Source organism: Salarias fasciatus, chromosome 6 (assembly GCF_902148845.1).
Source record: "Salarias fasciatus chromosome 6, fSalaFa1.1, whole genome shotgun sequence".
Taxonomy (NCBI): Eukaryota; Metazoa; Chordata; class Actinopteri; order Blenniiformes; family Blenniidae; genus Salarias; species Salarias fasciatus.
In genome coordinates, this window is record NC_043750.1 from 37119756 (window position 1) to 37191844 (window position 72089).

At 42.2% G+C, this 72089-nt stretch overlaps 3 protein-coding genes across 3 annotated transcripts in view; all 3 read right to left on the minus strand.

Moving 5' to 3' along the window:
* Nucleotides 1–17183: 17183 nt before the first annotated feature.
* LOC115390947 (carboxypeptidase Z-like) lies at nt 17184–26203 on the minus strand. Its single transcript, XM_030095005.1, has 13 exons — nt 26021–26203; nt 25486–25515; nt 25207–25258; nt 24808–25130; nt 24526–24741; nt 24072–24307; nt 21688–21849; nt 20307–20465; nt 20100–20235; nt 19878–20017; nt 19255–19354; nt 18486–18631; nt 17184–17936 (listed from the first exon to the last, which is right to left on the minus strand). The coding sequence occupies exons 1-13, from the start codon at nt 26112–26114 to the stop codon at nt 17733–17735; spliced, it is 1998 nt and encodes a 665-aa protein (XP_029950865.1). The 5' UTR covers nt 26115–26203; the 3' UTR covers nt 17184–17732.
* Nucleotides 26204–28243: 2040 nt separating this feature from the next.
* On the minus strand, nt 28244–33722 carry LOC115390964 (G-protein coupled receptor 26-like). Its single transcript, XM_030095027.1, has 3 exons — nt 32884–33722; nt 32450–32563; nt 28244–28487 (listed from the first exon to the last, which is right to left on the minus strand). Exons 1-3 carry the CDS (start codon nt 33555–33557, stop codon nt 28244–28246), a joined length of 1032 nt encoding a protein of 343 aa, XP_029950887.1. The 5' UTR covers nt 33558–33722.
* A 28201-nt stretch (nt 33723–61923) lies between these two features.
* The window catches only part of LOC115389868 (serine protease HTRA3-like), an 11567-nt gene continuing 1401 nt past the window's right edge, over nt 61924–72089 (minus strand). Inside the window, exons 5-15 of the mRNA XM_030093435.1 lie at nt 69101–69105; nt 67474–67868; nt 66402–66482; nt 66058–66280; nt 64626–64820; nt 63824–63856; nt 63517–63631; nt 63385–63432; nt 63252–63309; nt 62935–63030; nt 61924–62225 (exon numbers count right to left, since the gene is read on the minus strand). Of these exons, the coding sequence (XP_029949295.1) occupies nt 62057–62225; nt 62935–63030; nt 63252–63309; nt 63385–63432; nt 63517–63631; nt 63824–63856; nt 64626–64820; nt 66058–66280; nt 66402–66482; nt 67474–67868; nt 69101–69105 (1418 nt within the window). The 3' untranslated portion in view covers nt 61924–62056. The remainder of the gene's footprint in view (nt 62226–62934; nt 63031–63251; nt 63310–63384; nt 63433–63516; nt 63632–63823; nt 63857–64625; nt 64821–66057; nt 66281–66401; nt 66483–67473; nt 67869–69100; nt 69106–72089) is intronic.

Sequence of the window (72089 nt, forward strand, 5' to 3'; positions counted from 1 at the left end):
TCCTCCACCGAGAGAGATCCTCTTCTGTTGTTTCAATGAGGTGTATTTCAAATATATTAGCTCTGATAGTTTGGCAGACATGTTAATGCCAAGGTGTGATGTTCCCTGGTTTTACTGGGGCCTTGAGTGGACACTGAAAAACAGAGTTAACAGGCAAGACAACTGATTTCTTCCAAACAGCAGATTATTCTGAAACTGGGGATAATCTGTCTAATCACTTTCGGCATAAACAATAACACATCATCTGTGTATAGGCATACCTTGTGAGTTACATTTGCTGTTTGTATTCCTTTCATAATATCATTCTGTCTGTTAGCCACTAAAGTGGATTGATGAATATTGAGAAAACAGAGAGAGGAAGCGAAGTCAGCACTTTTGAGCCTCGGGTGGGCTTGAGACTTCAGTGTGGCTCCTTCACTGTCTGGCCTGCTTATTGAGGCAATTACTACCATTAGGATTAGCTAAGGCTGTTTTCTGTAGTAAAGATCAGCTCTGATCCAGTTTGTGGCATCTATTCCAATGACGGATGTCAGGTTACAAAGAGACATATAAAACCTGACAGAGTTCCAAACGTCGCAGAAGGTTGACCTACTGTACAGCTCAGAGCTGTGATTTCAAAACACTGAGGTCCTTAGATGTGATCTGAGAGGTTATCCTGTTTCATACAGTTGGTTTAACAAAAATCACCTGCTGCAAGAAGTTCACATTTTTCAATGGGGATCTCTGCTATGTAGTGACATGCAGAGCCATCAAAGAATTTTCCGTTATGTTGCAGCAGGCAGCTAATAGAGCTGTTATCCCAAGACCAAAGAATCACTTCTACCTAAGTCTAATGGCATCGGGAATAAGAAGATCAGCATGAACATGATCGAGAAAATAGCTAAAATAAATACTGCAACAACGATCTGGTGCTTTGAGAGTCAGTCTCCCAAATAACAGTGCTCTTTCTCTCTCCGCAATTTCATGCCAGTGGTGGCTAGGCTGTGTATGTTTAATGTTTTGGGGAATTATTCCTTCATTGCTGCGCTTCTGACATGTTTCTCATGGCCAGTAGGTTCGAAATAATAAGGCCTGTCAGTCAATTAACACAAATGCACAATTTATGTGGATTTTGACTTTTCTTTTCTGTCTAAAGTCAGTGTTTTGTCATATGGACAGTATACTGTGTCTGTTGATATTGTGACAGCAAATCATCTATACAAAGCAAGCATTTATACCTGCTTATACAAGCATTTATAGCATGCAAAGCATTTATACATGAAAACCTTCCTTTGTGTAGGGATGTCCAATGAGTTCTAATGTTGACACCCATCCATCCATCCATCCATTAATCAACAAATATTCTCAATGTGAGACATGAACAAGTACTCCACCATGCTCCCTGGCAATGAAAACTTTGAAAAAACATGACAATTTAAGCTAAATAGATCACATCAGTAAACTTAAATGTGGGTATATATTTAGGTTTGTCAATATGTTAAAACAATCGCAAAAAAGAAAATTCTCAGAGTGCAAAGCAAATGATTGACTAATTGTTAAGAATTATTAATATGCTAAAGTGCACTGCTACTCTTTTTCCAGAAAGTTATATCTTTCTGAAATCAGAATATTGTGAATGAACACAATAAATAATTTTATAACAATATCCCACTTGTTGAATATGACGCTTTCATCCATTTCCTAAACACTAGACTAGCTCAAACTGTGTTTATGAAAATAACACAGAAGAAAAAGTGGGATATACAAGGATTAATTATATAAATAGGACATAAAAACTTCACCTTACAGGAAAAAAATCATTTAGAAACACAGAGTTGTTATTTAAAGCAACAGATTGTCTCTAAACATGAAGCCATGGGGCACTGTAAAGTCATCGCGCCGAGATACGTTTATGAAGCTATTTATTCTCCACCCAGGGAGCTCGAAGTTTGTCATCCCGAGCCTCACTTTGGGCAGTATGTATTAGTCCGTCCCACTGCATTCATCGCTCCGGCCCTGTCTGTGTGGGTTTTTCTATGCAGTATGAATCCATTTGTCTCCACTGACGGAAAATAATTGCAAAGCAAACAAATCATCTCTGCCACATTGAGCAGGCCTCTACTCCTGGGGCACGGCAGCTAGATAGCTACAGGAATGAAAGACAGAGAGAGAGAGAGAGAGAGAGAGAGAGAGAGAGAGAGAGAGAGAGAGAGAGAGAGAGAGGGGTGAAAAGAGAAGGATCGAGGAAGTTCAGAGCAAAGTGGTTTGGCATTTGCATTATATATGCAGAGTGTTAAAAAGTGTTATGTTAGAGAAACTGATGCAGTCAGATTGAAAGTGACTACATGATGCACGGGGGAAGCCAGAAGAAGAAGAAAAAAAGAGAGCGAGAGAGCGAGACCTCGGTGGAAGTCTGCCAGATGGAAACTCACTCCAGGAACATAAGGAGGAGACATCTGGGAACACACTGCCTTGGAAAAAAAAAAAAAGAGATAATTATAGCACGATGCAAAAATTGCCTTTTTGAAAAAGACAACTTAAAAGTGCAATATCGCCGTCCAGGTTGTATAAAGGATTTGTTCGAGAGGCGCAAAATACTAAACTGTATGCAAAACAAAAAGTTCACTTCATTTGACTCGGAAAATTAATAGAATTAAACAAAGAATAATGTTGATGACAAACGTTATGGCTATAAAGTAATAAGAAGAGACTTTCTCACGGAGGAAACACCTGAAGGTGTGCTATATCTCACAGATTTAAAGTTACTTTAGTTTTACGTGTTTTACAACAAAACCATCATGAATGTTACCACAGACAAAAGATCAACCAAAAAACTAATAAACCTGAGGACATTTTCATTATGACGAGTATTATTCCTCATAACGTGTCTCTATTTTGCAACAGAAATAAGGAAAGTACAAACAAGTGTCTATTGATGAAAACGTATAACAAATCTGGATTCTGATGGGCTTAAAGCTGTTAACTAAATAAAAATGTATCTGAATTAATATTTGTGCACTAAAGCAAGGAACCAACCAGAGTAAGCAGCTAGCAAGGATATGAAACTTCAGCCATTCTCTATTCTCCACATTCTTTTCATTTTGTGACTCGGATCTCTCCACATTTGGCATCTCGTTCAACCGTTGGTGAGCTGTGACCTGACGCATTTAAATAACAAACCAACCACAACAAGAAAAGTGCATGTAAAGGAACAGAGATTAACTGTTTTTCAATAATGAAAAATAGTCACACAAAGGACAAATCGCAGTGAGCTAACTGTTGTATTTTTTTGTGTGTGTTTTGTTTTGATGTATCTGTGAACCCTCTCCAATAAACATCAGCTGATCAACAGATGTGAGTCCAATGAACGGATTTGAGGCTTGAGATAAAGAAATACTGACACACACTGTCTGATTGGATTCCCTGACAGCATGGCTTTGAGGATTAATGCCTCTTAGTTAGCTTTCAAATCAGCATCACTGATACCTCAGCTGGTGTGTTGTGTTGAGTTGAGTTGAGTTGTGTTATGCTACATTAAGGTTTATTTTGTTTTTGTTTTTGTTTATTTTTACAATTTCCTTGGTGGTTTGGCTAGATTGGAGCCTCTTGTGGGCCAGTTTTGGCCCGCGGACCTTATGTTTGACACCCTGCTGTAGACTGTGTATAGGAGATGAATACTGTTTTAATAGTTTAAATATAGTTTAATAAATTAAACTTGCTCTTTTAGTGAGTCAACTCATAGGCACTCACACATGTTTAAATGGGCAAAACATCACATTGAGCTTTCACTACAAAAGCTGAAAGGGAGGACGACTCCACTACAGTTGGTTTTGGTGGTTTTTGTTTTTTTTTTTGCTTTGTTTTTTTGCAGAGGGGTTTTCATTAGAAAAGCAGCCTTTCTTGATGTCGACGCTCTCTAGTGGACAAACTGTAACAGTGACACTTTTTCACTGCTACAGTAAGTTCTGAAATCTCTTGTTGAGCATCTCCTAAAAACGACAGAACACTGGGTTACAGCTTTAATTATTCTAACTTCTATTCAAAACTGTAATGCACAATAAGTGATCACTTCAATTGCTTTCTTTTTTTTATGTAATCATCACTTGAATTTCCATTAAGATCCATGCTGCTTTGTAAGAGGTGCAGGATTTAAACTGGACAATTTTATAAACACTAAACCAGGGGTGTCAAACATAAGGCCCGTGGGCCACAACTAAAGGTTTGTACCTCGTTACTGTCAAACCAGCCTCAAGTTCATGCTGTCGGGGTGAGTTTGTAAAAACACGCAGTATGCAACAACTACACGAGAAGTTTTTTAAACATTTAACTGTATTTTGCACCAGAATGTTTCATTAAAATTGGCTTGATGTTGAGATTGTACTTTCTGTGGTATTGTTTGGGGTTTTGTGAAAACAGAGATTTTCATCACTTATACTCTGAGCCACAACAAAGGAAGCCTTTAAAGTTTAGACTTAAAAGTTATTATTATACTCTTTTGCCAGTCTCAAGATGAAATAAATCGGGCTGCATGTGGCCTCTCAAGTAAAACGTGTTTGACACCACTGACTCAAACAGTCAGATTTTTGATGTGGTCCAAATTACCCATCAGATCCCACTTAGTTTGCATCCCAGGGGACAAAACGTGATCCCAGCTAAGACTGGGTCACGGAGTTCATGTTCAGAGCTAGACAACAGATCATGCACACATACTCACATGAAAAAGTAATTTCCGTAACTAGTTACTGTTACACAAGTCTTTAAACTGTGGGAGGATGAAGTAGTGGGGAGGAAGAACATTTAAACTCAATGTCCTTCGCTCCCACAGTCTCTTAAATGAGTGTTTGTCCGCTTGCTGCTGACTGGCATTCAGCTCCTCATCGCCATCATAAAGCCTGCAATAAGGATCTGTGACCAGTCTGGAAGGTCAATAACTACTTTAGTTTCCAACTTAACAGCGTGAAATGAATAATATAGACGGTCTATATATACAGTGGAAGCCCTCTCTGAGTGTGGCCAATTACAGGATGGATTATGGATATGAATCCAGCTCGGGCTTAATACACTGGTATACATTAGTTCAAGCACAGGTCAGTGTGCTTTTGAAACACATAACAAATGGACAGCAAGGTTAAGAGAGGTCGCACGCAATCCAGTCCCCAGCAGATAATATTGATAGGCTGCTGCGCACATTTCCCTCAGAGAGACTGCCATGTGCAGCTCATGTGAACAGATTATGCTTCACAGACAAACACAGGCACAGCAGAAGAGTTTGAGAAGGGATTAAATTAATGGCTGCTGTCATAATTGCAGTGCATACAGTCAATTAATTAAGCATAGCCATTCAGCAGTTCTTATTAAAAAAAAAACTTTTGAAATCACAGAAGGAAAACAACAAAACCATTAGGTGACATTCATTCATCATGAAATCTTTGGAAAAGGTGCGAAACTGACCAAAACTGGTCACAGTTCATGCTTTGTAGGTCTAAGCATATAAAACGTGTCACTGGATTTTTGATAAGAGGTTATAAAATCTAGTTTCCACATCTCATACTGTCTGTTAAGGCTGGGCATTAACTGAGAGGAAACGGTGCAAACAGGTAAGTGATCAGTGTTTATGCCAGTAAAAGACAAACTCAAGGCAGAAATATGTGTTGTCACGAGCACTAATTCCTTACACAAAAACCTTACACAGGCAGCACCTCCTCTAAAGAGTTGCACAATTGTATCTTTTTTAATATCTTCAGTGACTGTCATTTAACTCATAAGAGTTGTAACAGTGTTACTAAATGAGCAGACTGTATACTGTTGGGTGAATTTATGTGCTGAATTTATCTGTTATATTTGTTTAAAAGTTATAATGTTGCTACTCACCGTCGTCGCTGCTGCTTTTTCTACTGCAAAACAGAAAGAAAACGAATTATTAAACCTTTTAACAAATGATCAGCAGACTGCATTCAATTATAAATGTAGTTAATAAAAACAAGATAAAAAGACAATTTCAAAAGGTGGCAGGGGGGTTTCTTTACAGGAAACATTCAAACAAACTTAAACTATTAAAAGAAATTTTAAAGTAATATTTTTGTAATCTCCGACGAAAACCGATTACACATTTCCGCAAATGATTTGTGTGTGTGTGTGTGTGTGTGTGTGTGTGTGTGTGTGTGTGTGTGTGTGTGTGTGTGTGTGGACGCAAATCGGTGACAACTTCATATGTTGGAAGAAATGATGTAAATATATTTTAAATATTGTTTTTTCAGCACGCGCGCGTGTGGGCATGTTTCCGTGTGTCTTACCTGGAAGTCATGATGGAGTCTGAAGAGAGACTCGGAGTTTTCTCATTTAAAAAGTCAAATTAACGGTGATTTTTCACTTCAAAACGAACAAACACAACCTGAAACTCACCCTGGACACATTAACTACATCGCTGCTTTCTGACTGCCTAGACTGGAGACCCGAACAGCTTCATTAATCATTATTTCATACTTTATTTATTCGTGAAAAATACGAAAAACGAGCCCGTGAACACAGAAATATAGGAGCTCGTGAATACACACGGATGAGGATAAATTACTTCCGGTTTAAAGCCCAAAATCAATTATTGGAGCTGTATCAAAAATATCCACGAATACCAAATGCATGCATGAATGAAGTAAAAGTAACCTAAACGAACTGATAAATAAATAAATAAATAAATAAATAAATAAATAAATAAATAAATAAATAAAAGGTGCGTGTAAATACTTTTTCGTCATTCACAACTCCTCTGCAGGCTTCAAATCTGATTTAATTGCTTGTTATTAAAGAGTTAAAGCGAAAAATGCTCCGCTGTTCCTCATCCTGTGGCGCCCTCTAGCGAACACAAATCACACCTACTTCTCATAGTAGGAGAAGACAGCTGATCCCAGCTGACTTTAGGTCTGAGAAAGACCCCCACACCATCAAAATGCAAGCACGATGACAGTGACACACTTATTTAGGGACATTCAGAGTCATCAATCACCTTCACATACAGTTAATATAAAAAGAGATAAAGAAAAGTCACTTGAATGAACTGAGGCTGTAACCATAGTGAAGCTTCATGGTTCAGCTACTAAAGTGATCAACCTACACATCAGACATTAATTCATTGACAATCTGTGGTGCATAAAGCAAAAAAATCCAACAAGAATGGGGAGTAACTGTAGTTTCTTCAGCAGAAGTTTAATGCTATGTGACCCTACTGTAAGTGGTGAGTGTAAGTGTATATGTATATATGGTGGGTGGGAGTGATGACTCTGAAATAATAAAACCATCCATAAATAATGTGAATGTACTTTATTTTTTATACAAGTGGATGGCACTCTTGCTTAGAAAAACCCAACAGTTCCACATGAGCAAGCATAAGCAACTGTAGAAAGAAAGAATACAAAACCGCTAACAGGATCAAACCTTGGAAGCGCGAGACTCAGAGGTGGTGGCTTTCTGCTATTCCAGCTGGAATGAGGGGCTAGGGGAGAGAAAAGGAGAGCACAGACAGAGAAGACAGGGATCCAAATGGTGAAGACAACTGTAAGCTTTGTTAATTAAATAGAGTTGAAATAGTTGAAAGTTGAGACTGTTTCAGTCTCCATCACTGAAACTGGGAGCTGGTTCCACACGACAGGAGCCTGATAGCTGAAAGCTCTGCCTCCCGTTCCACTTTTAGAAAGCCTTGGAACCTCCAGTAGACCTGCACTCTGAGAGCCAAGTGTTTTCCTGGAGCAATGTGAGACTGACAGATCTTTAAGACATGATAGAGTGTCATGTTTGCACATCAGAAGACAGGACAAATGCAGCAACGTTTCAAAAAATAAATTACATCTCTACATGAAAGTGTAGAAAATGGACTTGAAGAGATGAGGTTTTTCTATTTTCCTCCTCTTCATCTGCTTATATGGGGGAAAAAAATCAATTTTTGTGAATTTTCTTGAATATGTTTTGCCAAAATGCCAAGAAAAGTCATAGCACACCATTCCCACCTGAAAGTTCTGCACGATTTGATGCGGATTTTGTGGACGAGTGAGAAGAATAAACAGCTGAATAAACCCATGCTAATGGGAGTTAGCCTGGGATTGTAAGCTTTGTGCCTTTCCATAGACAGGCACAAAGAATTAAAGCTACGAGGGGCCTTGCTGCAGGCAGGTCTCCTTTGGAGGCATGCCTTTACACTCGGCCCCTATTAATAAACACGATACGAGCCTTGCTGGAGGCAGGCCTCGATGTGTCATGGAGACCTGCCCTTTGATCAGTCCCTAATAAACTGAGTAAATAAGGCAATTGTGTCATGGCAGAACAGATCCTGCAAAAAAAAAAAAAAAAAATGTACAGTAACCTGTAGCGAAGCCAGAGTGGGGGCAAGGGGCGGTCGCCCCAGGGCCCACTAGGTCATAGGGCCCCGTTTCATGTGGTGTGTTCACATTTAATCGGAAATAAATTATTATAATAAAATGTGCAATGTGTGCAAGAAGGTATAGCATATGATTGAGGGCTCCAATTTGCCAATTCTTACATTACGACTGTCCATGAATGCATCAGAGCTGTAAGCCAGCGCTGATTGGCTGTGCGGCATGAACCAGTTTTTTCTTTTGCACTTGATCTGAACTCTTTGGAGGGAAGTTAAAGGTGCTGTAGGCAGGATTCCACATCTCCGCCATGTTGCTTAGGGTTACCTAAGCAAGATGGCGATTTGACCCATCTAAGATGGCAATTTGAAACCCAGCACAGCCAATCCTGTCCTGTTTTCTCTGACATCACGCCCTTAAGCAAGTTAAGCCCCTCCCACAAGGACGTGCGACGAACGTCCCTCGACCAATCACGGTTAAAGCCTCATGGGCTCTTCTGATTGGTCAAAGATACCTGGAGCTGTGGAGATTCCTTTTCAGCTCAGAACAGAGACAGATGGAAACGCTGCGCCCTCGCGGTAGTGCAATTATGCTACACTCCTAAAGGATTATCAATGGATACTCTAACATTTAATCCAAAGAAAACACAGAAAAATTAGCAGTGACTAGCAAAATCCTGCCTACAGCACCTTTAAACAGTATGCTAAACACTATGCTAGCCGCTAGCGGTACTACCCAAAACCTAACATCGGAGCCACTGGTGAGTCAGTGAAACCTTCAAAAATATTATCTTTATCAGAATGCTGTGGTCTTAAACACCTGGATATTTGAATGTGCCTTGTGTACAAGAGACCACCGAGTCTATTTTTTTCTAATGTATGTGAATTCCAAAAGATATAGATAGGTGTGTCTATATATATCTGAATAGATTGTGTAATTTTAGACCAGCTGTGTTCATTTTATATTTAAGCTGTGTCAAAGATGGTACAGATGTAGCCCATGACTTTTTAATCTGAGCTTTCAGCACCATGGACAGCGGACAATCTGAGATTGACAGCTGTCATCAGGCTGCAGTTGAGTGTATGTGTGTGTGCGTGTGTGCATGCATATGTGTATTTGTTCTTCAGAACAAGTTTGTGAACTGGTTTGTGACTTTATTCTGTTTTCTGAGGCATGTAGGTTTGCTTGTGTGGCATGGTGGGGAGTTGCACTCCCCTCCACTTGAGGCAGTGTGGCTTCTAATTACTGGGCGTCTATAAATATCCCTGCTCCGCCCTTCCTCTTGCTCTTCCTCTTCCTCCCTCATGGGACTGACAGACATGTGGCTGCTGTCCTGACAGCGTGTCTGTGCAGGATAGTGTTTGGTCTTCCACAAAGCTGTGTGAATTGACTGGGAGCTGGACTGCCTTGGAGTCTGTGTGGGCGCGGTGTGTTTCCTGCAGCCACCGCTGCTGCTGTATTGGGCTGTGTGTGCTCTACTTCATGCTGCCAGCTGCACAGTCATCAGCGCTGCAGTTGATCCCGGGCTTTACTGCTGTTTCGGCTCCCCTTCTCTGGATGTGCTTGGCACCTACTCGTCGCACCGCGGCCTCCTCAGTGCACCCTGCTGCCCTAGGGGCCTGATGGACCACCCGGGCTCCTTAAGAAGTGTGGCTCTCCTGCATCGAGCCTAGGAGCTTAGGCATGCGCCGTGCTCGGGCATTTTTATAAATGCAGACGCACTCTTTCTTTTGATTCTCTTTCTTCTGTTGGATTGCGTTTATTAGTGATTACTTTGTTTCATTGTTTTCTATTCAATTCAATTCCTTTGGTTTTGTTATTTTGTAGTGATTTCTGTTTTGTCATTTCGTATAAATTACTTTGTTCTCCTTTTCCTTTGAATATTGTTTAGGTATTGGATTTTTGTTTTTGGGGTATGAGGGCTGCCATCATTTTGTGAGTTTAAAGCTAGGGTAGACGATGTTGTCCAAAAGCACTTTTAGTCATACTGAGTGAAATGCTCCTTTCCCCCTGGGAAAAGTCAATACATTATGTGTACGGAAAAAGGTGCAGAAAAAATCTGACAACTGTCGCAGCCAAAGGACACTGAAAACTCCGACCAATCGTAAGATGCGGACCACTCTTCAGGAACCAATCAAATCCCTTCGCCGTTCTACCAGCCGCCTTTCAATGGCGTGCACTGGCCCTGGTTCAGTGCGCACGCGCGTTGCCAAGGCGCTCTCGGCGCTCGCGGCTCACGTGAAAAATAGAAGGAAGCGGAGCGGGCGCGCTGCGCTCCTATGCGCGTTGTGTGCGGGCAGTCAGAAAGGTTAATAACATTGGAGGCGATCACACACTCTGTGCGAGTGAAGCTTTTAGTATTCTTTGTCCAAATGTCAGCAGTGGTTGACTCATGCTCAATGCTCTCCAAGTGTTGCTTTACATCAGCTTCCATGTTCTTGTAACCCTCATCCAGATCTGTGGTGAAGGTCTTCCTGTCTGTTGTTGGCTTCAGCAACAGACAGGTAGGAATTTCAGCCATTGAAATTGGCAACATTTCCTCTCCTGTGTGGGAGGCAGCGAGCTTCTTTACCTCAGCTTTGGTCGTGAGTTTCGCTGCTAAATCAATCCTCTACTGTTTGCTGGGAGTGGAACCGTCAGGTGTTTCTCTGCTGCTGGACGGATCTCTGGCAGCCAGCTTCCTGTCACCATGCTGAGTCTTCAGATGCTTCCAGAGACTGGCGGTTGTGTTCCATGCAGTATTCAGCTTCTTATTTCCTGGACATAACTTGCATTTTACGGTCACGTTCTTCTCCTTCTGCTCCACAAAATCAGAATAATGTGCATATCGCCATAAACGTTGTGTTTACTGTGTTGACTTGACTATGGAAACACCCCAGAAGTGTGTGTTACATGCAAATTGGTGTCTTATCGCGGGAGCGCAGTCTGTGTTATTGACATGAGAAAACGTCCGTTTAAATTGTCAACGCACGTACAAAATACGAAAAGCGTTAAAAAGGGCGTTACAGTAGGAGGGAGTGCAGCGCTGTCAGTGGGGCTCAGATTTTACTGCGACGGTTCCATCAGCCCTGACATGGCGAGCAGCTGCTGGTACGGCCACCGTTCATCTACTGGCGGTGATTAAAAGAACTCCACTTTAATAATAATGTTTTGGTTGCTCTATTTCCAGTCATTGTAAAGGTAACCATCGTAGCGTTTCATTTGTAACTCTAGTGTAACCACCAGTCGAGGAGGAGTAGTGCCGTTACACTACTCGCTCCCATCAAAAGTAATTTAACTACTTGTAACGTTACATGTAGCTATATACCCAACTCTGCTGGTAATCCAGGTTCCATGACTGGATGTTCAGAACTCTGTGGAGTTAATAACATAATAATAACAGTGAGATTTATTTCCTGATGAGAAAAACCCTCAGCTGAGTGTGGAGGCTTCTGTTTTCCACTTCTCATTCTCCAGTACTAACACACACACACACACACACACACACACACACACACACACACACACACACACACACACTGGTTCCTCTCCAGCTGCTTCAGAAGTGTGTGTGGTGTTTAATGTGCAGCTCCAGCTGTTTCCTGGTGTCAGTCTGACGGTCAGACGTTCAGGAGGAGGAGCTGCTGCAGAGATCTCTGTCCAGGATCTGATGGATCTGATGGATCTGATGGATCGGGGCCTCGCTGTCTGGTCTGGGAGGAATCAGGAACATGAGAGGAGTTCTGTCTGCTTCACAGGAACCTGAGAGCAGGAGTCCTCCTGCTGACAGGAGACCCTCAGGAAGAACCTGGATCCGTTCTCGGCTCAGATCCAGAGAACCGACGGCGACCCCCCTCTGAAGGAGCCGCTATCATTTCCTTAGTTTGACCACCAGGGGGAGCAGGAGGGGAAGGTAGAAACGGAGCACAGGTGATTAGAGCCAAAGAGGGACAGACTGCAGTCTTGTCCCTGTCCGTCCTCAGAGGAACCAGAGCGTCCCGGTCCAGGTGGGACTGGGCTGAAACTCTGTTGCTCTGAGGATCGGAGGCAGAATCACCTGATTGGTTGACCAGCTGTGGACTTCAGGGTGTGGCAGGACAGCTGAAGGCCACAGGGTCACGACTGGCGAGTCCAGGCGGATCGAGGGGAGGCGGAGCCAAGCAGAAGACCATGATTGGCGGGTCGAGTGGCGGAGTGGCGGCGAGCCACACTGGAGGGCGGAGCAACGGCGTCGGAGCTCTTACCCTTTTCGACCACGCTGGCTCGTGGGCCAAATCGGGGCTAGTCCCAACTTTGAACTGGTTTCTTGTGTTCACACCAACCATGGCCCGGCTCTGGCTCCCAAAACCCGGGACTTTTGAGGCACCACTTCTGAGCTGGGCCAGATCATCCCCAGATCAGGGCCCGGCCACGGATCCACTACATCTGGTCCTGGGGGGCGGGGCTACGTCTCCTTCGGCAAAACACGCAGTCGCCATTTTTTGTGTCAGAAAGCTGCAGCAGCTTTTAATTTAGTTTAATTCAGCCGAGAACTGGATTTCAAAAACAAGCGGTGGTCTGAGGAGGAGACCCGGGGCCTCCTGGTGCTGTGGTCTGCAGCAGAGCTTCAGGAGAACCTTGGGGGGGGGGCGGGGCAGACCCAGTCTGGATCCAGGAGGTGAAGCAGCTCCTGAATGACTCCGTATCCTGGTGAGTTTCATTCATAAAGCAGCTGTTAGCCTGCTGTGAATATGAAGCTGGAAATGATCCAGGCTCTGAAACATCTGTTGGTTCTGGTTTATAGAGATGTTGGGTCGCAGTTCACCGGTACCATGCTACAGCTGACCTCCTGCAGGACGTCTGGATCGACGTCCTCCCAGACCAGACCCGACCCGACCAGACCAGACCAGACCAGACCAGACCAGACCAGACCCGGTAGGATTTGTTTCCAGAACCAGCTCATGACGGCACAGTACAGCATTTATTGGTTTTCTTGTGAATGTAGAGAACATTTATTCAAAGCTGTTCTTGTTTCTGTGCTTTTATCCAGCAGAACGAAGCGCGGTTCTGACGGCGGTCTGATGGAGCATCTGGACCTGCAGCTCCTGGCGCAGCCAGCAGGGGGAGTTGAACCACAGGAACAGACTGGACTGCTTCTCTTTGTATAAATATTATTTATCTTTGGTGTTTTTCCGGTGTGTTGTGAATAAAATCAGCTGGAATAACAGATAAGGAACCAGGTGGAACCAGGAGGAACCAGGAAGAACCAGGAGGAACCAGGCAACAGGAGATCTGCAGCTCAGTCCTGAAGATCATCTAGAGAGAGAATAAGACATCATCATATATTTACTGAATCTGTTTAACCACCACATGACTGACGCTAGCTACTGGTTAGCAGCTAGGCTAATGCTAACACGTTAACTACTGAACAATAAAACGTCTGATATTTACCTTCTTTCTCAAAGGCCTTCGCTGGGGAGACGAGGTGGGCGTGGCTAACAGCTGTAGGATGATTTGATAGCTCACTGCCAGAAATAGACAGAAACACTTCCTGGGATCCTCCATTGTTGTGGTTAGCTTAGCAGCTGCGTCCACAATGACGTTCTGACGTTCTGCAGTGACGTAGTGACGTAGCTCCGCCTCCTCCGCGGCTCCCGGCGGTTGGAAAAGCAAAGCCGGTGTGCAGGAGGCCCGGGACTGGAACCCTTGTGGCCCAGGCCCCGATTTGGCCCGGGAGCCAGTGTGGTGGAAAAGGTGTACCTGTGTTCTGAAGGCTGTGGCATGGCGTGTAATTCCTAGGCCCAGCCACCAGGGGCACTGGACACAGCGCAGCAGCGCACCCAGCAGAGTGAAGAAGAGACTGGCGGTAGAGCGTTAAATGGGAGTCTGACCCGGGTCTCTGCTCGTTCAGGTCCAGGTTCCTGTTTTCACCTGCTGCCCTGCAGCTCGTACGTCCAGAGACCGGTCAGCTTGAGCCGCTTCCAGACCGGAGCAGATGTTAGCATCCGGCAGCGGTGGAACCTGGTTTATAGCGTTAGCATGTTAGCTGCTGTTAGCATCCAGCAGCGGTGGAACTTTGTTTACAGCGTTAGCATGCTAGCTGGTGAAGGCAGCAGGGATTCAAGAGAACGGGGAGTTCTGGGGAGGTTATTCGGGAGTGCGGACAACAACCAGGAGACACTTGGACATATTAAACTGATAAATTTGTCGGGTTAAGGCCTCAGTATACTCCCCCGTCGCCGCCACTGCGTTGCTGCGACGTCTCCGTCGTAGCTCGTCTGGGGCTTGACATAGGGTTGTGCGATATGACGATGTAAGATCGATAAGGATTATAGTCAGGACGATCTCATAAATCAGAAAGATCGTTAAACCGTCTATAGGGCACGTTCTCCTCGTTATTTTTTCACCAATATATAAATATATAAATATTTTTTGGAGTAATGATGTTACCTGAAAGCTTCAAATAATATGAACTAAATATTCCCTCTAGTGCAGTTATCCACATACATAATAGATACATGCGGAGCAACATTAACGATGATTTAAAAAACAAAACAAAACACCACAGCCACAGCCAGTGCTGCCTTCAAGTTGACTCGCGGACGTGAAGGCAGCTAACCACGAGCGGACCGCGATGCGACAGCTTCTCTAACTGGAGCTACTGCTGGGTGGAGGCTGTGTCAGGCAAAGCTGGTTTACAACAGCAGTACAGGATCTACAAGAGATCAGCCGCCATAGAAACACCAAGAAAAACTGGAGAGAGAGACGCTGAAGCTAACACCGATGCTAATGCTAGCTAGCGAGCTACCGCGAGCAGTTCACAAACTAGCATGAGGGATTTTATATACAACAAATCACAGAAATGTGAAAAGACACTTAGTGAACATATCATCAAGTTAACAGCTGAAACGGCCCTTTTGTCTGATAACTAGTGGAAAGTCTTTGATTTAATGGGATTATGAGGGGCTGTATTTCAATGGAGACAGAGCCCTCTAGTGGTCATATAGCGCAACTATTAAAACTATATCCCATTAAAACGGCTAAAAAGCTATTTGATATGTTTAGTTTTTTGTGTTACAAAAGTGTACTTTATTGTTCATTATCTTTTACCTCATTTTTAAAGGAGATAAAAGCTTAGATCTCTGAACAAAAAATTGTTCTCAGCAGCTGTATTATTCACTCAGGTTATAGATATTAAAGTTAAATTGTTTTTGTCTTTATGTTTGTGTTCATTGCACATTTTGATTAGAAAAAAAACTATTTACATCAAAGCCAGTTTCTTTAGCTTAAATTCTTTTTTTTTTTCATTTAGGGTTTTACATGTTTAAATACATTTTATACGTTTTATATGTTTAACATTAGGGAAAAAATGGTCAAAGTTGCAAATTAGTCTAGAAAATTCAATAAAAAAAAAAAAATCGTGATAAAATCGTGATCGTGATATTGATTTAAAAAAATCGTGATATGACATTTTTGCCATATCGCCCACCCCTGGCTTGACGTGCGCCTCCCGAAAACAGTAGGTGCGTTCACGATGGCAAAGCCTAAACGATTATTGTCTCTAATGGCCTGCCATAGAGTGGTGCTCCCGCGCGCCGCACTTCCGCGTCCACTGCATTCGCTGCCAACGGGAGCTCCTCCAATGGGGTGGGAGCTGGGCGGAGCCTTGGGAGACGCTACATTCGTGCTACATGCTGGTTTTCCAAGATTGCTGACCCTAGCATTAATTGTTGATTTTCTTTTCTTTTGACAGGTGCTGGGGGCCCCGGAGCGGCAGCGGTTCCCGAGTGGTGTTCCCTTTTTCACTTTTTGTTTGCTGTGTCACGGGTGCTGTGTGTTTTTGGGTCCTTCCCCCTTTCTGTTACCGCTGTCGTGGTAAGCCCCAGCCCTGTCCAGTTCGGTTTTGTTTGACAGGCCTCAAACCCCATTTATTTTGAGTTAGTCTGCTAATTTTAATATTGGAATTTAATAAAGTTTGTTTTAATTTGAACTCACGTCTCCCGTCCCAGTGAATCCTTCAAACCTGCGGGTCCTTGTTTTTTTTTTTTTTAAATTTTACTTAACATTTGAGATCCTGGGGTGCAAGTCCCCAGGTGGCGTTGTCTTTTGGTTTGTGTTCTGTTTATCTCACCACTCGTTCTGCCACACTTGGCTCAATAAAAGTGAGCATTAGTGTGTTGTTTGATGGTAGCATGAGGTATTGTTTGAATGGTAAAATTACTATCATAAGAGTTCTATACATGTAAAGACCCCCAACCGGACTCTAAAAGTGAATATTGTCACTCTGCAAGCCTGATTTAAACTTTCAAAACATCCCACCATCCATCTTTAATGCCTTGTTTATTCAAACATTCAAACCACCAAGCAAAGAGAATAATTTCAAAGAAAACATTGATTTTTTTAAACAAGAGAAGTGAAGACACACAACACTGAGACCTGAGCTGAAATACCAGTGATGCTACCATGGAAACTGACAAACTATGATGATTAGCCTCAAATCAAATCCATGCTGTCAGGGTGAGTTTATAAAAACATGCATAATGCAACAGCTACAGAAGTTGTTTGAATATTTCACTGTATTTCACACCATAAGGTTTCTTGAAAATTGGCCTTGAGATTGCAGTTTGTTTCGGTAGAAAATCAAAAACTGTCATCATGTTTATATGCTGAACCACTACAGAGGAATCAGAGTTTGTTTTTTTTTGGCACAATTTAGCAAGTTTCGTCCACTTATGATGAAATTGGCCCATATATGGCCCCTGAAGTAAAATGTGTTTGGCCCTCTGTGATTCAAAGCGAAGCTGCTGGAGGTGCGAGCCTCTCCCAGTGGAAACAACACAGGTAGAACTCAAAGAAGAAACCATATCTGAACAAAAAGGTGCCAGAAATCTTTAATATTTATTTTGAATGCTTGTGAAAAACAAAGCAAAAAACACCTACTCTTCACAGATGGCAGAGTGTGAAAGGGAAAAAATGTGATAACCCATCAAATGTCATCACTGTGTCAAAATAGTGCCACAAAGTCAATTTAGTTAGGTTTTTTTTTTATTTTTTTTGCACAAGTGTGCAGAAAGACACAAGCTGCCGTCATAAATGTGAAATTAGGATCTTAAGTCATGTTATTCAAAAAGTGCATGAAAGTTGTTGCATCGTCTTTAAAAGGTGGACAACAGAAGCAGCCTCATCTCATTAATCTGCTGTGAATCGTGTAAATGGATCTGCAAATCAGATTTGCTCCAAGTCCAGCTCACAGACTGGATTTAAATTTGTTGGCTGATGAATTTAAAAAAAAAAAAACGAAAAACAAATTCACATCCTTGAAAGAAGCACAGAAATGTGTGTGATGATTTCAGTGTCGCAGCTTCTGCTACATCGATGCCTCTGACAGACGTCCTCCGCTGTGGCCACCTGGGAAATATTTCGCTAACATGCTGTCTAGACACTTCGAAGCAGCCACTGTGGAGGAGAGATTCCAGACTGGGAGAAGTAGTTCCACCACCACGGCTTCTCCTGGCGCTCGATCCCTCCGGCGCCGACGTCGGGCTCGGCGTAGCGCTCGAACTGGTTGTAGGGGTCGAAGCGATCCCACGTGTCCACTGAGGGGAAGAGGTGGTCGTCAATATCGGGCTCCACGGGAACCTGAAGGGAAGATGAGAAGTCACGAATTAGTAACACTCATGAGACATAGAACACAAACCCTGTCGTTTTCAGGTTAATCAGACTTTCAGTAAAATGATTTATCAATGTCTTTATTAAATCATCTTTAGTTTTTTTTCTTTTCTCTGCTGGCTCAGGTGATTCTATCTTAAGAATAAGACCGAATGAAGAGCTGGGAATACACTGTCTGTTGTTCCCCACCTTTAAATTTAGAGATACTCAAGTAAATCAAGGCATATTGGAGCTCGATTGAGTCATCCACTCGCCAGACAGTTGTAATTTCATCATAGCCTTTATGGTGTCATTCAGACTACTACAGCCATTCGATCTGGGGAATCATGGAGGAGGCAGGTGATTAAAAATGTCAAACTGCATAAAAAAGCAGAGGAAAGCTGACCAGACTGATGAATCTACCAGAACACAGACTGCGGCCTGCGTTGGAGACACCGAGAAGAGACGGCCCAGTTTCCATAAAAGCTGCTTTTGAAGAATTCCTCTGTTAATATTTCCATCACGAAAGAGAAACCAAACCTTCTCCAGGACGAAGTCGACCCGTCCGGCCTTGTTCATGGTGCGAGGCAGATGAACTCTCTTACTGACTCTGGAGTAACCTTTGGCCGTCGCCGTCAGGATGTGAGTGCCGGGGTTCAGCAACCGCCAGTAGTCTCCGTCTTCAGCTGAAGGCGAGGTGGAGAGAGGAAGAAGAGCACCAAGGACTCAGGACTGGGAGTGATCAGCTCATCCACCACTGAACACTAAAGCTCTGAAGGTCTACAATCTCTCCATGGCTGTATCTCTGTCACGTCACTTGCACTTTGCTCCAAGACGGTTCCTTCTTTTTGAACACAAGCGGCATGCTCTGCTGGCTCAGCTGGACTCCATATCGATAAATATCAGCCATCACCCATAGCCACAACATTAATATTAGATATCAGTCAAAATTTTCATAACAGCGCACCCCTGTAGGTTATCCAGTTTAACTCTTTTGGGGTACTATAAACAACTTATAAAACATGCTAAAAAATGACACTTTTCTTTTACTGGATTGTTGTCACACTGTGCAGAAACTGTCGATCTAAAATGAATTCTAATCATATTTTCGTGTGTTTTCATGAGTTTTTCTCCAGATTTTAACATGAAAACCAGGCTACAGGATGAGAATGTTTGCGATCCAGCAAGTAATAAATGAATAAAAGGTATTTCCTCTCAAAATAAAAGTAAAATTATAACTGATCTAACAGAAGAAGTTATGAAGCTGCTATAATCGTGTAGAAACTTGAAGGCAGTGGTTTGTAGTTACCCGTGGTGACGTCTTTCCTGACGCCTCGGACAGACACTGATGCTCCTTTTATCCCATTACCCTCAGTATCTGTGACCACCCCCTTTATTCCTCTGTGGACCTGCTCAAACACACACAGGATCATCGACCTTTAGATCAGAATACACCACTTACATAACGTAGCGCAGCTACTTTCAGGAGTAGAGGTAACTCATCAATGGTACATTTATGTTTTATTTTAGTTTGAAGATTGAAGATCAGTGCAACACACACATAATATTATGGTTAAAATGATTCCAAAAATGTAATTAACTGCAATTCTGTGGGGGGTCTCGCCACACTTTGAAAATCTACTTTTAATCCCATAATTAACATTCAAATCTGCATTTTGTCGGCATTAAGCCTATTAATTCCACTCATTTAAATTAACACACTGTAATCTTTATCTGCTTTAAATTCAATTAAATTCCACTGATGATGTATGTGGATAAATGAGTGTTGCAGCGCAGAGGGAAAGAAAGTTCAATCCTGCACTAGGTTGGTGTACCGACACTAAGGAAGTTTATAGCTTTCAAAAGAATTAAAGAGAGTTCTGGAAAAGCAAAAACAAAAAGCATTGCACACTCTCCCTGTGAGACACTTACATACTCCATGAAGCTGAGCAGAGCTTCTTTGTTCCTCTTCCATTCGGGGTACAGCTCTGCCTCTGAGGGGAACTTATCGCAGCCCAGCTCCACCGTGATCTCCAGACAGTTTGTGTGCAGGTAATTAAAATCGGACATCCCTGCAAACAACACGGCAGATCGCTTTGAGAAGCATGAAAACATGCAAATACTTTTTCTTCTTCTGCTGGAAAACCAACTCACCACCGACAAAACTGTACCACAGGGCTCCGTTGATGATGCCCCCCGTTCGATAGAAGGACGCTCCACATCTGTCCGTGTCGTTGTTGGACATGGTGGAGTGGGCGTCCGCGTAGGTGCGAGCCAGCTGCTTGAAGATCTGCGTGTTGAGAGAGGATCTGTGAGTACCGAGGGTACCTGTGCTCACGTCTGCGGCCGCCGCGTCCCTACCAGCTCGTCCGGGGTGGGAGAGAACATCCGCTCCTCCTGGGGGTGTCTGGAGAAGTCAAACGGATACGAGATGACGAGCTCTCCTCCGTGGAGGCTGGCGGACTGGACGAAAGGCAGGGAGCGGATCCACTTCATCACCGCATAGGTCTCCGGCGCCACCTGCGGAACAAACGCAGGATGGCACATCTTCTACTGCACACAAATGGACAGGGACATCATTCCCGCTTCAACATGTGACAGTTGTTTTGTCATCATCATAAGTGAATGAGACTCAAAACAAAATGTCAAAATCATGCCAGTCATGACATGCACAGAATGCATACTATAGAAATACTTCCCACACTTAAATCCCCTGGTATCAACGTACGAGAACATTCAGATATGATGGCAAAAACTAAGAACTGAGTTCATTTGACTGATAAAAATGTTCAGGCAATAAAAGATAAATGAACAGAAGGTTTATTACATATGAATAGCATGACATATAGCAAAGACATGTTGTTTCACGGACCACATTCAGACCAATCTCATCTTGTGTGCTGGCCATCTAGTGCCAGACTGGTGTAAAAGTGCCACAACAACCTGTAATTTTAAAGTTGTTTTGGTGTGGAGCAGAGTATATGTCATGAAAATGTCAATATTTAAACAAAATCAAGCAATTAGTACAGAAATTGACTACAACCTCAACATAAAGTCAATTTTAATGATACCCTCAGGTGCAAAATATAGAAAAATGTCCCAAAATCTTCTCCTGTAGCTGTTGCATGATGCATGTTTTTACAAACTAACTCTGAGCGAAGTAGTTAGCTAGCAGCGTCAGCACTCTCTCAGCTCAGGTCTCAGTGTTGTGTTGAGTTCACTACTTATCAGAAACTTATTTTAAAATCAATATTTTCTTTAAAATTCTTACAACTTCGAATTTCTGTGAGACTGGATTGTCTTGCCAGTTGGTTTTGGCCCATGGGCCTTATGCTTCACACCAGGATTAAGAATTCAGAAGTAACTCTTGCTGCCTACAAATTTGCCTTATTTCAATTCTCGTTTTTGCGTTATGATTTCTATTTCCTTGATTTCATATCCCCTTCCCATTTTCATGCTTCACTTGAATAAAAGGCTTAATTTTCCTTCATCACACAGTGCTGTACTACTTATAAAACAGTGTTGTGCTTTGTATTTAATCTCAAATGAAACGCACACAGCTGCACTTGCAAACTTTTAATCCATATTGATTTAGATATTTCTGTCTGCCTGTCTTTGATGAACAGGTTTGAATCCTATCTTTGTGGCATTGTGTAGCATATATTCCTCATTATTCCATAAGCTTCCCTTTGCATGTCTCCATATGTAAGCTGCGGATGAAATGAAGCGTGTGTGAGCCTACCTTTCCGAACCAGTAGGAGTCTGGGATCGGGATGTGGTCGATCCGGTAGTGCCTGCTGCGTCGGTTCCGGTAGAAGATGGAGGTGAGGTCTGGAAAGTTGCGGTTCAGATCAATATTCTGGGCGTTGGCCCGTCCGTTGGTCCAACCGTTCAATAAATGACCCTGAAAAGAAGCGATTTACAGAAAACAAACACACTGGAAACTTTAAACACAGATCAAAACAATGACAATAATATTAATAATTATGATGATATGTAAACATTAGTCCGATGAGTAATGACGTGAAGAAAACAGTAAATGATATGAACATTAGTCAGGATTTCAAGAGAGGAAATTTTTTTGTTAATTCTATTGTTAACATGGAGACAAGACCATATATCCGTCGTGAGGGAGGGAGAAGCAAATGAGCAGAAATTAAATCAATTCCACTGAGACCTGAAGCGACACACAGCCAGTTCCACCTTCAGAGCTGGATGGAACAGAAATCCATTCGCATGACGCTACAATTCACAAACCCTGCAACCAACAAGATGCACCGTAATATCCAGAAATACAACAGAGGAAAAAGATTAAACCATGTTCCACAAAACTCATAAAAATGATTCTCACATGTGCAAATTTCCCTTCAGGCCAGTCTGAATTTGTTTTCATCCAAACGTTTAAATAATGACTTATGGAAATTAATGCATGTAAGTGTGCAGTAAATTCTACCACATTACTATTATTGTCTCTTTTCATCCATGCAATACAACACATAAGACTGCTTTCAAATTGGACAATAAATGACTGATCATACTGTTAAACTGGACATTATATACAATCTTTTTTTGTTTAGTTTTGCATGACACGTTTGCACCACTAGATGGAGCATTGAGCTCGTAAAAGGAGCTAAAGGAGGAGAAAGTAATAGATGGCTGAACCTCTTTGTTACTACATAGTGGTGATTAATATATTTGTCTACCAAAAATAAAGTGGGATTATCACAAAAAATTCCAACTGATCATCTTATAAACTACTAAGGCAACACACATGCACATTAATGGAATTATATTATGAGCATTATTTTCTTTTATAAGTATATTTTTCTAGCTTTAAAAACATTACAAGTTCACTTAAATATTGCATTCTAGATCTGTTGAGTTGTTGATCTTCAACATTATATGAAATATCACATTATCTTAACACTCCAGCATCAAATAAGAAAAGCAGGCTGCAATGTGGCGTGACACACATGGACAATAACGATCTGCACCGTGAGACTCCATACACAACACGGGCTTCTGTCAGTCCCGTGTCACACATCAATACACACATGTGCGCAAACACACACTCCGTCAACAGAGAGACATGCGAGCAGGAGGACAAACACTGAAAGCAGAGGTGTCAAGCCCAGTTCATCTTGAGTTTCATCTTCTGTTTGACGCTCCCGGTTTAAAATGCTGCTTCAGATACGAGAGCACAGAAGTTTCACTTTCTCCAACATGAAGAAATACAGATGCAAGTCCAGAAAATTAGGAAATCTTTAAAAGTTCATGTTTTTTAGATATATCGATGCTCATATAAACTCAAATTGAAATAAAAAATATGCTTAAACATGAACTTCTAGTCTAATTTTTAAGTTGTTCCTACAGATGAAGACAGAGCTGACAGAATCGCAGTGAAACCTCCTCCATGCAGGAGACGTGCAGTTTTCCCACTGCCAGCGGCTGAGAGCAAGCACAAAATGCGAATTGCATTGAATATATCTGTTTTAATTACTTCTTTTAAAGCCATTTGATTTGAATGAAAGTTGCTGGGAGTGGGAGGTCTGGTAGAGAGAAATGCTGACAGACAGAGGTGGAAGCCTTCAGTACTCTTTTTAGCCTGACAGATCGTCATGTTGTTTGGACTGCCTCACATTATTCTTGACTTTATCAAACACTCCTCAAACAATAAAGATGTTTAAGAACCATCTCATATTCCAGAAGACACTTTGCTGTGCTCAATATAAACCGTAAGATTTGACATATCCTCACATTGCAACTGTTAATTAATATATAACGCCTCCAGAAAGCCGGTGAGTAATCAGTCTGTAATTACATTTTTAAGAGATTTGAGTTCGAGGAAAAATCAGATAGTGTTCAGTTTTACATTTCCCAAAAGATTTTATCATGATGGTACAGTTATATCCTGACAGTAATTGCAGTGTTCAATACACTCAATACACTGACTACGATAGGAATAAATTCGTTTTATTCTAAAAATAGTGAAAAACTGAATCTCACTTCATTGGGTTAAAGCTTTGACTCATTTCTTCCACCTCTGTCCATGAAGGCGAGCACAGGAAACAGACACTGAGAGCGGATAATGGCGGTTTGTCTTTGCTTTCTGTTAACAATATTTACTTCCTGGTTGGCGAGCTCCGGGTCGCTGTTATCCTCTACCTCAGAGGCGGCCAGCTCGTAGCCGTCGGGGTTCATGGAGGCCAGGATGTGGATGCGGGTGGTGTTGACGATGGTCTGGATCCTCTGGTTTCCCAGGTTGTACTCTGAGCACAGGTACTGGGCCAGGTAGATGAGCAGCTGGCGGCCCAGCACCTCGTTGCCGTGCATGTTGCCCACCAGCTTGATCTCTGGCTCCACTGAAAACAGGCAAAAGTGTTTTCACTTGCTTTTAAGACCAGGCCTTCGGGAGCCTGTACTTCAAATAAACAGAGTATTAAGTATTGATCAGGGGGAATGCAGAAGAATCAGATGAGCTGTCATGGAAGAATAATGCAATATATCAACAAAACGCAGAGAAAAGGCTTTGAACGGCAGATTTCCTCATGAATATTTGAAACTCCAGCTGTCTACTCACGCAGCTCGTGCTGTCCGGGGTTGTTGCTGAACTCGATCACCAGCAGGTCCCGGCCCTCGGTGCTGCGCCCGATGCTGTAGACGTGGGCGATGTTGGAGCACTTGGCCGCCGTCCTCTTCAGCAAGCTGTACATCTGAGCGTTGGAGGTGTAGGTGAACTGGATGATGGTGCTGGGCTCCTCGGGCGACAGACTGGACAGGGCCAGCTCCTGTCTGGCTGGGGGAGGGACGGAGGGTTCAGGGCAGGAGAGACGGAGCAGAGGACTGCAGTGCGAGGTTTTACCTTTCAGCCCTGCCAGCGGGTCGTAGCAGCCCTCCTCTTTACTGGCGAAGAAACGGTCGCAGTCCAGGAAGTAGGGCCAGGCCATGTCGATGGCCTCGAAGGCGTGCGAGCAGTCCTTCCTCAGGGCCTCGCACGTGCTGCGGCACGGCTTGATCATCTTGTTGTCCTGGCACGGCGAGGCGAGGACGGAGCAGCCCACCAGACGGATCTCGGGGGAGCACTCCCCGTTCAGCAGGCCGTGGATGACGCTGAGCAGCAGGTACTCTGCCCCCGACTCGGCGTCCGAGCGAGTCCGGTGGCCCAGGATGTTGGGGAAGATGGTCCTGGGTTCACATGGACAGAAGAATAATTAAATTAAAGCTTTGCAATATAGATTTAGCATCAACCTCAACAACCCACCTTGAATATTCCAGATCATTACAGTATCCCAGGTTGAGCTCAGAGCAGGTTCCTGTTGAGGAGAAAAGTAAAAAGTAAATAAATTTGAGGAAACTGAAAGAAGAGACAGTTTATTCATTCGTTGTTTTATTTTGTAAAAGAAAAATCGTCACCCCTATGATTGGGTTTGGAAAATGTTGAGATATTTCTAGAAAAAAAAACACTATAGCATATACAGGTATAATTCCTATAATTCTTTTTATTTCATGCATTTTGTTATTAATGAACAATGAGACATACGTTTCTCCTGCTCGTTCCTGCTGCATCTCCCTTTGGAAAAAAAAACCACAGAATTTATACATAAAATCTTCCTTTAATATTCACACAATGGACAGTAGGGGGAGACATCTTCAAAAGCATGGCACAAACAGAGGCATGCTGAGCCTGTATTTACTTTAATCACTGTTTTTAGACTTATAGAGATACAAATACTAAATATTAACCCTGAAAGCTTCAATCATATTGAAATAATGTCATGTTTCTGCAGAATCCAAATCTACTTTAATGTGTATAAAACAGGTAAAAGGTGGAAAATGTTAAACTTTAAATGAATAAGTAAGGTACTCTAATGGCTGTTTAGAGGTTTTTATATACATGCCAGACATGCTTTATGTTTAAAACTGGATGTTGCGCAGATAAATCCCTGCGGGGGAAAAACAATCAGAAAAGTTCTACGTTTAAAAAGTCCTACCTGGAGTTAGTTTCCAACAAAAGAAGCACCCATACCTGGCTCTGCGCGCGTGCTCAACTTGGCTGAAAGAGACTTTCTTCTTACCTAAAAACTCGTCTCCGGGATGGCAGCTCTGCGGCGGCGCGCACCGACAGCCGCGCGTGAGGCACAGAAACAGCAGCGCGAGTCCTGGACGCATGATGCAGCGACAAACTTCACATCTGCGGTGCGTGATGTGGCACTGAGTATGTGTGTGTGTGCGTGTGTGTGTGTGTGTCCGTGTGTATGTGTGCGTGTTTGAAGCTGCTGCTCTTCTTCCGTCTGCTCCAGTCTGGATGATAATTACCACCCCCAGCACGGAAACCTCCTTCCTTTGTGCGCGCGGAGCATCCCTGACCCAGCTCCGGGTTATGGCTCCCGGCTGGGACGATCAGGTTTCAGCGCACGGCTCCGTGCGTGTCTGTGCGTGCACAGGCGGAAATCAGGGGGGCACAGGGAGGTCTGGACCCCCCTTTTATTTGGAAAAACTGAAAATGATCCACCTCAGGATGTCATTTGAGGTCCCACCCCCTGAAATACCTGCTTGATGATTATTTCTCTCCTGCTTATTCCAGCGTTAAAGTAGTTATTCTTATGATTGAGACACAAACGGCATTTAATAATTAAAGTCTGCAGACACATGGTAAAAATCACAGAAGGTATGCTGGTCTGCATCCAGCCTTCTTCCTGGGAAACATCACAAGCCTTTTGTGCTGGTGTTGCTCAGCGTCACTCACATTACAGTGCAGATGAGATTTTCAACTCAATAAAGGAAAAAATATTCCTTTCATATTCCTCATTTATTGCTAAGAAGCCACACATTTCATCTGGAGAATACAACAATTTTATAACTTCATAATAACAACAAAGAGTAAGATTTGGACCACTGAAACTTAAACATCCCATTAATAAATACAGCATTCTATTGGTGGGATACACTGAATACACACTTGAAAACACTTCATCTTTGTATGTAATTGTCAGTTGCAGGTTGTCTTCCAGTTGCAGGTTTGATCCCTCATGTGTTCTTGAGCAAGGCACAGAATGCTGAATTGCCCCTGATGTGACTAACTGGTGTGAAGCACTTTGAGGCAGCAGCCAAGTGAGTCATTGGACTGTGTGTGTGTGTGTGTGTGTGTGTGTGTGTGTGTGTGTGTGTGTGTGTGTGTGTGTGTGTGTGTGTGTGTGTGTTGTTGTAGTAGTAGCAGTGGATGGTAGAAGTGACAGAAGTTTACGCATCGCTCTCCTGACATGGTCCAGCTGTCCAGTTCAAGAACTAAACAGTCTGAGAGACTTTCTCCACCTTTACCTCCAAGTGTTTGCTCCGTTTGTTTTCCTAAAATGTGATTCTATGGCATATACAGTTGCTGTGGTTTTCTTTCAGAAAGTCCTGAGACCGAAAACACACATTCCACCCTCAGTTTGATGTAGCTTCTATCTGAGGCTTTAACACCTTTTTAAAGGTATATTCATTCCTATTTTCTGCCTTAAAGTGGTACTGCATTTTTGGTTGGTTGGCTAATTAAAATGCACCAGCAAATGAAAAAATACTTTTAAAAACAGGATGCAAGAAATCTGACATCTCGCCTGTTTTTCTCAAACACAAACTTCCACATCCTCGGGCCTGCTTTAATTACCTGCCTGAGATAATTACCTGCAGTGAAAGGTTTGTACAACCTAATTAGATGGAACTTCAAGGTATTTATGCACAGACTCGGCGTGTTTTGTGGCAGTGACATTTATTTTCAATAGGTGTTCGAGCCGTGATATAACATTTTCACACATCCTCATACCTTTTTTTGTACAATCCGTGGGCATTCGCTGACACGATCATTAATATTTAACTTGAAAACATCATCATCAAACTAACAATCGCTTTCAGCTTTTTTACTTGAAGATCACTTCTCGACGTATTTATCATTACAGTACTCCAGAGATACATTGACACCGATGGATGTAACGAACGTGGTGTTGTGGTTTTCATGTGGTGTATCCTTGGCAGTGCCTCAGTGGGCAAAACTAACAAGCCCTGTGGGACGTCAGTCTGAAGGCTCTGAAAGGGCCTCTGGCTCACGTTAGACGCGAGTGTAAACTGTTTGGAGTCTCTCACAGCTCCTCCAGTGGGAAGCCCTGTGGTTTAAACAGTCCCTTGGCCCAGCCGCCTGTTTAAATACCTTTAAACGAGCCTCTGACGTCTTTCCTCCTTCACGTCGTTGCACTTACTGACCTCTGACCTCCCTTGCGTGGACGGCAGAATTACTGAAACATTTCAAACTGAGCCCATCAAAGTCAGGTGATCCTGGCGAGACAGTTGTCGTCCGTGGCGTCCAGCATGCTGCTGCTGCTGTGGACCGACAGGAAGTACTTCTCCTTTGTCATAACGCGGCCGATGATGCTGACCAGAACCTTCCTGTACTGCTGCCGCAGGAGGCAGTAGACAAACGGGTCGCTGGAAGCCTTGGCGTAGCACATGCATTTGGTGGCGATGCCCCAGTACCGGGGGATGTGCACGGACGGAAACAGCTCCACCAACCTGAGGGCGGAGGACAAAACGCATTCAGGTTTCACATTTCTAACACAGACGGCCATCAGACTGCACCAGAAAGATCTCTGCTTTTTGCTCTTTATCAAACACATTTGAGTTCAGGGGCCGAACACAACCCAGGACAGGTAAAATAGAACCAAAAGAACGTGTAAATTTAAACTTTTCAGAGCATACATGATGAAAGTACCATTTTTTATCTCAAACCAAACAATCGCTACAGAAATTTACTACAATCTCATTATGAAGTCAATTTTAATTTTAAACCTTCTGGTGCAAAATACAGAGAAATTTCAAAGAAAATCCCTCTACTATTGCATTATCCATGTTTTTACAAACTCATACTGAGAGCATGACCTTGAGGATAATAGTTTGCTAGCTTTCGTTGGATCATCTGTAATATTTCAGCTCGGGCATCAGTGTTGTGTCTGCTACTCTTTATAAATTTGTTTAAATAATAAAAAAATCAATGTTTTCTTTGAAACTTTCACAGTTTGCTTTATCATTTCCTGGGCCAGATTGGAGCCTCTTGCGGGCTAGTTTTGGCTCACAGGCCTTATGTTTGACACACCTGCTTTATGAGGTTCTTCCATATGCAATAACTCTGATACGAAGCTCATACATAAATAGATTGAGGGAAGATTTTATCTATTTTTGTGTGTTTGTGTGCAGCTTGTTAAATGCCCCATAATATATTCTCAATACAATCCTCAGTTTAAACTGTTTTTCCTGCAGTTTTTTGGCAGTGATACAAACAAGTCAAGAATCTAATGCAATCCGCTGTAACTTTTCTGCTGTTAAAAAACTGTCTTACTGGTGATTGCATACAGTGTGACGACAGTGCAGTATAGAATCGATGAGTCACTCCATCTCCGAGGGGAGATTTTAAAGAGTGAGACAATGTGCCTCCTCCATGCTTTATCTCACGCCAACGAGTCGTTTTTGATTGACTTTCAAATGTCGCTTTTGAAATACACGAAGAAAAAAGCATCTGCAGCTTTTGCTTTAAAAATCACTTTATGACTTTAACTCATTAGAATTACACTTACAGTGAATTCACTGTTTGTTTTACTGCAATGATGATTTCTTTATCACAAAAAGAAAAACTACAATAGTTTTTTTTAGGCAGTCATGAGGAATGAAGTTCTAAAAATGTGTACATTCACGAAATAATCATTACCATGACTATTCTTAGTTGTAGTATTATGAAAAAACGCTGGGGAAGGCATTTCCCTGCATCTGCTTCATGTTTCTGCACGTCTTCATTATTTATTTATTTATTTATTTATTTATTTATTAAAAATTGGATCCCCATTAGCTGTCACCCAGGGTGACAACTAATCTTCCTGGGGTCCATAACTACATACAACAATTATAAATAAGAAGATAAGCAAAGTACATAAAACAGTGAGCAGAATGGATAAAACAACTACTCATAAAACGCAGTGCATAAAGACCATTAAACAATTGAATACGAAAAAGAAGTAAAATAAATATACACACACAATTCAATAGAAGACCAGAAAACCAGATAGAACAAGGCAATGATACAAATGAGACATACAACAAGAACTAAGAATGCACCTACAAGGCAATCATGCTATGAGGATTTTCGTGACCATGGTTTTAAAAGCTTTTATGTTGTTCTCCTTTCTTACAGTAGAAGGTAGCCTATTCCACAGATTCGCTGCCCTGTACATCACCGTTCTTCGCATAGCCCCAGATTGAGCCTTTGGAAGTGATATGCAATCTGCCACATGGGATCTAGTCAAATGAGAGTGGCGATCATGAACATAGATAATTTTTTCATATAGAGGCCTAGGTTTCATTTTTATCCTTATATTCTGAAAAAAAGTTCCAAGATTCCTCTGTAATCTCTTCTCCACATGTAGCCATGACAAACACTGATGCATATAGTCAATGTGAGTCCGAAATGGGCAACGAAGAACTAGTCGTGCGGCTTTATTTTGCAGCACCTGTAGTTTATGAATATCTTTTTTTGTGGTACCCGACCATATGACTGAGCAATAATCCAGATGAGATAGAACTAAAGACTGAGTGACATATTTAACTGATGATTCTGTCATAAAATAAGCACATCGTCTGATGGCAGAAAGAGCTGTACCCATTTTTGTCACAATCTTTCCAATGTGACTAGTCCAGCTCAAGTGATCATCTATAGTTACGCCAAGGAGAACAAACTTTTGCACCTGCTCCAGGGGTATATTATTTACGGTGAGGGACAAAAAGTTTCTGTTCTTAGATTGCTTCCTAGTGTCCAGAATCATGCATTTCGTTTTACTAACATTTAAAGCTAGTCTGTTAGACTCTACCCATTCAAATACATGGTCTAAATCACTTTGAAGCACATTATTCAAAATTTGCAGGTTCTCTGAACTGTAATATATAGTTGAGTCATCAGCGTACATGGCTACATGGGATCTATCTAAGATGAAAGGAAGATCATTTGTAAAAATTGAAAAACACAGAGGGCCAAGGCAGCTACCCTGAGGAACACCACATTCTAGCTTCAGCACAGAAGAAAAACTACCATTGAAGTATACTGACTGTGATCTATTTGTTAAATAGCTGTTAAACCACTTAAGAGAACAAGCAGAAAAGCCATAAGCAGACAGTTTATTCAGCAATAAGTTGTGATCTATGACGTCAAAGGCAGCGCTGAAATCTAAGAACACAGCACCAACATAATTTTTTGCATCAAGTTCACCAAGCCAATCGTCTGTCATATGGACAAGTGCAGTAGAGGTAGAATGGCTCTCTTTAAAGGCATGCTGAGAATCAGATGTGATATTAAAATTCATAAAATATTGTGATATTTGTCCAAATATGAGCTTTTCCATAATCTTGCTCAAAACGGGCAATATACTAATGGGTCTACTATTAGTGCCACTAAGAGCCAGCTTATTATCCTTAGGTAGGGGGATGACTTTAGCCAATTTCCAAATATTGGGGAACAAGCACTCTTTTAAACTCAAATTAAAAATGTGACAAACAGGCTTGGCAATATATTTCGCCATTAATGAGATCATTTTCCCATCTAAGTAGTCCAGCCCAAATTGTTTGCTATTCTTTGTTATGAACTTTGAAAGTCCCTGATCTGAAGGTTTCAAGAGTGACGGTAGAATTACTGCTGGAAAAAATACTTTGACTGATTGATTGACTGACTGGCTGGCTGGCTAGTTGGTTGGTTGTTTCAAGTTGGTTGGTTGATTTTTTTTTTTGTTGTTGGTTGGTTCGTTGTTTTTGATTTGGTTGGTTGGTTGGTTGGTTTTTTGGGGGGTTTTGTGGGATGGTTGGTTAGTTGTTTTGAGCTGGTTGGTTGGTTGATTTTGGTTGGTTGGTTGGTTGGTTGGGTTGGTGGTTTTTTTGCTTGGTTTGTTGGCTGTCTTTTTAGTTGCTTAGTCAGTTGGTTGGTTAGTTGGTTGGTTGGTTGGTTGGCTGGCTGGCTGGTTGGTTAATTGGTTGGTTAATTGGTTGGTTGGTTGGCTGGTTGGTTAGCTGGTTGGTTGGTTTTGGCTGGTTGGTTAGCTGGTTGGTTGGTTTTGGCTGGTTGGTTAGCTGGTTGGTTGGCTGGTTGGTTGGTTAGCTGGTTGGTTAATTGGTTGGTTGGTTGGCTGATTGATACCACACTATAGAGGTATATGATATACGTAAGTTTTAAAAATGCATATTTCAATGAAAAAATTGTTAGTTTTAGCCATCACTAATTCCTTTAAGAATGCTTATTAAAAACATTATGGAAAAAGACATTCCCCCGACCCAAAAATATTTTATGTTTCTATCTGGCCTCCTATAGAGTTAAAAAAATCCCTCATCTGCAAGTATGTCTTGATTCAAGACTTTAACAAAAGCCATAGTAATATAGAGTAATCTGCAGCTTTGTGTTTTATAAACTGAAAAGTGTAAAAGTGGCAGCAGGGCTGATGAGTTACCTCGTCACAACATAAGGTGAGAAGCAGAGGATGAAGGAGCCGATGAAGATACAAATCTTTTTGCTGGCGCGCTGCCTCCTCTTCTTCTGCTGGGCCAGACACCTCTCCTTCACACTGACAGACAAACAGAGGGAATTATTAATGCTCAGCTCGCATTATTCATCAATGCTGCAGATTTCAATCTTTAATATGACAATGCTTTTTGCTCTGTAGCTGTCTCTAGTCAGACTGAAAGAATTAAACGTCTCAAAACGGTGATCTTTATATCAGTCCACACACACGCACGTGCACACAAGATGCTGAGAGGAAACTACAAGAACTGCAAGACATTTGTGAAGTCCTAAAATTATATGGATGAAGTTATAGAACTGCATGGATCAAATAGACAGATAGATAGACAGATAGACAGATAGATAGATAGATTCAGTTCATACCTTGGGTGAATATCAACCAGCAGAATGAGAGTCTGCACTGTGATTACATCGATCCTCTTGCAGTGAGACCTGGCCACCCTCAAAACTTTCAGGTAGGCGAAGCAGAGGACGAAGAGGCAGAGCGCGAAGCTGCTGCCGTGGAAGAGCGCGGTGAAGGCGGAGTACGCGCGCAGCTGCTGCGCCTTCCCGGCGCCCAGGTGAACCGTGCAGGACGCGTACGCGTGGCTGTAGCCTCCCCAGTCCATCATCAGCTGAGTCAGGGCAAAGGTGAGCGAGTGCAGCCAGGAGTAAGCCACGATCAGGAGCGCGTCCCTGTAGCGCATCTTGCTGGAGTAACTCAGAGGGAAGACCACCGCGATCCACCTGTCCATGCTCAGCGCCGCCATGCTCAGCATGGCGTTAGTGGTGATGAAGGTCTCCGCGAAGCTCACGGCGTGGCAGAACGAGTCCCCGAAGGGCTTGGAGCTCCGGGCCACCCCGAGGAACGTGGCCGGCATGTTGATGACAGTGAGGAGGATGTTAGAGAAGGAGAGATTCAGCACGAAGACCCCTGGCACGTGGGAGCGCAACTCTGCGCTCTGGGTGAAACATAGCAGCACCGACAAGTTTGTCAGCAGCGACACGACAGATATGACCACAATGGACACTTCCAGGAGGAACTCCGGTATGCTCATCTCTCGAGGCTCAGTGACACCTGTGGGGAGGATGCTGAGGAGAGACCGCCGTGCTCTCTGCACTCGCCCCCCTCCAGCTGCGACCGGCGCTCATGGTGCCAGGCGGAGAGCTGTCCGGTGCTGAAAAAACCCAAAACAAACCCCGCTGTCAGCGTGACACCCAGCTGACAACTTCCTCGAGATGTCCAAGAATCGAGATTATTTGTTTGTTTGTTTGTTTGTTTTTTCAGAGGAATCCAAATTGTTTTTGATCCAAAGTGAATCTCAGTGTAAATGCTGGCTCGCGGTTACCGGGCGGTCTGTGTTTACACTCGGTCATGCGCACTCTCTCCTCATGCGCCTCCTCTCTCGCCGGCAATGCCGTGCGCCCTGCACGTGCAGTCGGTAGCTGGCTCATGTGACGCTTGAACAATATTCATGCAAGCAGGAGTTAATATGGGAGATGATGGGGATGCTGTGGTGTTTGCACACAAGTTGCTGTTTTTATCTCCAAAACAAAAAAAAAAAAAAAAGAAAGAAGAGATGAGCTTTTTAAAGATAGCCTTTAATAACTGCAAAGAGAAAATCAGCTTGAAATATTCGATTTTAGTTTAATATGTGGGTTATTTTTACATGCATTTGTCCAAGAAATACAGTCATTTTTTTAATTACTGCTTCAAAAAATAATTTGAACTGTAATCACACTGCGTGCACATGGCGTGCTCATTCCTCCCCAAAACATCAGGTGGACACACACACACACACACACACACACACACACACACACACACACACACACACACACACACACACACACACACACAGAATTACTCATCTCCATGGCAACACCAAATCTCTGGAGGCTTCATCACTCTTTGAACTTCTTCTTTAGCAGTGATTTGTGCTGATCTCCCCTCACATCCCTGTAAGGAGTCGTTTTGTCCGTTCAGACGCTCCGCTTAGAACAATCCTGAATAAAATAAGCCACAATGTATGGAGGGAGGCAGGATGGAGGGAGGACGGAGCAGGAAAAGTGTGAGAAGAAGACTGGAACCTGAGAGGCTGAAAATGGATTTGAGGGGAGGACGGACATGTGCAGAAAAACAGATGATGGCTAATCTGCACATTGTCGCTACTGAATGTCTTACGGGCAGCTACAGTCTGTTTCAGACTCTGAACCATTTTAATGAAGCTCTTGGAAGATACTGGTGATGTATTTTTATCATAAGACAACAAAACGGCATCGTTCTATAAATATAGTGGACAAGCTGTTGGAGCAGATCTATGCACGCTTGTGTCAGATCTATACGGAGGCTTTAAAATATAAATCATGCTTTATCTCACTGATTTCAAACGAGAAATTTTTGGATCAATGTCAGATTTCCTCCATGTTTTAACATCTATTTGGATAAAAATCAGACCTATTCTTGTGAAAAAGCAGAGGTGTGAAACTCATTTTACTCCAGAGGCCATAGACAGCCCATTTCCATTGTGAGAGGACACTAAAACAGAGATATAATATCCTTTCCATGAAAACTTTACAGATTGACTTTGTTGTGGTGCAGATTATACATTATACATGTGTATAATGAAAATGTCTATATTTTCACAAAACCGAACATTTGTTACAGAAAGTTGCTACAATCTCAACATAAAACCAATTCTAATGATACTTTCTGGTACAAAATGTCCAAAAAAAAACCTTTCCTCTAGCTGTTGCATTGAGCATGTTTTTACAAACTCATGCTGTTTGCACAGCTTGAAAGATACATTTTGTTATTTTCATGGCAGCATCACTGATATCTCAGCTCAGGTATCAGTGTTGTGTTGTGTTGCTATTCTTTAGAAAAATGTTCCTGGTTATTATTGGTTAGAGTGGAGCCTCTTGCCGACCAGGCGTGGCCAACTGGTATTATGTTTGACAATTTACATCAGTTTTCCAATAAGTATTTATTTATTTATTTATTTACTTATTTACTTATTTTATTTTATTTAAATTTTATTTTTATTATCTATCTATCTATCTATCTATCTATATATATATATATATATATATATATATATATATATATATATATATATATATATATATATATATTTATTTATATATATATATTTTTTTTTTTTTTATTATTTTTTTTTTAAACATGGTTATGGGAAGTAGCATTCCTCTGACCGTCATATTTTCCCTCCTGAATCTCTCTGGCACCTTCAAAGGAAGGATACCCCACATTGAATGCCTCCCATCCAAGTAGAAATAGCAAAACAAATTGTTTGAAATGTTTAAAAATATATAATCTTAAATGCTATATTTCCTCTGAGGAGGTTTGCTCAGGGTGCAGGACACCGCTTTTGGTTGAACAGAAGCTCATTTTACTGAAGCTAACCAAAAACCAACAATCACAGCCAAGATCACAGGAGATACTGGGAATTCCAAACACGGAAAACACAGCCTGAAACAGTGGAGAGCGACCCATACAGACAAACCTACAACCAGAGCACACAGAAGACACAGGAAAAACCACATCCACCAGAAGAATACAGTCCCAGCAATCACACACCAGGAGGGGAAGTCAAGGAGCCTCAAACCAAAGACAGAGTCAGACTTCAAAATAACACAGAAAACGAAACATGAAATACCAAGCTGCATATGCCTGCCTTCAACGACTTAATGTTAGGAAGAAAAATTCACTTTTAACCTTCTTTTGAATTATGGTGATCGTGATTTGTATTGGAAACTGCAAATAAAAGTATATTATGAGACAGACAGAGCAAATCCAGTGAACGTGAGCTAATTTTTAGAAGCCGGCATGAACAAACAAGCTGCACAGTTTTAAGTCTGTTATGCAGTTAAACCACCAAAGATGCAAAATGTTATATGTCACCTTACATTCAAGAGTTTAAGGATATGATTTGCTTTAATCTGATGAATGTGCTCAGAATCTTTGCGGATTTGCATGCATTTTGGAATATTGACAATCCAATGAGGTTATTCTAGTTTGTGCCGCCGATCTGAGCAGACCGCCAGACCTCAGCTTCATCTGCATGGACAGCTGGTGTAGAGTGGTGCGTTACATGGTGTGAAAGGAGTTTAAGCAGCAAGTGTGAGGTGGGAAAAGGACACAAGATGCAGAAACGGATTCAAACAAACAAAAACAACTTTTGACGATAAAATAAAAAGGCTTTTCAATGAGAGGACACAAAACCAAGTCCAGCCTGTTCTAAATGCGGAGATGGAACAGCCAGTCCAGCACACTATGGCCTGGGACTTCCTCCCTGTGAGGCTTGCTGAACCTTTCTGTGTGGAGTTTGCATGTTCTCCCTGTGCGTGCAGTGAGTTTTGCATGGTGGCCCAAAGTTATTTGTGACAGAGAATATATTAACAGACTAATGTACAGTGGCTTGCAAACCTATTCATGCCCCCCTGAAATGTTCATATTTTATTAATTGCAACAAATGTAAACATATTTTATTGGGGCTTTACGTGATCAACACAACATGATGTGGGAAGAAAATGAGACTTGTAATTTCTGTACAAAGGAAAAACTGAAAAGAAGAAATCCCGTTTGCACAAGGCTGAAAGGAAAAGCTGTTAGAGAGCGCAAAGGAGCTGAGACTGGAGTGGCGGTGAAACATTCGGCAAAGCATGTGGAGGAAGACTTTTACATGATACACTTTTTAGTGTTTTATAAAAAAAAAAGAAGAAAAAAAAAAAGCACAATTTTCCTTCCTCTTCAAGTTGTGTTGGTTTGTCATAAAATCCCAGAAGAATGCATTTGTGGCTGTAATGTGGAAAACTTCAAGCAGTAGAAACACTTTTGCAGGCCGGTGGATGTGCATTAAAGAATTGTGTATTTTTCATGTAATTGTTGGGGGGCAAATATGGTGTAAACAAGAAAAGAAAAAAAAAAAAAGGCAAACAACAGATGATATAGCAAACAATGACACACGTTGTGTGTGTTTGTGTGTGTTAATGTGCGTCTGTAGGTGAGTGGGAGTATTTTTCTTCAAACTTGCCTTCCGAAGTTTTGTTTTCTTTGAATCCTTAGAATTTTTCCTCTAGAAATTTTATCTTAATGTTCACATTTATCGAACAAAATCTCGTTTTTGTGGAAACTGAGGTGCAGCATGGAAGCAAAACCCTGATTCTCATTTGTTTTGTTTGTGTGTGTGTGTGTGTGTGTGTGTGTTAGTGTGTGTGTGTGTGTGTGTGTTAATTGATGCATTAAACATCCTCCCTGCTTTTCACCTCTGTGAGCACAGGAACATGAGCGTGGCGGTGTAGGGGAGCGCGTGGGCGGCGTTTCCCTCTGTATGTACACATTATATACTGTATGTGAACGTGACGACGGGCTGCACTTGCTTTTGTTCCCCAGCTCCTCAGATGTTGTTTATCCCGGCTGTCCCCAAAGGCTAATTTATATTCAATCATTATCATATTCCTCGAAGATCACATTATAGGCAGTAACGCTGGCCCCCAAAAGCATTACCCTCTCTTTATACACTTCGTATTTGTGGCTATCCTCTGTGGAGCTGCTGTCCCTGAGCATGTTAAGTTAATGGTTCAATCGCTGTGAAGGAAAAACCCCTTTTGTTGGACTAGAGAGAGAGAGAGAGGAAGAGGAAGAGGGGAAGAGAGGGAATGAGAAATCACCCCTCAGCCAGAAGGAACCCTCTTAGTGATCACGTGTTTTCTCTGGGTTCTCGGCGCCGGAGAGGCTGTTATGCAAGAGGCAGAAATGCTGATGGCAGGAGCACTTAAGAAGTCCCGTTAGCAAGCGAGGGGTCCATCCGACTCAGCCCCTGAGCCACCGCCTCGGGCTTTGTGACTCTGTAGATATATATATATATATATACATATACTTTGAGTATGTGTGAGGTTACATAACACCACAGTTCCCACGGTCGGCAACACAATACGGAGCTCTCTCGTCACCTTAAGTTTGCCTTTACTTGGCTCCCTTGGAGCAGGGGGATGGTTTCAGTCTCCTTCCACCAGTCTGTGCATCCATCTGTGCCTCCGTCCCTCCATCCTCACAGCAGCGTGCAGCTCAGCCTCCTGAGGTTTGCCTCCCTGCAGGTGGGATCTGTCTGTTTAAAGCAGCTAAACGGGAGCTGATTATAACAGCTTGCACCCTGGGTGTCAGCCCGTTCGACGAGCCAAAGCTCCTGCCGACCGAGGGCAGAGAAATGCCCCTTTTTTAGGCAGCCGTGACCGCGATCTGTCTGCTCCGTTGAGTTCAGACGCGCACGAGAGAAGGCCTGAGAGCCAGGCGTTTTGCGGAGGTGTTGGGAGCACGCCGCTGCATTGTGGTGACCGTCTGCTCTGGATGTAGACGATCAGGAGAGGAGAACAAGTGACGTGACGGGAGGAAGAGGGGAGGATGTGGAGGAATGCCACGGGTCAGTGTTTCTGGGGAGGAGGGATTCTGGGTGTGTGAGTACGTCGCGGCCCTTTTGAGCTGCAGAGCAAACGCTGCGGACAGAAACGCTAACTCACACGGACACTCACATGTCCAGACATACACACAGACTCACTTTCATGCCTGCTCTCTGCCACTCTCTCGCTCTCTCTCTCGCTCTTTGTTTGGCTCCCAGTCACGTGCTAACAGTATGGGAGCCTGTGTGCGAGTGTATGCTGATAATGGCAGAGCACAATGTTCATCATCCATGAGCGAAGCCGCTTCTGACGGTATGTAGTATGGAGATGAACACACAGCCGCAAAACTGAGCTTTTTCTGTAAATGGCTTCAAAAACACAAAGAAATTACAAGGATGTTTAAGTATATTCTTTCCAAATAAGACGCAATAATCGTCTTTTTCATCATTATCAAATATACATGACCTTGTGTGTTTGCGTGCTGATTCCTTCACTCACTCGTGAACGCCGTCAGGCATGTAGGACATCAACAAAGGGTCGACGCTCTGGCTCTTCTTCGCCAGCTTCTGGATGCTTCTCAGGGCGTGTTTGAGGGTTTGCAGCTCTCCATCCTCAGTGCGATGCCTGCCGTTCTCGGCTCCTCCCCGTTTGTGTTTCCTCTCTGGTGTCTAATGTGAAGCTGTGATGGCGAATCCGCCCTGCTCTCCTTAAAGCATGTCTGATCCGTCTCTATCTCCGTCTCCATCGGACGACGGCGGCCTTCATGTCGTCTTTGATGCGTCATCTTCTGATTGATCTTCCGGCTGATTTGTTGTCCAAAGTTGTTGAGACGAGAAGTCTTATTCTGCAAATGCTGATGGGTGTGTGAGTCTATGTCTCCACATATGTACCTGCATTTGTTGTCATAACTTATTCAGGCATTTTCTATCAGAAATTGCTGGAGTGACCACAGATGAGGCAAAAACATGGAACATTTGTACAAAGTTAAACTACTGAAATTACTTTAAAAATGAGATTGTTGGATTTTTAATATTTAGAGTTAAATGCATTAAATCATCCACACAATATGAACAAAGAGAATTCTTGTTAGAGAACAAACAGACGACCAGGTTTGTACCAGCAGGAAGGATTCTGGCAGGGAGATCTCCAGCCGGTTCATAAATTACAGACAATTCGCATAAATAAACTTGAGTTCGACAATCATCATCATGTGCACATGAACCGTTTTATCTGAAAATTAGCTGTTAAGAATAATAACTGATCTTAATTATGTAACTTAATATGAGCAAATACAAAAAAAAAAAAGAGCTGGCATCGAATCAGAATCAGTTTTCTCTGTTTTGAGGCAATAAAAAGTCGATCAGCCTTCTCCCTCCGGTGTGTCGTCCACTGGGCTCTCAGTTTGATGGCCATTAAAATCCACACGGGAGTTCATTGTTTAATATCTGAACTCTGTTTCTCAGTCCACTCTGGAACAAATGTTTCTCTTCTTTGCAGGAAGAGAAAATACAGACTCGGTGTTTCTTTTACTAACAACTGTGGTTGTTTAATTTGACTTAATTGAATTAATATCTGCTGACGATGCAGTGAGAAGGTTCCTTGGTTCCATTGCAGTCTGGACATTTCTGTTGCACGTTCACCCTGTACATGCATTTAGGAGGTAACCAGGTCCCCTGGTCCAAAAACATGAATTTGAGATTGAGTCAGGATGGATAGATGGACGGATCTCACAGAGTGAGACATGGGAAATCCAAGAAAGTGGTCAGGAAGAAGTAATGAAACCTCAAACTATCAGAAACTGGAACAAGACTCTGCTGCTGTGGCTGAAAAGAGAGACGTACTGACAAAAACACGAGAGAAGACATTTCGACACACTTCAGAGGAGACACTAACCACTCACAGCTGACAACCATCAAGGGAGCTATGCAGAAAAAAACTGGACTCACAGATCCCTAAAACCACGTGAACATATGTTAAAAACTGTATATAAATCTCCAGATATCCAGCAAACGCCTGTAAAATGTTGATTCCCAACTTTCCCCACTGAATTCAGTGCCTGGAGCTCCAGCACAGCAGGCATTATTCTCATTATGAGATTTAGCCAACTATACAGCGACAGCACGAGGCAATTACACAGTTTCTCCCAACAGCGAGACCAGTCGCACACACATAAACACACCCACATGAAAATTAAGCAACATGTACGACGACGGTAATACTGGCGACGTGAGCGCGCACACTCACGCCCACGCAGGGGTCACAAGGAGAGAAAACGCCACTGAATTATTCAAACTCCGGAGAATCGCTTGTGTAAGAAGGAAGAGGAGACGAAGGAAAAGGCCACAGACTGAGTTTATGGAGAGAAAGAGCGCGAGGGAGAAGCAGAATGCATGAGTCAGCAGTCTGCCAGAAACATGGAGCTGAGAGACAGAGGGAAGGCTCACAGGATTTATCCATCACTGGAGCCCTGACAAAAGAATTTCAGCGTGTGTGTGTCTTACTCATGTTGTGGGGACTGACGGCTGTTTACACAGCATAATGCATCATGAGCAGAGTTGACAAAGTACTAATTCTCTTTAAGTAGACGTACAGACACATTGGTGGTGTATTTATAAAGACAATCCCTCTTTTAAGACATCTTGGTCCTTAAATTTAACGGACGGTCCATGCTACAGTAACACTTTTTATTCTAATGTGTAAATCTATGACAATGTGTCTAATACTAAACTTCTCATAATTAAAAAAAAATGTGTTTGTTTTCATAAATTGTTTTCCACTGCATGTTTGTGCAGCACCACATCTGATTGCTGTGTTTCTTGAAGAAATGATCCGAGCATACAAATAGTGAATTTACAGTATGATTAATTTCAAACTTGTGCCAAAAGCATCTGGTGAGTCATTAACAAGGGAATCTACATTTTTGCAGAGAGAGAAAAAAAAAAAAAACATTTAAAAACGCGTCATGCTCAGTGATGTGTAGGATGTGGCAGAAAGATTGTATAATCTTTTACATAAATCCGGTGAGTGACAAATGCGATCTATTTAGAGATCATTTCAGACCAGACATGGTGATTGTCTGATTATGGTCAGTTTTGCACTTCCAGACATCTGATTGGTGGAAAGTTGTTTAAGGATCCCTAAAGTGGTGTTACAGTTGGCGTTCTCCAATCCGGGGAATTGACAGTTCATTCCCCCATCCGGTCATGTTTGTGTGCGTACAGTGTGAGTATGTGCTCAAGTCTTCAGCTTGTCCCTCCAGGTTCGCCTCATGAAGGGGTTAAATATCTGAGATTGATGTAAAGCAGTGCAGCGTTCTGCTCCGAAGTCATAAAAACAATTTGAGTGTTATTTTGTGTTTTGTGTATGTGCCTTGCTGTAGCGTATAAGAGGCAATTTAGTTTTGTGGAATGTCGATAAAACCATTTCAGAGCACTCGCTTCATCCCGCGGTGCCGCATCCAGGCGGGGGCTCTGAAGCTGGTCCCAGCATCCCAGACGATGGGAAAAAAGCAGAAACACACTTTGGAGGACTCCCCCAGTCCCCGACACGCTCACAGTCAGTCCAAAGGCAGGAGGGAGGGAAGTGAAATACCCACGACGAAGAACCTGAAAAGGACCAAAATGCTTTCATCTCGAAGGAGTTCTCCGTCGCTTTGCAAGAGCCGCCTGGAAAAACTGCATGTTTGCATTAGTGTTGAGTGAAGGCCAGCAGGACCTGCGCCCAGACTCAGTACCAAGCTCTCAGAGTTCTCTTTCTATTAAATAAAGCATCACTCATTAAAGCTATTCATTAATTTAACGTGAGCGCAGAGATGTATAAGTGAGCGAATGATATTTTACAGGAGGATGCTTGCTGTGCTTCATGGCAGCCGCAGGTCTCCGTCATTCTCCACATCTTGTGTGGGAACTTCATCATGACGGCTGCAGGAAGATCGATTCACTCAGTTCAAGCTCTCGTCACTTAGGCAACTTTTACACAACAACGTTTCAAGTGAAAAAGCATAATTTCTGTGTTTTCATTTCAGGAAAATGTCACGTTTGCACAGCAATAGCGGAAACTCTGAATACAGTGCAGCCAGCATGTTGGACCACTGTTGCTGTAAAGACACAACACACACGTCTGTAGAGAACACTATACCAGACAACTGGGTGTTATGAGGGGAGACACTCCACTAGAAAACACCTAATATGGACCAAAAAAAAAAAAACAGTCTGGAATCTGGACTTGAAAGTCATGGCACATTGAAGGTGGCCTTGTTTGTTATTGTACATTGTTCACTGGCATGACCAGAACAACTATTCACCACCGTGACACGAGTTGTATGCACCACTGTTGAACACCAAACCAACACCAGAAACATAAGGAAAGTTTGCATTTTCACTTGAAAACTCTGAACGGTGGTTTCATTCGTCAAAATGCACACAACTTATTCACCTACATAACTTGCATATAAGAGGAAGTTGGAGGAAACCATGCAAGGAGAGAACATGCAAACTCCACCCTGAAGTGAACCCACTTCTACTTGATAAATCTAAGTCAAGATGAGTTTTTCTTCCAGTTTTGTTTTCTTTTTCATATACTGACTGCATGCATTCACAGCTGCTTTTTTTTATTTTTTTAACTTTGTGTTGAAATGCAGCTGCCAGTTGAAGCTGGAAAGCATCGAGCTGTGGGGTTGTGAGAGGGAAGACAAACAGGAATGCTGTGGTCTGACAAAACCCAAACAAAGAGCTGGAAAGCCTGCAGAGTTAAGATGAGCTGCAGAAAACATGAACTTCTTCACGTGTGATGCATGGGTAATGTACAGATACCGATTAAAGCTGCTCAGGACACGGATAAATCAATGCGAGACTGCTGCTGGCCTGAGGGCTTCTTGTCGGAATAAATTAATAAATATATAAAGAACTGCTTGTGGATTGTGTCGGCCTGTGGATTATTTTCAACCCTGGACGAGAGTGGATTGCCAAAGTTAAGCCAGTATCTTGGATTTCTGATATTAAAAGAGCCTTTGTCATACAGCATGGGTGCTTGGAAAATATTCAGAAAAAAAAAAAAAAAAAAATCAAAGAGCTTTCCCTGCACAAAATGGAATGTCAACCATACCCCGGGCTATAAATATTAAATGAGGAGTCTTAGAGGAAAGAGCTGAGCGTCTTCTACACGGTCACCAACTGCTTTTTGAAGGTTTGGATTTAGCACCCGAGGGCTGGAGATCATGAGGAGACTCGTTTTCTTGGGAGAAATAAATCAGGACAAGGCTTGTGACAGAGAAAAAGACAGGATGTGAACATAACGGGACAGAAAAACATGTGCGTTGGACAGGAGTTAGATGGAAACGTGTGCATGTGCTCCTGGTTGTGTGGAGGAAATCCAAGCAGAGAATTATTCAAAATTCCTAATTTGTTATTAATAAAAATCCTGGGAAATAGAGAGAGTAATTGAAGGACGTTTGCAGTTCAAATGGATGCACCGATACGCTTTTTTAAAGGCTGAGAACCAACCTTTACCTACAGATATCAGGACTTATTAAACACCATAAAGTGTAATTCATAGCCCACATGCAAATGATTCTTGAAGGCTATGCTTTTCCATGAACCACCTGCACGGCCTCAGTGAGTACCACACCCCGTACCTGGTCCTGGTATCAGAATCGGTGCATCCCTGAAAAAAAAAACCCCTTCAGTGCATTTTCAACTAAAGGAAAACAGATTGGAAAAGCATTAAACTGAAAAATAAAATTGCACAATTCAACAAAATTGCTTAAATTAGATGCATTAATTCCTCTCTGGGTTTCTCTTAAAGATTGCAGGCATGACTGAGTGTCACTGCATCGGGCTGATGTCTGAAAATCAACAGGTTTTTTTTTTCTTTTTGTGACTTCATTTGCAGGAGCACATCTTGTTCTTTTTCTTTCGGATTTTGAAGCCATGAATCAAGAGAACTGACTGGAAGGAATTCATGATTCACCAGATGTTCAGCAGAACTATTTAATCTGTTTTTAATGATTGATTTGGACATGAAATAAGCAAACAAAGACCTTGCTTTAAATCCAGAGAGTTCAGAGACAGTGTAACGGGGACTACTTGAGAGTCTGTGGAGTATTTTCATACAAAAAAAAAGAAAGAAAGAAAGAAAGAAAGACAGCAAAAACTCTGTGAAAACGGATCATACTTTGCCAGGAATTCCTGGAATTCGAGGCCTAATTCGATCTTCAAAAGCTGCGTGGCTTTTGGAGAACCTGAAGCACTCTGAAGTATCTAAAGAAACACAATCACTGACTATATGTTGCATGAATGCAGCTCCTTCATCACATTTGGGCGAGAAAGTGCAGATTTCAGGCAAATATTTCCCAACAAAACAACACATGGATCCACTCAGCTCTTTCCAGGACTAATTGTCCAGTTGTGGAGCCTGGCTGTGTGAGAAATGTGGCCTTTCGCTGTGTTGCAGTATGTGCTGCGGCTGCGTGTGTGAGCGTGTGTGGGAGGCAGGTCGAAAAACTTCCAGATTTTCTCTCCAAAAGTCTGCGAGCTTTGTCTCTTTTCTTCTCTGCTTACAGTAAGTGGCTCACAGTAGCCGGGATCAGCGAGGCAGTGAGTCATGCGTTGAGAGGAGGTTTCCAGACAGATGGAAGTAGTTAGAGCTGCAGTAATGCCAGTTTGGCAGAATTTCTTTTTCCTTTTTTTTAATGAAGTCCAAGCTGTCTCTCTCTCTCTCTCTCTCTCTCTCTCTCTCTCTCTCTTTCTCGCGCTCTGCAGCCGTATCAAATACTCCACTTTACTCCATACCATTAAAGTTCATCAAGCTTTAATGTAAAGCTGTGAGGATTCAGTTAAATACACACTCCGGTGTGAACTGTGCTGCACTTTTAGTTGCGTTTTATCAACATTATGTGACTCACATCCTTGAAATGACAGAAAATAATAATGGTTTTATTTTCAGAGACATTTGTAATGACACTGTACTGCGTTTTACAGGATGACGCCGATTAGCATCCATTAGGCGCCTCTGACGGCGCTCGGAATGTCACGGTTGCAAGGTCACCGGTGACTCACAGTTTGACATTATATGGAGCACGGTGATCGCCTCCTTCCACAGATGCCTGCTGGGCTTTATCTCTCCCATGCCTCACGCAGAGCGTCGGCAGCGCTGTCGCGTGGCATCCTGAGCTGAAGGTCCATCATTCCTGGCGGCGGCCCCTCCCACATGTCTGAGGTCAATGGGACTTTCACCCCCGGATGCTGCTGTGCTGTTGCGTTTGTACAAAGGGTTTTGAAAGATGTGGCGCAGCGTCGCCGCTGTTTTGACACCTGAAAGATCTGCAATCAGCACGTTTGCCATCAGAACATCTGCACAGCTGCACTGTGTATTTCTAACACACACAGAAAGAAAAGTTCTGAATATATATATAATTTTGTGTAATTGAAGAAATTAGTTCTGCACACAGGTGGAGCAGCAGGAGGTCAAGGGTCATGCTCAGGGAGCCTTAATGTTAATGCAAAACCAGAGGTGGAGACGTTCCGCTGTTCCAGTTAGGTTTACTGTTTCACTTAACCCCTGTTGCAGCATTAGCATTAATCTGTATTTACATTTACCTCAGTGAAATGACACAGAATGAGAGCTACATTTAATGTCAGACGTATTTCATTTTTGAGGCACAGTTATACAAATAAACAGATTTAAGCTTGATCGTGTTGGTTCATGTCAGATTATCCTATTATGTACTGTGACTGATGGCTTCTCACAGAAGGTTATCACAGAAACTATCAAACAAAACTGGACAGCCCAATTTACCCTGAATTAAAAACACAACAAATTTAGAGGGAGTAGCCCAACAGAACGCTGAGGCACAGTGAGCAGGAAAGTTTTTATATATATATATATATATATATATATATATATATATATATATATATATTTACAAATCAACAGACCCAATTGAAAACACATAGCACAATAACTGAGGTCAGATTTGATTTTCTTTCACTCAAACCAGACCGAAAAAACAAAATCGCTCCAGTTATGAAGCCAAAGTATTTTGGTTTTTGACTTTTACTCAAACAGACAAACCACATGTACAATACCAACAAGTCTCTGGAAAATGAAAGAAGAAAAATCATAATAAAAGCAGCTCTGAGCTAGTTTCCAGACCGGAGTGTCAAAAAAGGAAAAAAAAAATGGCAAAGCTGGAAGAAAAGTTCAAATACTGCAAGGCTTTTAAAGATGAAGGGACATCTAACTAAGAATGACGGGGATTCTGAACACTTCAAAATCCCTAATCCATTTGATTTCAGGGTAAATACATAATGCTCCAAAGATATTATGAAACAAAAATAGATTGATTTTAAACCAGAGACTAATCCACTGACAGGTTCCAGTCACACAGAAACCTGAGTGAGGAAAGCTCGATCCCAGATGAGCTCCTACAGTTAATAAAATACTCTTTCATTTCATATCTCCAGAGACAGACTGGCGTGCAGCCAGAGTTTATCTGCTGGGAAGGAGAGGGGGAAAGAAAGCACGTGCAGTTTGAGATATCAGACTGCGCCTTTTGCTTCACCTTCAGTATAAATCAGTCAGAAACCACATCTATAATTAGAGTAGCTCAGCTGCTATACTGCTTTTGTGCTGCTGCACTTTCCTAATCTGAGCAATTGCCACGTCAGGGGCAAATTTCTATGTCTAACACGCCATCTAGTGGTTTTTCTGGGAATTAAAAACATATTCATCAGACTATTTGGCCTCTAGATCAGGTTTAACAAGCTGAAACCTTGTAGAATTAGTTTGAGAAACCACAATAATCTCAAAGACTTTTTTTTTTCTTTTTTTACTTCACGGATGTAAACCTGCAGGATTCTCAGTCCTGGTCCTCTAATCCTGGTCCTCCAGGTCTGGTGTCCTGCATGTCTCAGGTCTCTCTCAGTTGCAACAAGCCTGATTGCAAAGAGGGCTCGAGATTTTAAAAAAGCATGATTAAGATATTACATCAGATTGAAGCAGGGAGAAAACTAAAACATGCAGGATCCCTTGAAGACCAGACTAAAGCAACACGGAACAGAAGAGCAATTATAGCCAGAAATACCAAATAATTTAGATTATTAGATAATTTATTATTATTAGATACTCAAAAAACTGAGGAATGAAATTCTTATAAGTAAAATTCTATGGCAATAAAATAAACATTTTAAAAATAGTAAAAGTCTCAAATAAAAAACATCAATAAAATTTCAATAAAGTGCAAATAAAAACATTGCTTTATAACCTGTTCATCAATGTGACAATTTAGAAGTTGTCTTTTTTGCTCAGCAACAACACCACCAAAAAGCCCTCTAAAATTCGCAACAAACTCCTCAAAACTGTATTAAATGAACATTACAAACAGTCACAACAGTCATTTTCTTCACTCGTGGTCTTAATGAGATACATGGCTCTACCTCCCAGACACGATCAGGTCCGGTCTGGAATGGGTCAAAAATACAAGAGGAGGATTTAATATTCTTTTCTTTACCTTTCATCCACTGGCTGATGCATGTAGTTCTTCAATTGTCCACCAGATGAAGCCCCAGTAAAAAGTTTTACTGGTCCTCCGCAGTGCTCTAGACAAAGTGTGAAAGCATTTAGGGATTATTACAAATGAAGAGGCTGTGGGTTCAAAATAAAGTTCGAGAAAGTCTCATGCACGTATAGGAAGAACATGCAGTCCCTCCCCAAACACAACCAGGACTCCAACTTGATATTAAATGAAATCATTAACTGGTACACCCCAGCACCAAGGTCCTTTACTCTTAAAATCTGCAGTTTTAGACCTGAGAAACATCTTGGTCGTGTTTGCCTTCTCCAAGCCCCGGCCGGTACTTGAACCCTGGATCTTCTTGCTGTGAGGCAAGGGGGGTAATCACTGCGCCACCGTGCAGCCCCTTCCTTTAAATACATTATATAGTCATACAAAGATGCTTAAATCCCTGTATTATTTCTTGATGATGATTTACAGATCAACGTTCCTAAAACAAAGGAAGTCTGTCTTGACTTTAGACGTGCCACTCAGGTTCCTCATCACAGTGTCGTTCACAATCAGGGAGTTGAACTGGTGAGCAGTTACAAATATCTGGGCACTATAATAGATAACTCGCTCAAATTTTGATGTGAACTGTGACATGCTCTGTAAAAAGGGTCAGCAGCGCCTATTTTGTCTGAGGAATCTCGCCAAATTCCAGGTAGACAGAAGCCTGATGAAAATGTTTTACTGTGCCTTTATCGAGTCTGTTCTTTCCTTCTGTATCCTGTGTTGGTACGGTAACCTTACTGCCAAGGATAAAAACTCCTTAGGGAAAATTGTGCGCGTTGCCTCCAAAGTAGCCGGGGTGAAGTTCAGTAGCCTGGAGGAAATTTATAACACTCAGCTGCTTAAGAAAGCCAAGAACATTCGCAGAGACGGAACCCACCCTCTGCATCAGGAGTATCAGCTCCTTCCCTCTGGCCTCCGCTTCACCATCCCTCTAGCTTCTAAAAACAGATATAAATTCTCCTTTGTGCCTCTCTCCAGCCGCGCTTTAAACACCGAGGAGAAGAGGAAGTAATAGCACGTTTACCGATTTCTGTGCGCTTTTACTATGAAACTACTGTATATTTGCTGACAGTCGTCTGTCATTTTTTACTTACCGGTCTGGAATGTTTCTCACAGCTTGGTTTCATGGGTCCACCTTGCTGATCTGTTACTTATTTGTACTGGAGCTAACTATGCACCCAGGTCTCTTATGCTTTTATGTTGTCTTATATATTTATGTTATGTACGAATGTGGAGGTACTGCAAACTGAATCGCCCTGCAAGGGACAAATGAATAAACTGAAATCTGAACGTGAAATCTGCCCAGAAAGCATTTGACCAGACTGAATGGCCTTTACAGAGTGGGTCAAAATAATTAATTCCAATCCAGTATCTTGTATTCTTACAAATTCAGACGAGTCTCAACCCTCTGACCTGCAACGTGGCGTGAGACAAGGTGACCCTCTCTACCCTCTTCTGGTTGATATTGCTTCAGAGCCACTGAGGTCTTCCATGGTGTAAAATCTGATCATCTCGAAACTCTTTTGAATTTGTGTGCCAGTGATTTCATCTGCATTCTTAAAATCTCTGCCATTTAAATTGGTTGCTACTCATCTCACTTGTGGCTCAATATCCATAGAAATCCTAAACTTCATTTTAAATTAAACTTTTTGGAAATTACGAATAAATTAAATATTATGAAATGAAAATCACTTAAACTCTCAATGATTGTTCACATCAACATTGTAAATATGATGATGCTTTTATACCTATTTCTTATTTCCTTTTATACCTATACCTATTTTTATACCTATTTCAAAACCTCCCCATTTATTTGCTTTTTTATTTGTTTTTCCAACAAATGGACTAAATGAATTGTGTTTCATTTGAGCAGACAGACCTCATATGAAAAAGCACAGACCAGGGCGGCCTCAGCCTTTCCTGTATTTAAACACGACTACTGGGCTGCTAAAGTTCATGCCTCTTGGCGATGGCGCTCCCCAGTGACGAATTAGCTGAGGCTTCTCCACTTTGGTTAAAATGTGAGCCATGTGAGTTTAAAGATCCTCCCTCCAAGCTTTACTCTTTTTTGGCACACAGTACTCATATAAACCCCTCATTGTGTAACTTACCCTTGTGTATCATCAACTCTTTGAAAATCCTGAATTGAATTTTAATAAAAGGTCTTGGACTGCCTAATGTTTCAATTCACTCCAATAACACACACTTGTTCAAACCAGCATCACTGGACAGAGTGTTTCTGGACTGGAGAGAGATCTTTACATAGACTCCCCAGCACCCCAAAACCCTGAAAAAGGATAAGCGGCTCAGAGAGTGAATGAATATGATCCTTTTCAGGTTTTTTGTAAATAAAATTGATGACTTTTAATCTTGCTTTGCTTATTTTTGATAATTTCTTCTTAACACTTCACTGATCAGTCACTGCACATCAATGATATCCGACCACATTTTTTGATAATCACCATTCTTGAAGGCAACACACTGTTTACAGTTTGAAGAAGGCTGGAAATCCTGCAGTGTTTATGGAATAAATACGAAAGTGAATTTTATCTGAGAGGCAGAAAATTACAGCTCATTCAGGCTTTAATGTAAATGGACTACCCTTACATATTGGATCAAGACAGACGCTTTTTAAGAAGGTTCAATAAGAGCAACCTGAAAGTCCTGTGGTACAAAGCTTGGTTTGAGAGCTTGATCTGGTTATGAAGTACTGACCTGGGGGAAATGTCTTAAACAGTCTAGTCAGGATTGGATCCATCAGACATTAAAAGGAAGCCACAGTTGAGAACTCGGGTTTTCCAGTTACCACAGCTCTTTTTTAGGACACCATGTAGTCTCGAGCAACAATTGCCTACACTGAGCTATAAATGTCACCACTGGTCAAACTGGGCGAGAGCCCATAGGAAGTTAGACTCCAGTTTTTTTGTGACCTCCTGAATTTACTCAAACCCAACAAATCATCACTTCAACACCAGTTTCATGAAAGGCCTCAAAGGGAGACAATCTCAAACATGTACAAGATGCATTCCTGCAAAACTGCAGCAGCAATTTCTGATTAAGCAATTCCAGTAACAAATACCATCACTCATCTTTACATGGACCAAATATGTCATGTAAAAACAAACTGGACTGTGCACAACGCTTACAAATGTGAGAATAAACCCATAAGAACAAGTGAGTTTGCATTAAAACAGCTTTATTGAACAGAGCATCACAGTGACTGACGGTACAGTTAGTATGATGGAGCTTCAGTTGTTGTGGGCAGATATGGCTTCTTATCAAAGTAATACTGGATGATTGGTTTGTGGACAATGTCAGGATAGTCAATTACTGGGACCGGGTGAACTGCTGGGGGAAGGAGGGGCTTAGAGGGATACTGAGGGTAGAAAGGAATTCCAGGAAAACCAGGATATGGGAGGGGGTATGAGGGGGTCGGATATGAGGGAGGGTATGAGGGGATTAGATACCATGGAGGGTAAGAGGGGGGGTATGAGGGGGTCGGCTGCGAGGGGATCGGATAGAGATAACCGTTGAAAGGAACTGGAAGTGGCAAAACAGGAAGGCTGGGATTTGGCACGACCACTGGGTTGTAGTAGGGGTAATACGATTGCGCTTTATGAGTGTGGGGATGCATGTGGGCATAAGGATCGCTGGTCCGTCGGAGACGACGAGAGCTCACGGAGCCAGAATCCAGAGGCTGTTGCTCCGGCATTGCAACAGTCGGACCAGATGTCGAGTCAGGGCTCCTCAAATCCGGGCAGCTCAGTTCAACAGGAGTTTCCCGCCAGACCAATGGTAACATGTAATGTTGATCCTGAAAAACAAAAACTCAAAATGCATCATGCCAAAAACTACACTGCAGATTTGTTTGAAGTTAGGGCCATCACAAAAGCAAACATCCACCCCACCTATCTAATCAACTTAATATGGATACACATACCTTCTGAGTCACACCACAGCCATCAAAAGGGACGACTAAAACCAGGTCCTGTGCATCCTGCTGAAGCAAGTACCCACAAGTTCCAGGAAGCTGGTTCAGAGGTAGAGGATCAGCATCACCTTGAAGGAGAAGAGAGAAACCAGTAACTCATTGTTGAGTGAAATATTTTAAGATTACAGGTACAATCAGTTCATCATACCCAAGTCGACTTGTAACTCAGCTGCAGCAGGCCCAGAGGCTTTCAGTGTCATCTTGGTTTCTTCACAAATCAATGAAGCGTTCAAACCCGTCCATGCTACTTCAGCCACGTCAGTCTCCAGCTGCGACGCCTGCTGCAATGTTTCTTCAAGAAAGAGGATCACAGTCACATTAATATCATAGGTAAAGAGCAAGCAAGAGTAACCAGTAGATTCTTACCAGCGTCTTCAAATTGGTAGACATCACTAAATGACTTAACAAGCTCCTTTCCATTAAACAGAATGCTTCCCAGCACCGCAGCTTCACCAGCCGCCTCATCTGCTTCAGTTGTGCGGCTCAACTCACGCAGACTAAAACAAGTTGAAGTGAAGGCAAATGAGCACAAAAACAATAAAACTGCTGCACTGTGAGCTGTGAAACCTCTCCCTCCATGCGACGCCTCCATAACTGAACAGTACATCCGAACCAACACAGTGCTGTGAAGCACAACTGGCTCACAGCCTTTTAAGGCTGCACACCAGCTTGGTAGCAGGTCATCAACCACTCAGCTAATGGCTCACACCTGTGTGACGACAGGTCACCACAGGAGGACTCATTAGGAGGGTTCACTGTCTGATTATTGAGCTCAGCACTAGTTGTGTGATGTTCAATGAACGAGTCGTTCATTTGAACAGCTCGTTTAAGTGAACGAGAACCAGTTCACAGCTCTCTGAGAGCCTTTCCTATGTGTAAATTATCCTTCCTTCACGTGTCTCCTGAGTGCCTTATGAATCTGAGCTGCCTGTCACTGCTGCCTTCATGTGAACGACTGATGACATCTCTGAATTTCAGTTTTCCACAGCACGCTCCAGTGACCTGAATGCAGCAAGGAGGAGGGGTTTCTACAACCTGAGTGGAGCTCGTGTTTTGGAATAACTGGTTTCCCTGTTAATTGGTGACTGGGTTTCTCTCACATCCTTGTTGCTGATCAATGTTAAAAACCAGACAAAAAGCCATGTCAGCCCTTTTATGAGCCTGATTTCAACATCTGCTGCTTCTAGCAGCAGCAGGAAATGCTGGAAATCAGTCACCAGTTAACAAGGAAATCAGTTAAACTGAAACACCATATTGAACACTTTGGCAGAGGTTTTAGAGTAGAGTGTTACTTTATTGATCCCAAACTGGGAAATTCAGAGTTAGAGCAGCCTCAGAAAAAAACAAAAAACTAAAATTATATATATATATATATATATATATATATATATATATATATATATATATATATATATACATATATATATATATATGTATATATATGTATATATATGTATATATGTAATTTACACAGGAAAAAAAATCTATACAATAATAAGACTACACACACACACACACACACACACACACACACACACACACACAGACACAGCATAAAATGCTCAAAAGACACATAGCAGTATTTTGAAGCTCCTCTCTGGGGTTGACGTGTAAGGTAAACCACAATGTAATGTGTAAAACATCTCTTTTAAATCCAGGTCATCAAATTAAACCACCAGATATACATAACCAACAGTAACAGTGGGAAATGTCTGAAAATAACGGACTGACTCCACACTAATGAGGTTGGTGTCTCTAATAAAGATCACGTGACGTTTCGTCAAAGAGCCAGTCTTTTGAACGGCTCTTTGAAATGAACAGCTCCTCACGGGCCGCCTCCCTTCAAAGAGTCAGACATCCCGGCTCTATTCATCCCTCAGTATGTATGGACATGTGAAACCTCACATGAACACCACTTTGGATGTCTTGCAAAAACCATCTACTAAACAGTTATATCCTAAATTGTTTGTGCTGCAGCCTTTTAGGGTCAGTGAATTCACAGTTTGGATACACTCACAGCGTTGTCTGACTAAAATGTACAGTTTTAGAGTTTTAGAGCAAAAATCTCAAAACTTTGAACTCAGCTTTTTTCTGGGAAGATTTACATATGAATCACTTCTGTATTGTTCCAGATATAAGACAAAGTGTCATTTTCAAGAAAATTGGTCTATAAAGTTGAGGCTTTATCATTTTTGGAGTCTCTTGAAAAGTTAACTGTAGCACTGTTTGTGTTCAGTGGAGACCCAATACAATTAATTCCATCACACTCAATGACCAAAAGGCCATCAGGCCAGGGCAATTAGAGTCTTCAGACTGAAGCTAACTCAATGAGTGTTCAATCTGAGGATGCCGAAAGACTCAAATTTCCAAGATATTCTGAACACTTGTCTTAGTGCCATGTCTCACATTAAAGGTCTTGACATTCTAAGTGACTGAGGAGAACCAGAAGTCTTTTCACACTATCAGTCTAGACAGCTTTGCAACAGAACTGACAAGCCCTTTGTACATCATGTTTTAGGAGCGCCATCACTCAGTAGCAGGTGAAGACTCGTGTCCATCAATGACACTGGTGTGGGTATCACCAAAAGCCAAACCCATTGATGAGAAACTTGATGCTCATTACAACACACTATATTTATTGACGAAGGAGTAACACTGAACGTACGTTAAATTAAAGACAAGACTATAAGGTGGGGGGAATGAAGAAAACACATCCTGCCTTAAACACTCTTGAATATTGACGTCTTGATTGGGCATACATGAAAAATTTCAACACTAAGAATTTGTATTCAAGCACCAAATATCTATTGGTAGCCTTTCAAGAGTTGTCACAAAGGCCTCCTAAGAACTTGGACTAACAACTCCATTACATTGTGTGTAATAGAACCCCATTAAAGACGTACAACAAGCCAGAATTCCCATTAAACGGCTTTATTGAACACAGCATCATTGACCGATGGTACAGTTAGTATGATGGCGGTGGAGTTGTTACAGGCAGATATGGTTTCTTTCCAAAGTAATACTGGATGACTGGGTTGTGGACAATGTCAGGATAGTCAATTACTGGGACCGGGTGAACTGCTGGGGGAAAGAGGGGTTTAGAGGGATACTGAAGGTAGGAATTCCAGGAAAACCAAGATGCGGGAGGGGGGTATGAGGGAGTCGGATACGAGGGAGGGTATGAGGGGATCGGATATGACGGAGGGTATGAGGGGATCGGATAGAGATAACCATTGAAAGGAACTGGCTGAGGCAAAACAGGAAGGCCGGGATTTGGCACTACCACTGGGTTGTAGTAGGGGTAATACGATTGAGCTTTATGAGTGTGGGGATGCATGTGGGCATAAGGATCGCTGGTCCGTCGGAGACGACGAGAGCTCACGGAGCCAGAATCCAGAGGCTGTTGCTCTGGCACTGCGACAGTCGGACCAGATGTCGAGTCAGGGCTCCTCAAATCTGGGCAGCTCAGATCAACAGGAGTTTCCTGCCAGACCAATGGTAACACGTAATGTTGATCCTGAAAGACAAAATCCATCATGCCAAGAGCTTTACACTACACATTATTACATTCAAATAGCTAACCTACACATCCACCCTACCCATCTTGTCAAATTATGGATACACATACCTTCTGAGTCACACCACAGCCATCAAAAGGGACGACTAAAACCAGGTCCAGTGCATCCTGCTGAATCGAGTATCCACAAGTTTCAGGAAGCTGGTTCAGAGGTAGAGGTTGAGCATCACCTGGAAGGAGAAGAGAGAAACCAGTAACTCATTGTTGAGTGAAATATTTTAAGATTACAGGTACAATCAGTTCATCATACCCAAGTCGACTTGTAACTCAGCTGCAGCAGGCCCAGAGGCTTTCAGTGTCATCTTGGTTTCTTCACAAATCAATGAGGCGTTCAAACCCGTCCATGCTGCTTCAGCCACGTCAGTCTCCAGCTGCGACGCCTGCTGCAATGTTTCTTCAAGAAAGAGGATCACAGTCACATTAATATCATAGGTAAAGAGCAAGCAAGAGTAACCAGTAGATTCTTACCAGCGTCTTCAAATTGGTAGACATCACTAAATGACTTAACAAGCTCCTTTCCATTAAACAGAATGCTTCCCAGCACCGCAGCTTCACCAGCCGTCTCATCTGCTTCAGTTGTGCGGCTCAACTCACGCAGACTAAAACAAGTTGAAGTGAAAGCAAACGAGCACAGGAACAATAAAACTGCCACACTGTGAGCTGTAAAACCTCTCCCTCCATGAGACGCCTCCATAACTGAACAGTACATCCAAACCAACACAGTGCTGTGCAACACAACTGGCTCACAGCCTTTTAAGGCTGCACACCAGCTTGGTAGCAGGTCATCAACCACTCAGCTAATGGCTCACACCTGTGTGACTTCAGGTCACCACAGGAGGACTCATTAGGAGGGTTCACTGTCTGATTATTGACCTCAGCACACAGTATGTATGTAACAGTGTGAAATGCTAAAAACATTCTTTTGAGGCACAGAAAGTCTAAATTTAATCTTTTCTCTGACCTTCCGACAAAAAATAAACATGTATTCATCCTGTATGCATTTTTCTGGAGGAGTAGCATCCAGCTGTAAGTGTAATCTTATGATCACTCCCACAGCTAAAACTAAGTCCTGTGAAAGTCTCGCTGTGGACCTCATGCACGCCAACTAGGAAATACAGAAGCCAGTCTGATTCATTGGAGTGTGTCCTTCCAATAAGCAACACTATGAGGTGACTCTCTGTTAACTTCCACTGTTATGCAGATGACACACATCTGTTTTTATATGAAAGCAGATGATGTTGATGAACTTGTCAAATTAAAAGTTTGTCTTCAAGACCTAAAATATGGGATGCTGTACTGCTTGTTTGGCTACCTTGCGAAATCAAAAATGATTGGTTATGGAACCAGGAAGTAGTGGTGGGATAGCCCCGCGCATCAAAGACTGTATAAAAAAAGTCTTTACCAAAACATTTTGATGGAGAAGACAAAATTGTTTAAAGGGAATGTTCCCTCCATACTGGGTGACAAATGGAAACACTTGCTCACTGGAGGTTCCTAGGTTCTCTAAAAGTAGAATAGGAGGCAGAGCTTTCGGTTATCAGGTTCCTCTCATGTGAAACCAGCTCCCAATGTCAGTTTGGACGCTGACACAGTCTCTACTTATTTAGTCTTTTTTATTTAGTAAAGCTAACAGAAAGAATTGGTTCAAGTTCTGGACCATTTTGTAGCTAAGCTGCTATTGATTTGAACTGCTGGCAGATCTTTACTGGACCGAGGTTCTTTCCTCTTGCACTTCGCATGCAGTGATTTTTCACTATGATTTGTTACTGACATTCTGTCATTAACATTATATGAATCCAACTTGGGAATTCAATAACCCAAAAACCTATGTAATAAACCGTGTAACATTTTATATCAATAAAAACAAATAATACTATTTGCATGTCTTGCTAAAACCATAAAATAAAGTGGTGTTTATACAGTCCGTCAAGGAAGTTTTCACAGCAATTAATTCAACCAATCTCCATGGATTCTTAGTGATCTTGCCATTTTGCCATATTGGTTGAATTTGCAATTTATTGTTGCGTTCGCAATATTGCAACTTAATGGAAGGACTGACCTGAGGGGTCATACTCTCAATACTCAGGCAGTGAACCCTCCTAATGAGTCCTCCTGTGGTGACCTGTAGTCACACAGGTGTGAGCCATTAGCTGAGTGGTTGATGACCTGCTACCAAGCTGGTGTGCAGCCTTAAAAGGCTGTGAGCCAGTTGCGCTTCACAGTACTGTGTTAGTTCGGATGTACTGTTCAGTTATGGAGGCGTCTCATGGCGGGAGAGGTTTCACAGCTCACAGTGCAGCAGTTTTATTGTTTTTGTGCTCATTTGCCTTCACTTCAACTTGTTTTAGTCTGCGTGAGTTGAGCCGCACAACTGAAGCAGATGAGACGGCTGGTGAAGCTGCGGCGCTGGGAAGCATTCTGTTTAATGGAAAGGAGCTTGTTAAGTCATTTAGTGATGTCTACCAATTTGAAGACGCTGGTAAGAATCTACTGGTTACTCTTGCTTGCTCTTTAGCTATGATTTTATGTGACTGTGCTCCTATTTGTTGAAGAAACATTGCAGCAGGCGTCGCAGCTGGAGACTGACGTGGCTGAAGCAGCATGGATGGGTTTGAACGCCTCATTGATTTGTGAAGAAACCAAGATGACACTGAAAGCCTCTGGGCCTGCTGCAGCTGAGTTACAAGTCGACTTGGGTATGATGAACTGATTGTACCTGTAATCTTAAAATATTTCACTCAACAATGAGTTACTGGTTTCTCTCTTCTCCTTCCAGGTGATGCTCAACCTCTACCTCTGAACCAGCTTCCTGAAACTTGTGGATACTCGATTCAGCAGGATGCACTGGACCTGGTTTTAGTCGTCCCTTTTGATGGCTGTGGTGTGACTCAGAAGGTATGTGTATCCATAATTTGACAAGATGGGTAGGGTGGATGTGTAGGTTAGCTATTTGAATGTAATAATGTGTAGTGTAAAGCTCTTGGCATGATGGATTTTGTCTTTTTCAGGATCAACATTACATGTTACCATTGGTCTGGCGGGAAACTCCTGTTGAGCTGAGCTGCCCAGATTTGAGGAGCCCTGACTCGACATCTGGTCCGACTGTCGCAGTGCCAGAGCAACAGCCTCTGGATTCTGGCTCCGTGAGCTCTCGTCGTCTCCGACGGACCAGCGATCCTTATGCCCACATGCATCCCCACACTCATAAAGCACAATCGTATTACCCCTACTACAACCCAGTGGTAGTGCCAAATCCCAGCCTTCCTGTTTTGCCTCAGCCAGTTCCTTTGAACAGTTATCTCTATCTGAACCCCACGTACCCTCCCTCGCAGCTGACCCCCTCATACCCTCCCTCGCAACCGACCCCCTCTTACACCCCCTCATACACCCCCTCATACCCTCCCTCGCAGCCAACCCCCTCATACCCCCCCTCTTACACTCCATGGTATCTAATCCCCTCATATCCCCCATCATACCCTCCCTCATATCCGACCCCCTCATACCCCCTCCCATATCCTGGTTTTCCTGGAATTCCTTTCTACCCTCAGTATCCCTCTAAGCCCCTCCTTCCCCCAGCAGTTCACCCGGTCCCAGTAATTGACTATCCTGACATTGTCCACAAACCAATCATCCAGTATTACTTTGATAAGAAGCCATATCTGCCCACAACAACTGAAGCTCCATCGTACTAACTGTACCATCAGTCACTGTGATGCTCTGTTCAATAAAGTGGTTTTAATGCAAGCTTCCCTGACTCATGGTTCTCTTTATTCATGGCTGTTAAGCAGTTTGTGTTCCAACACAGTTCTGAACACTTTGACAAGGTGAGTTTTTTTGCATGGTCTGGTCAAAGCTGCTGCTGAAAATTTGAGATCAGAAAATGCTTTGATTTATGTTACTGAAAGTATATGGATGATGCTGAGCTTTCTGTGGAAATTACTGAAAATGGGCAACTTCCTTGCAGTCAGGCAGTGTGTAATTTGATTAAGCTGTGTTCAACACTGAGGTGTTGATGTCTGCTGTCGGTGTGATTTCACCAGCAGGCTGGAGCTGCCTCTTGAGATTTACTTAAGTAGCGTTTATAGCTGTTACGCTGATGAATGAATTGGAACCTTTGCCTCGATGCATGCCCTTTCTTCCCCAGCATTTGCTGATATTGCGTTGGTTAAATGTCACTTTCATGAGTTTTCATTAAGACCATTTGCTTTTCAATGGAGATTTAACAACCTTTTGTTGCAACTACGAGTGACTTCCATTTGTCATGTTTACACTAAGATCATCCTGTGGGGATGGCAGGGGGTTGGACAGTCTGCTGGTGCAACTGTCACTTCAATGAAACATTTTACAGAAATTCATGTAGTTTCATAAAGTCATGGGAAGATAGTCGAGCTTTTTGTGCTTGTAGGGACACACTGGCTCAGTGACATGTTTCACCCAGACTTGTTTAAATTTGACTCCTGTAATGTAGTTGCACTTTGGATACAATGTTCTTTTCCCTGGTTGTGGTTCCATGGTTCCTCTTCTGTTTCTGTTCTCTGGTTTGTTTTTGTTTCAGTCATTGGTACGGCCAACAGCAACATGTTCAGTTTAAATAAGCAGCAGGTCATCTGTCTGGGTGAGGCTAAAAACTGTCCACACAGGTACAAGTGAGGTTACAGGCAAACTCTGCATTTGTCGGACACTTTCCTGTTTAATTTTGTTTTCAAGGAAATGTCCCAGACCTCAGTTTTACCAATGGCATTCTGCTGCATTTCATTTTTCAAAAAAAACAACCGTAACATTTCTGCACAGGATTTTCTGTTGAAGCCAGAATGTGTGACCTCAGGGTTCAGATAACACTGTGCATGAACATTTCCATTACCAAAACAGGAGAGGATAAAAGTGACTCCTCCAGTGTGTGTGTGTGTGTGTGTGTGTGTGCAAATGTGTTTACTACTTGTGTGAGGACCTAAATCTTTATACCCCCACATTCTGTGGACAGAAAATTAAAGTCTGTTTATGGTGAAGTTTTGAGGCTGGACTGAACTCAGAGTTGAGTTTAACTGGCTCCTGAGGACTCGGATGTACGTCAGTGCAATGTCCCCAGAATGACTGAAAACACTCTGCGTGTGTGTTTTATGTGTCTGAGTATTGGCTTGAGTTTGTTTAATCTTGGAGAAAATCTCTCCAGGAGAAAGAGAAAGGAATGAGGAGACATAAACAGAGGAGTGGAAGCTGCCTTCTGGTCACCAGCTGCTAAATGGAAGAGACAGATAAAAACACACTCCATCTTTCTTTGGAAACGTTTATTATGAGGCTCTGTGAAAATACAGTGACAGGTTTTACACTTATTCTTACTTCAAACGACTGAAATTAACCAAAAAAATATCTATGATATTTTCATACGTACATTAAATTTACTGAAAAGACTTTATTTACATGACAACTTTTCAAAAAACTCAAAATTACTTAGTTCTCCATTGGCCTGCAGCAGTCATACCTTTTACACTCAGAATAAGCTATAAAGAACTGCTATCAGTTTAATCATTTCTGTTTACATTTAGGCTTCATTCTATTCCAACAATGTGCTTTAATGAAATAAATATTAGCTTTAATCCACTTTTTATTTTTAAATTAATTTGAAAAAAAGAAAAAAAAATGCAGGAAAATGGATAATACATGCTGGGAGATATATACATTGCATGTTATATTTTATTTTTTGAAATCTACAAAACTAAAATCACATTTGTTGGAAACTGAATAACATTGTGTCCAACAGTTAGGATTAAATCCAAAATACTGATATCTGTTTCATAATTTAGCCAAAGTATTTCTGATTTTTACACAAAGACAAAACACAATAACAACAACATGTTATTCTAAACAGAGCAGCAAACACAAAAACACAGACGATTCAAAGTAAACAGACTGGCACAGTTTTCTGGCAGAAATGTGCAGCGTTCTCAATTTAATCAGTAAACTATTCCACCTGCAGCTTATTGATGATTTATTGTCCCAGAGTGGTCAGTCAGTGCTGCAGAAGCTGAGGATGGATGTTGAACAGCAGGTCTTCGTTGCCTCTGCGGATCTGGATCAGAAGCGGCCTGTCGCTCTTCAGCACCTCGTGCACGTCTGCGGTGGTCCCGACCAGCCGTCCGTTCAGTTTCGTGATGACGTCTCCCTCCTTAATCCCTCCGCTGACACCGAAGAAGAGAAAAACTCAGGATTTTTCCACAATATGTAAAATATCAAGCGAAGCGGAAATGTGACTCATTTTTAGGATCTTTTATGTTGTCTTACATTTGCTTTTTTAATACAGTTTCTAAATTTTAACGTGTGGAATGTCCTCATGCTTAAACAAAGCCGTCGTGCCTCGTGTGAAGTGGATACAGAAGACAGACGGCCGAGGTTTGACTGATTCCAGTCGCAGTGATGGTTCAAGTTCCAGTCAGTGAGCAGGAAATGAACATGAAGTCATTGAGTAACGGAGGCACGGCTCTGTGTGTGTGTGTGTGTGTGTGTGTGTGTGTGTGTGTGTGTGTGTGTGTGTTCTCGTATTTCTATCCTTGTTGGGGCCAAATGTCCCCACAAGGATAGCAAAACGTGGAACGACGTGCCTTGTGGGGACCTTTTTCCGGTCCTAAGTAGGAGAAACAGTGTTTTCTTGACCATGTTGTTGTTACTGAAAAAAGTAAAAGTGCAAAAACATTTCTTTAGGGTTAGGCTTTGTTGTGGTGTGGGTTAGGGTTAGGGTAAGGGTCAGGGTTAGGGGCTAGACATGAATGGGAGTCAATGGAAGGTCCCCACAAGGATAGAAATACGAGACTGTGTGTGTGTGTGTGTGTGTGTGTGTGTGTGTGTGTGTGTGTGCATACTGAGGCATTTCTCTCGTGTGTGTGAGCATACCTTTCAGCTGGCGTGTCGGGTATGACCTGCTGCACCAGAACTCCGCTGCTGACGTCGGGGAAATCTGGTTTGTGGTGCTTTAACTCTGCAACAAGACTGCAACACAATAACACACACACACACACACACACACACACACACACACACACACACACACACACACACACACACACACACACACACACAAAATAATGCAAAATCCAACATAGGTGATACTCATCATCACATCACATCACAGACTCCTTCTCATTCAAGCCTTTTACATCAGGGAAGTGATCATAACTGATCGTTTATGCTTCAGTTTCTTATAAACTCACGCCTTTGTGATTGTGCTCATCCAGAAGCCCAGAAAGTATCTCCTCACGTCTGACGCCTCTGAAACAAACACAAACGCGTGATGGAACCTTCCGTCTCAGTTCAGTCACAAACCTTCAGCAGTCAGAGTTTCACCTGCGTCCGCCTGAGGCTCGTCTGTCACTTTTCTCTGCTTCTCCTTCTCTGTAAAAACAGTAAAGCATCAAATTATCACATTAAAGACTTCTCAGTCAGCATTTCGACGTTAGGATTATTAGAGGAACTCACCTTTGCTGTGTTTGATCTGAGACTCTGAGAGGAAGCGGCTGATCCGGTCCGATGGGATGGCGAAGGAGATCCCTGCCGTCACTTTGAGAGTATTGATCCCGATCACCTCCCCGTCCTGTGGAAACAAACACACCTCCAGACACACGCCACGCCAGATGATGTGTAGCTCAACATAAAAACACAGGGTGGGTTCCTGGAATAATTAAAACTGAGTGAATTTTTGTCCTTTTTTCTTCTCGTTTTAAATAATAATGTTTTAGCCACTGAAGAAGTTCCCATAATCAATACAATCAATAAAATCACTCACCAAGTTAACCAGAGGTCCTCCAGAGTTACCGTACTTCTCACAGGCATGAAACAAAAATAATCACAACGTTAATTCAGCATCCAGACATTAGAAAAACATTGATGGAATTATTGTGTATTTATGGATATGTATTTAATTTACGAAATCAGAAATAAATTTGAGTTCACAGACACACCGTTTTAACCCATTTAAAAAACTACCAATAGTTTCAAATGGGTAAAGTTTTACTTTTATGTAAGAACGTTATAGTTTGAAGGCTTTTAGTTTGTTAGATGAACTTAAAATAAGATGCCTTCAAAAAAAATACTACAGATTCAAATATAAAGCTTTGTACAAAGAAAAAGTTTTTGTGGTTAAGTAACTTCAATCACTGAATTCATTCACTCGTAAGATTTTTAGTATGTACTCCTACTAAAGTATAATATACATATTGTAAACAGACAGTTCTTCTCTTTAATCTGTATTTTAGAATGCATTAAGTTCTTTCTTCTTATCTGAAGCTGTTTACCAATGTTTCATTTTTTTAAATATAAATTCTTGTGTCATGTTTTGATATGAGTCGATATATTTTTCATGTAAACTGAATCAAATGCCTCAATAGTGCAATTTAATGTGGTTACAAAGTAACAACTTTAAGTCATACAAGAGTAGTTTCTCTCTGATTACTTTTGTTGCATCTCAATTATTTGCATTAAAGAATAAAACATGAATTTTATGTTTACATTGATCTGCCCCTTTAACTCAATGTGTGTGTGTGTGTGTGTGTGTGTGTGTGTGTGTGTGTGTGTGTGTGTGCAGTCACGTTAATGATGGCGTCGGTCTGGATGTAGTCCATGTCCGAGTCCTTGATGCCCAGCTCTTTGCCGTCTCTCTGCGCCGTGCTGACGATGCCGGTGGTGACGGTGTTCTGCAGGGCGAACGGGCTGCCGATGGCCACCACGAACTCTCCGGGCCTCAGCTCGGCCGAGCGGCCCAGAGACAGAACGTGAAGCTTCTTCTGCTCCCAAAGCGTGAAAACACACAAATAGCAGTGAGGGAGAGGAGGCGGCGACACGGCAGACAGATACAATGTTTTGTATGTTTTCAAGCCTGCCGTTTCAGACACTGGATCAATCTCATCCAGCAAATGAGCTTCCAAAATACTATTACCATGACGTGAACATGCTCTCTGCTTCACGCACGGCAAATTCAAAGTGACAGAATTCTAAACATGAACATAATCAACAGTAAGATCATTTTTAATAAATTCACAAAAAATCCTGCAATACACTAATTCAAATAATTTATAGGATGATATTCATTGGTCACAAGGCAGAAGCACAAAAAGCAGAAGCTTCACCAGGCAGTCTACAGACTTTTATGATTGTTTTGTTTTCTAGATTATTTAAAGTGTGTTTATTCTGACACGGAAACACCAATGGGGCATTCTCCTCGATCAGTACTATTTCTAACGTAGATCCTTCAGCAGAGCTTTGCCACTGCTGTTTTTCTCTTTAGACCCACTGGTCTGATAGTAGGAAGCAATGTGATGCACTGTTCACATGGGATTTCAATCAGATTGGAGAAAATCAAATCAGAAAGAACAGTTTTCATGACACAATTTTAATCATTTAGCTTGATTCTTGCAGTTCATGAATGTCATGGTTCACGTTCAGTGTTCTTGTGTTATTCTGAGGTTTGGGCTTTTCTTCTGTGTTTTGTTTGCTGTTTTGTCTTTGTTTCAACGTCCCCTGTGCTCCAGATTTTTCTCCGTGTTTGGATTTTTAGACATTTGAGGATATTTGTCTTGATGTCAAGGATTTTTTTTGCTGCTTGCTCCACCTCACCTTTCCACAGTTTCATGCTCAGGGCCTTTTTTTTTTTTCTTTTCCAAGGGCCTTTTTGATGAGATGGCTTCATCGGAGGGGACATATTGGAATTCAATTTGCCAAAATAACACTGTTCTGTATGTCATCTTCTAACTAGAATATCTTCAGAAAGTGAATAAATGAAAGTTAAGAAGAGTAGAGCTGCTGTTAAGAGCAGCATCCAGTCAAAATTTGTTCAGTAGTTTGATAAAGTGAGTACAGAAGGACGGAAGGCTGAAGATTAAAGCTTACAAAACCGTCCAAAAATTTGAGGTATGAGTGTGAGAATACACACATCAGCGCGGCGCCTGTGAGTCACAGAGCTCGTGTTCATGAAAGACGTCTGACAGGAAGCTGTCAAACCCCGTCAGGATGCGGCCGTCTCACCTGGGGGTTGATCTTCACGGTGGCGATGTCTGCCTTGCTGTCAACGTCTCTGACCGCCGCCTCGTACGCGTCTCCGTCGTGGAGCTGGACGCGCAGCTGAGGCCTCCCGCTCGCCGACTCGGCCGTGGTCACCACGTGAGCGTTGGTCACTATCACACCAGAGGGGGTCACCACGAATCCAGAACCACTGGAGAGACGCATGTGACGACCCAGGAGAGGGTGTCTGCACAGAAACAAAGACAATGTCGCTCTTATCATTACTCAGATGTCTAATAAACTCTCTTCACTGTAGATTTTCTCACAGCTGTGTGTGTTTGTCCTGGTAAGTGCTTCCGCACACACACCTCACAAACAGCTCGATGTGGACCACGGCTGGGGCGATCTTCTCCACCACGTCGGCGATGAAGTTGAACTTATAGCGAGGGCTGCTGGGATTATGGACCAGAGATCGCCCTGCACAAAAGTCACACATTTACACACCACATCCTCCACTGAAGCTGCATTAAATCACTGTTTTGATGATAATGGACTCCTTGAATACATCACAAAGTGTTTGACTCCATTTGATTAAAGATGAATTAATTCATGAATGCCAACACTTCCTGTTCTTCCAGAATTAGTTTTAAAAGGAATGAATAAGATTTGATAAAGACTTTAAACTGTTCTATTTGAAATTTTTTGGAACATCTAAAACTGATTTCAAGATTACGACACAAGCTGAGTCTGGATCTTTATCCGTCACGGTCCTGGAAGTTTTGGTTTTCTTAATCTTTCCCGATGCAATAGAATTTTATGTTTTACCTCAAGATTTAATTCAGGGGATGTAATTGTTTACAATAAACATCCAACTGCTGGCATATAGTCCAAGAACTTTTCATATGCAGATGACACACGATTGTACAGCAAAGGAAATGTTTAACAAGTCGACCCTCTTTAAATATATTACTGTCATTTTATTGATGTGAACTAAAACTGTGATATATGGAAGCGTACCCAAAAAAATCTTAGTGTGTGTGAGTGTGTGTGTGCGTGCCTGCACTGGACCCATCTCCCAAAAGGGTTCAAGATGTCTAAAAAACCCTTTTCTATAATTTTGCTTGTACTTTAATTACAGAAATTTTAATTCAGTAGAGTCAATAAGTTGAATCAGTTTTTATTTTTTTTCGTTTTCAGACATTTGATGAAACAAAGAATATTTTTGTCATAAAGAATATTATAAAGTTTGATAACAAAGAAAATAGTGCTTTTATCTTGTTTCCTGTAAAAAAAATTTTTTTTCTTTAAACCAACAGCTTCCATTAAGTTCATTGTAATATTCAAACATCCCATCTTAACTGCATCATGAATCAAGCAAAATGACTCAGTCCTCGGTAGTTTTACAGCCAGCCTTTGTCTTACTGTGACTCTCCAGTAAACCTCGGGATCCTACCTGCTCCCTGGGGCGCGCAGGGTCCTTTGTGCGCCTGGATAACTGCTTCTCTCCCCTTGTTCACAGCCTTTCGACTGGCTGCTCTCATCTTACACACATTGCTGTAGGTTTTCCCGTCGCTTCCGCACACTCGGTGCTGCGTCTTGCACCGGCAGGCCCCCGCGGAGCCGCGCCCCCGCCGTCCGGCCTGGAGCCGGAGCGGCCACCGGCACTCCAGGCCGTCCCCGCACGGCAGGTCGTTCTTCCGGCCGCAGGGGTCTCCGTCTCGGGGCGAGCACACCAGGCAGCAGTTGCATCTGTCCAGGACGTATCCCCCGAGGCAGCTGGGGCTCGGACACAAGCTCACATCGCACCGGGACGCGCACTTCTCCGCGCGCACCGGCTGCGTAAAGACAAAAACTACTGCGAGTAAAACCCTCTGCATCGTGGTAAATATTGACAAGCTTCAAAGTGGGTTAGTGGGGTTTTCTCCTCTCTTTTCATGAGGTCAAATTAAAGTCTGATGCAGGAAGCCTGCAGCATCTTGGTTTTTGCTTTGAAACGTGAGTTCAGCCTCCAGCAGGGGTGAAAAAATGGCTCATGTCTATATGAAGTCTGTTTAGATTGAACTCATACAGGAGTCATCTGTGTCTGCATATTTTGACAGTCTGGTCACTGTGCAGCACTCACCTCTGACAAACACTCAAGTCCCATTCAATGAAGCCCAGCAGGAGAAGAAACTTACACCATCTAGTGGGGATAATTACGCACAACAACCAGTTCTGGAGAAGGCACTTCAGAGAAAACCTTTGCCATTTCAGTAGGATATATTACAATTCTTGTGATCAACGCAACACCAATTGACATATTTATGAAACCAGCATTCCTGGTGATAAAAATTCTGTTCTCACAGCATAAAGATGACTGCAAGAAGATCTAAAAAAAAATATTAAATTATTAAAATATTCAATATGTTTTGTCTCTCATTTCAGAAAGTGAAATCCATATATTATATAGGCTCATGGTATACAGAAAGATGACAGCCTTTATTTCTTTGCATTTTGATGATGATGGCTTACAGATAGTGAAAAACCAGAATGCATTGTCTCAGAAAATTGGAGTATTGTGAAATTGTTCAGTTTTGGAAAGTCAATAGGTGGCAAATGGTGTTACCCCCCTGATCAGTTGATTAACTCAAAACACCTCCAGAGGTTTCCTGAGCCTTTAAATGTTCTTAGTCTGGGTCAGGAGGCTGCACAGTCACAGGAAAGACTGCTGACTTGACAGATGCCAGAAGACAGTCATTGACATCCTCCACAAGAAGGGGAAGCCGCAGGAGGTCATTGCTAGGAAAGCTGGTTGGCCACATAGTGCTGTATCCAAACATATTGATAGAAAGTCGATTGGAAGGAAAAATAGTGATAGGAAAAGGTGAACCAGCAAAAGAAATGACCTTTGCCTTGAGAGGATTGTCAACAAACTTCATACAAGAATTTGTTGGAGCTTCACAAGGAGCATACTGAGGCTGGAGTGCATCAAGAGCTGCTGCACAGGGACCAGTCCTAGACCTGGGATAGAAATGTGGCTTCTCTAGTGTCAAGCAGCTCCTTAACAAGAGACAGCATCAGAACCTACCTGGGCTGTGGACAAAAGAACTGGACTGGTGCTCAGTCGTCTAAAGCAAAGTCCTTTTTTCGATGAAAGTAAATTTTGCATATTATTTGGATGTAGAGGTCCCAGAGTCTGGAGGAAGAGCAGAGAGCTGTAGCGGAGCCAGAGTGGGGGCAAGGGGGGGTCGCCCCAGGGCCCACAAGGTCATAGGGCCTGTTTCATGTGATGTGTTCACATTTACTCGTAAATGAATTATTATAATAAAATGTGCAGTGTGTGCGAGAAGGTATACGCATATGAGTGTGGGCTCCAATTTGTCAATTCTTACATTACGACTGTCCATGAATGCATCAGAGCTGTAAGCCAGCGCTGATTGGCTGTGCGGCATGAACCAGTTTTTTCTTTTGCTCTTGATCTGAACTCTTTGGAGGGAAGTTAAACAGTATGCTAAACACTATGCTAGCTGCTAGCGATACTACTCAAAACCTAACATCGGAGCCACTGGTGAGTCAGTGAAACCTTCAAAAATATTATCTTTATCAGAACGCTGTGGTCTTAAACACCTGGCTATTTGAATGTGCCTTGTGTTGCTCTCAACTATAAGAGACCGCTGAGTCTATTTTATTTTTGTTAATATTCATGAATTCCAAAAATATAGCTGTGTCTATGTCTATCTGAATAGATCGTGCAATTTTAGACCAGCTGTGTTCATTTTACATTTAAGCTGTATCAAAGAAGATACAGATTTAGCCAGTGAGTTTTTATCTGAGTTTTCAGCACCATGGACAGCGGACGCTCTGAGATTGACACCTGTCAGGCTGCATATGTATGTGTGTGTGTGTGTGTGTGTGTGTGCGTGCATATGTGTATTTGTTCTTCAGAACAAGTTTGTGAACTGGTTTGTGACTTTATTCTGCTTTCTGAGGCATATAGGTTTGCTTGGCTCAATAAAAGTGAGCATTAGTGTGTTGTTTGATGGTAGCATGAGGGATTGTTTTAATGGTAAAATTACTATCATAAGGGCCCGTCGAAAATGCTCCCTCTGTACTGAGACCCACGCTCTGCCTCTGGCAGAGAGGCTCAGAATCCAAATTGTTCGAACTCCAGTGTGAAGTTTCTGCAGTCTGGTATGATATGGGCTGTTGCTCCACTGTGTTTCCTGAAGTCCTCAGTCAGCACAGCCCGACTGAGCGCATAGAAATTTCAGAAGCCTTACATTTCTGTTTTAAATACCCTTTTTTATTGTTTTTATGTAATATTCAAATTTTCTGAGACACTGATATTTGGGGTTTCATTATTTGTAAACCATTATCATGAAAAATTAAAAAGAAATTAATTTTTAATACATTTTTCTTCATGCTCAGGATTATAGCAGAGATAAACCTATAATAAACAACAAAACCCTGAATTACACACCATATTGCAGCCCTTTAATACAATCTATCACTGTTTTCTATTTAGTTTCTCCTGAGAGGTTTCTATTGAATCAGAGGGGATTATTGTTGTCTTGGTAACATCCACAAGGAAATTCACATTAACATACAAAAAACAATCTCTGAAAAAACTTAACTCGCTCATACATGTGAAGTTGGGATGTCTGTTCTACATTTAGAGAAACTCATTCACACATCTTTGCTTTAGGATTTCTGTGCCAACTTGTTTTGAGTTTCTTTGATGGCAAAGCTAAGAAATATTTTTTTAGGTGGATTTTACTCAAATTTCCAAAAGTTTGAAGAAAATTACATGAAAGTATTATATAATTATATATCAAGAAAACATGTTTGTGGGGATTTTGCAAATCTTTAGATGGTCATTTTAAGTTTTGTCAATTAAGATTTGGGTTGAAGATGGAATCTTCAACCCAAATAGAGTTTTGTAATATTAGGGTTCAGTAGAGAAAACAGAGGGAATCTGACATAAAGTAGTTGTGTGTTTACTCATGCTTTCAGATGACCTCAACCAGAGGAAATTACAGCATCCAGAGTTTGTGTCAATCTGAACCCATTGAACTCAGGTTCCGGGCGCATGTCTCCACAGGGGGGCGGTGTTGAGCTCTGAATCCACTGGCTTCACAATCACACTGCACTATTGCATCATTTCAGCTTCTCGGGGCTGAGCTCCTCAGCAGATGCGTGCCGTCTCACGGTGACCATGTGAGAAAGTGCCAGTGTGTGTCTGTGCATGTGTTTTCATGTGCACATGGATTATGGGCAGGTTTTTATTTTTTTTAATGAGGGCAGGTGATTGATGCACGTTTTCAACATCTGCTCATCAGAGGCTCCACTGGGAACTGATTTTCTCCAATTACAATATTTATAAAACAAACATAAGCAAATAAGTAATGAGGGCTTATTTTTACTGTCTGAAAAATGTCACATACATATATTTATGTAATATTTGTGCTGGCTTTGTATTACTTTCAATTTAAATCATGTACCTCACCCAATCTTTTATCGATTGCTGCGTGAACCATTGATTTTAACTGTGTGCATGAACAGTATATATGCACGCATGTATTACTATTAAACTTTGTGCAGAAAGAAAGACAAAACAAATATGTGAATGTGCCAAATTTTATTTTTTTTTTATCTCTTAAATATACAATTTTTCTCGTACAATCACTGAGTTGGATTAAAAATTTCAAGATGCATACATAAGATAAGAAAACACAACGGCGTCGAGCAAAGTTAAACATTGTCCTCAATCAAGTTTTTTTTTTTTTGTTTTTTTTTATTCTTTCACATTGTGTAATATAAAGGGAAGTCACCGTCCCTCATGCCATGAGGTTCAAGAGCAATTAAATACAAACGACAAATACATTCATCGTGACGAGAAGTCTCTTTCCGACAGCAGTCTGTCGTAAATGAAATGTTTCGGAGTGAGAATCTGTGTAAAAACCGTAAACAGATTTACATTCAAGCAACGCTTTAAATTCCTGTTCCTCCTCTTCCAGATTCAAGTTTCGGTGGATCTCCCTCGAAGCAGATTTTGGCAGTACGCAGTTGAAGACACT

Excerpts from the sequence above, each read along its gene's own strand:
- LOC115390964 (XM_030095027.1), bottom strand. The coding sequence starts at position 33,557 with ATGAGCATACCGGAGTTCCTCCTGGAAGTGTCCATTGTGGTCATATCT. Across the intron at positions 32,564-32,883 it reads CTGGTTGATATTCACCCAAG|TGTGAAGGAGAGGTGTCTGG; the intron begins GTATGAACTGAA and ends TTTGTCTGTCAG. Across the intron at positions 28,488-32,449 it reads TCACCTTATGTTGTGACGAG|GTTGGTGGAGCTGTTTCCGT; the intron begins GTAACTCATCAG and ends CTCCGCCCTCAG.
- LOC115390947 (XM_030095005.1), bottom strand. The coding sequence starts at position 26,114 with ATGCGTCCAGGACTCGCGCTGCTGTTTCTGTGCCTCACGCGCGGCTGT. Across the intron at positions 24,742-24,807 it reads CCCGCTGGCAGGGCTGAAAG|CCAGACAGGAGCTGGCCCTG; the intron begins GTAAAACCTCGC and ends TCCCTCCCCCAG. Across the intron at positions 19,355-19,877 it reads TGCTCAGCTTCATGGAGTAT|GTCCACAGAGGAATAAAGGG; the intron begins GTAAGTGTCTCA and ends GTGTTTGAGCAG.